The 72,089-nt window shown below is 39.8% G+C and overlaps 2 protein-coding genes across 2 annotated transcripts; both read right to left on the reverse strand.

Moving 5' to 3' along the window:
* Positions 1–22,358: 22,358 nt before the first annotated feature.
* On the reverse strand, positions 22,359–36,618 carry XKRX (XK related X-linked). The gene is made up of 3 exons (XM_084869679.1): positions 35,159–36,618; positions 30,743–31,011; positions 22,359–23,974 (listed from the first exon to the last, which is right to left on the reverse strand). The coding sequence occupies exons 1-3, from the start codon at positions 35,491–35,493 to the stop codon at positions 23,229–23,231; spliced, it is 1,350 nt and encodes a 449-aa protein (XP_084725805.1). The 5' UTR covers positions 35,494–36,618; the 3' UTR covers positions 22,359–23,228.
* A 26,031-nt stretch (positions 36,619–62,649) lies between these two features.
* Positions 62,650–63,436, reverse strand: LOC311615453 (immunoglobulin superfamily member 5-like; the record flags this gene model as incomplete). Its single annotated transcript, XM_084870845.1, is given in 2 exon segments — positions 62,650–63,301; positions 63,303–63,436. Coding segments are annotated over 2 exon segments (786 nt in total).
* Positions 63,437–72,089: the final 8,653 nt, after the last annotated feature.

Genomic DNA, 72,089 nt, shown 5'->3' on the forward strand with positions numbered 1-72,089 from the left:
GGGACAGAGATGGCTGGGGTAGGTGGGCCATGCGGAAGCGGCACTCTTGGTTGAAGTAGAAATCCTGACCCCATTTTACAGATCCCAGCAGTGTGTGTGTGTGTGTGTGTGTGTGTGTGTGTGTGTGTGGAGGGGAAGGACGGGGAAAAGACAAAATAGGGTGTGAGGGGACTGGCTGGATGGAGAGCAGTGATGTTTAATTCATGGCCTATTTATTTTTATTTTTGTTAATATATTTTTATTGATTTCAGAGAGGAAGGCAGAGGGAGAAACCAACCATCTCTCAGTGATGAGAGAATTGATCTACTGCCGCCCGCACGTCCCCTACTGGGGATTGAGCCTGCAACCTAGGAAGGTGCCCTTGATTGGAATCAAACCCAGGACCCTTCAGTCCACAGGTGGTGAAGGCTCTATCCACTGAGCCAAACCATCTAGGGCAACCCATGGCCTACTTAAAACCACTGCAGTAGGATGAGCAGGGGTCTTACCACGATGGTGTTACCTGATAATGAGGGTGTCTCTCCTTATGTTGGGGTAATCAGAACTGCAGTGAAGTAAAAATACACTCATGGAGCCTACTAAGGGTTTCCATGCACATGATGCAATTTACTTCGTGTGACAGCTGAAGAGGATGAGCAGAGCCTTGGAAGGACATGAGGTCTCCAAGACCAGGGACTGGAGGGAAAGTGCATGCTGAGCATTCTGCGCTGTGAGTTACAATCTGTATTTATAAAAGCCTAATATGCTAAGTGTTCAACCAAGCAGTAGACTGACCAGTCGCTATGATGTGCACTGACCACAAGGGGGCAGATGTTCCGACCATAGGTTAGCTTGCTGCTGGGATCCGCCTGATCGGGACTGGGTAAGACAGGGCCAGACACACCCTGGGGCCCTCCCAGAGTCCCTACCTTGGCCTCTCCCAGCCACTGGCCTCAATCGGGACTGGATTGATGGACTGGTGGAGGGACCCCACCTGTGCACAAATTCGTGCACCAGGCCTCTAGTCTATTATAAGAATCCAAAGACATTTAGAAAATGTTTTTCTAGATTTAAAAAATATAAAGTACAGCCCAGCCAGTGTGATTCAGTGGTTGAATGTAGACCTATGAATCAGGAGGTCATGATTCCATTCCCAGTCAGGGTACATGTCCGAGTTGCAGGCTCAATCCAGTAGGGGGCATGCAGGAGGCAGCAGAGAAATGATTCTCTCTCATCATTGATGTTTCTAGCTCTCTCTCCTTCTCCCTTCCTCTCTGAAATGAATAAAAAATACATTAAAAATGTTTTTTAAACACCCTATCTGGTTTTCTCAGTGGGTAGAGTGTCAGCCCACAGACTGAAGGGTTCCAGGCTAGATTCCAGTCAGGGACATGTACCTCCATTGCAGGCTTGATTCCTGGCCTTGGTTAGGGCATGTGCAGGAGGCAACCAAAGGATGTGATGTGTCTTTCTCACATTGACGTTTCTCTCTGTTTCTCCCCCTCCCACCTACTCCCTCTAAAAATCAATGGGAAAATATCCTCAGGTGAGGATTGGGAAAAAACACAACTCAGTACATTCACATAATGAAATAATACACAATTATAAAAAGGCATGAAGATAATTTTCATATACTGACATCGAATGATCTCCAGGATATACTAATTGATAAAAAGGAAAGGTAATAGGGAACAGAATGCAGTGATAAAGATAGAAGTTAAACTTCTCTAAATGTACCTTTTTATCTAGTTTTTAATTTGGAAGCATAATTTAAAATAAAATTAAACAAAAAGGAAAATAAATAGCAATCTTTAATAATTAAAAATGAAGAAATCCCTAGTTGGTTCGGCTCAGTGGATAGAGTGTCGGCCCGAGGACTGAAGGGTCCTGGGTTCGATTCTCGTAAAGGGCAGGTACCTTGGTTACAGGTTCCATGGCCCTGATCAGGGTGTGTGCAGAAGCCAACCAATTGATGTTTCTCTCTGCCTCTCCCTCTCCCTTCCACTCTTTCTAAAAATCAATGGAAAAATAACCTCTGTGAGGATTCACAAAAAGGAAGGAAGGAAGGAAGGAAGGAAGGAAGGAAGGAAGGGAGGGAGGGAGGGAGGGAGGGAGGGAGGGAGGGAGGGAGGGAGGGAGGGAGGGAGGGAGGGAGGAAATGAAGAGAAACAAATGAACCTTACTGTATATCTTGTTGGTGGCATAATTATACAAAGAAGAGAATAACTTCAGGTGACTTTAAAACACAGTATTTTGGTCAATGGGGAAAAAAAAAAAACAGACGAAGGAGATATCTGCAATACTTTCAACAATAAAGATAAATTTAAAAAAAAAATCCTTAAAAAAAAAACACACACAAAAAAAAACCCCCACAGTATTTTGGCTGTACATCCCTAGTGATATATGGTCTAAGGACAAAATGAACCACAAAACAAAATCTTAAACAGCTTGTAGTAGTCTTATTGTTAATAGCAATATTAGCATTGTTACTTTGAAATTATTATTGGTTTATTTAGAATAAAACATATAAGTATGAAGTTAATGTAGTTAGAAACCAAGATGGTCAGGATAAGAGAAAATATATATAAGTACAAAATAAAGAAATTAGGTAAAACTTTGTACTATTAACTTTTTGTACTATTAAATTTTAATTGGAAATATCATTACAAACTCATGGTACTTTTAAAAAATGCTTCTTCTAGGTCTATCCATTGAAAAGTCTACAAGCAAGGACAATTTAACATCAACAAATAACCTTAGCACCCAGGCTTTGGTCTTTAAAATACCATTTCCCACCTAAAGAAACCCAAGTTAGTAAGTGTACAAGATGAGTCAGATCTTTTATAGCAGAAAGCAAGGAAACTATTAAATATTACTGAGATTCTGTCAAAAGGACTAAGAGCCATTTTGAAGGGGATTCCATTGGCCAATGTTAAGATGATGTATGCACAAAAAAAATAATGGGTGGACATCTGCCTTTAGTTCAGGCATATTAAGAGCCCAGAAGTGGCATTGCTATCCTTACAAAAAAAATTTTTTTTAATGAGGTCACCAAAAATTGTGGAATAGGTACTTCCAGGGCTCTCCCTCCACAAAAACAACTCATAATGTGGCAAACTGTCAGAATCAACTTTCCAGGAACTCTGGAACATAGTAAAAAATTTACACCAAACAAGGGAGAGCTTAGTGAAGAAAGAAGCTGCTGGAATTATAATAAGAGAAGATTTAGGGTATTTGAAATTGCTTGCTTTCTACCCCTACCCCCCATTCACCAAATTGGCAGCAGCTGTGAAGATGCCAACCTACACTCCTGGTAGAGGATACTGTGTCAGAGGAAATAACATTGACCTTATTCTTAAAGAATTGGGCATGTGTACTTCGACCTGTCTGGTGGCTCCCTGAAGAGAGGTCATAGGGCTTGTTTGTTTTGCCCAACTTCAAGTGTTCCAAGGGCTGAAGCAGCTTATAAGGTGGTGTTTGCTAAAAGCATTTCAAGGCAAAGGTATTAGTCACTGTACCCTACATCAAAGAACAAGCACTAAATAAGCTGAAGTATATGGGAAGAATAAGTTTGGGAAAGGAGATACATGAGGGAATAAGGGCTTTTAAAAGTTCCTAGGTATACCAAAAAAAACAAGGTCATGCACATGCCCAAGGCTGAACACATGTCCTGAAAAGGCCTGAGAGAACCTGAGCTTTCACCACTGATTGATCTTCAAGACTCCAAACAAGCAGGAAGTGAAGGCCAAAGCACATTGTGAACACCCTGGCTAAACATTGAAGGACTATCCCAGAAAACAGCCAATCAATAAAATTTGGGAGAATATTACTTTCTTTTTCTTTTCTTGGCTCCCAGTATTTAAATAAAAGTCCTGTCTGACCAGTGTGTCTCAGTGGTTGAGTGTCGGCCTATGAAGCAGGAGGTCACAGATTCCTGGTTAGGGCACATGCCTTGGTTGTGGACTCAATCCCCAGTGGGAGTTGTGCAGGAGGCAGCTGATCAATGATTCTCTCGCCTCATTGATATTTCTGTCCCTCACTCTCTCCCTTCCTCTCTGAAATCAGTTATATATATATGTGTATATATATATATATATATATATATATATATATATATATTCACACATATATGGAAAGCCCTGTTAAAACACTAGCAGACCACTAAGATAATGGAACACAGACTTCAGTAGCCACATATGACATAGGATATAGACTTTAAACATATAGTTTAGAAAAGTCACTAAACAAACAATAATTCACAAAAAGCAGTAACAACAAATCCTAGAGAAGAATATGGACTTTCAGAATTTCAACTTATTCAAAATATCCAGTTTTCAACAAAAAATTATGACTCTTTCAAGAAAATATGATCCATATACAGGAAATATTCTACCTATTTTCAAGGCATTAGGGAGGGGGAGAGGAAGCAGGAAAAGAGAAAACAGGGCTTTTGTAAATGTATCTATAATAATAAAGGGTAATATGCTAATTAGACTGGATAGACCAGACATCTTCTGGTCATCCTTCTGGACAAAGCTGCAGCAGTTGCAAGGGCCGAGGAGGGCCGGCAGTTGCAGTGGCAGGCAGTGGCAGCAGCAGCAAAGTGATGGGGGTGGCACCTTCCCCTGATCGACCTGGTATCCTCCCACAGAGAGATACCAGAGGCAGCAGCAGTGGCAGAGTGATGGGGGGTCACCTCCCACAGAGGGAGACCAGACTGTGTCTTAGGCCTGCTCCCCACAAATGTTTTTATTGATTTTTAGAGTGAGAGGCAGGTAGAGAGGAAGAGAGAAACATCGATGTGAGAGAGAAACATTGGTCTGTTGTCTCCCATATGTACTCTGACCAGGAATTGAATTTGAAACCTAGATATGTGGCCTGACCTGGAATCAAACCCACAACCTTTTTTGTGTACAGGATGATGCTTCAACCAACTGAGTCACTTAGCCAAGGCCATATACAATTTTATACAAAAATAAAATTTGAACTATATGTGTTATTCTGTGGCCTGATTTTTTTGTTAGTTTTTTTTTTTTTTTCTCTCTGTGCATGGTTATATCCTTGGGGTAATCATGCAAAAGTTTATCAAAACATTATCTTATATAATAAAGAGGTAATATGCACATTGACCAACACTCCAACACACAAGATGGCTGCCCCCATGTGGTCAAAGATGGCCTCCCCCCTGGGGACACAAAATGGCTGCCACAAGAAGGCCTGCAGGGGAGGGCAGTTGGGGGAGACCAGGTTGGCAGGGGAGGGCATTAGAGGCTATCAGGCTGGCAGGGGAGCAGTTAGGTGTCAATCAGGCTGGCAGGAGAAGTGTTTAGGGGGTGATCAGGCTGGCAGGCAGGCAAGCGGTTGGGAGCCAGAAGTCCTGGATTGTGAACAGTCCTTGGGTCTAAACGGGCAGTTGGACATCCCTTGAGGGGGTCCCAGATTGGAGAAGGTGCAGGCTGGGCTGACGGACACACATCCCTGTGCACAAATTTCATGCATTAGGCCTCTAGTAGATGTATAAACATGACCTAGTTTAGTTTAGCTTCTTTGCACAGCTGTTCCATTAACTACAATCAGTCCTTTAATGAATATATGCCATATGTGCCAAAAGAATGGTCATCTCTGGTTTGAACTTTGGCAGCTGGTCTTCTGGCTTTCAGTTTTATCCTCATCTAATCTTTCACACAAACATGAAAGTGATCCTCCTGAAATAGTCCTAACAATGTCACTTTTCTGCAACAGTCTGGGCTCCCTCTGCGGGTGGCCACCAGGCTGATAAGGGGAAGACGCCACCCCCATCATCCCACTGCTGCTGCTGCCACTGCTGCGGCCCTCCTTGGCCCTCACAGCCGATGTGGCTTTGTCTGGAAGGATGTCTGGTTTATCAGGTCTAATTAGCATATTACCCTTTTATTAGTATAGATGATTTCATTTATATGGCATTTTCAAAAAGACAGAATTATAGGGACAAAGAAAAGATCAATGGTTGCCGGGGGTTAGGGATGTGGGTGTGGGTATGACTATAAAGAGGTACCACTCCTGGTCTGCATGGCTCAGTGATTGAGCATCGACTTATGAACCAGAAGGTCATGGTTAAATTCCTGATCAGGGCACATGCCCTCGATCCCCAATAGGGAGTATGCAGGAGGCAACCCATACATGATTCTCTCTTATCGTTTATGTTTCTAACTATCTTTCCCTCTCCCTTCTTCTCTCTGAAATCAATAAAAAGAAGAGGTACTATGAGGAAATTTTGTGGTGTATTGGAATTGTTCTGTGTCATGATTGAAATGATGGTTACACAAATCTATAAATGTGTTAAAATTCATACATTACCCCAAGATGTTAATTTTTTAAATTCTTTATTGTTTAAAGTATTACATATAGTATTACATATGTCTTCCTTTTCCCCCAATTGACCTCTCTCAGGCCACCCCTATTCCCTCACGAATGCCTTTATCCCCTTGGTGTCTATGTCCATTGGTTAGGCTTATATGCATGCATACAATTCCTTTGATTGATCTCTCCACCTTATCCCCATCCTTTCTTACCCTCCCTCTGAAGTTTGACAGTCTGTTCGATGTTTCTCTGTCTCTGGAGCTATTTATGTTAATCAGTTTATCTTGTTTATTATATTCCACAAATGAGTGAGATTGTGTGATATTTATTTTTCTCTGACTGGCTTATTTCTCTTAGCATAATGCTCTCCATGTCCATCCATGCTGCTGTGAATGGTAAGAGTTCTTTCTTTTTTACAGCAGCATAGTATTCCATTGTGTAGATGCACCAGGCTGCTGTGAAATTTTTTTTCTGTAATTTTTGAAAAAGTCTTCAATGGCTCCTCATTGCCTATATATTCAAATTCAAGATTCTTGGCTAATTATGTAAAGCCCTCCAAAATTGCCCCACCTCCCTGTCTACCTTTCTAAACTCATCTTGCACGAAGCCTCACCCCAAATATAAACTATATTCCAGCCATACTGTAGCTATTTGCTGTTCAGTGTACATATGACCCAGACCCTGACACCTCTGTGTCTTTGCTTGTCATATTTCCTCTGCTAAAACACGCACTTATCCACCACCAATAGCAATTCTATTTATCCTTCAAGGCTTAGTTAAAAACCTCACATCTTCTGAAGACCTCAGCTCCTCAGTCAGATCTGAATCTCTTTCCTTAGTGCTCCATAGAACTCTGCTTTTATCTCATTGACCGACTCTACTGGTTATTATAGGACAAGCCCAAGCGGAAGCAAGCTTCAATAATTATGCAATAAAACCCCTAAACCCACTCAGAACTATTCACTTAGCAAAAAGCATTTGCATTCCTTCTGTTCCTGTCTCAGCACCCAATGCCCCATTAGCTTCCAGGCCAGGCTATACCTGTAGACATTTTTTAAAATTATTATTGTTTAAAGTATTACAAATAGCAGTACATATGTCTCCTTTTTTTCCCATTGACTTCCCCCGCCTCCCCTACTCCCAGCACATGCCTTCCCCCCACTCCTCCAGTGTCTTGCGTCCATTTATACCTATAGACTTTAAATTTGCCATTATTTACCTTCCCAGCCTTCAAACTGAGCTTTAACTTCATTCTCAATTAAATAAGTCCCAGGAGAATCCAAGATGGCGGCATAGGTAACACCTAACTGCAGCCTCAAACAACAATTTCAATAAAATACAACTAAAATACAAAATGGGCATTACCCAGAACTACAGGAAAGTTGACTGACTGGAAATTCTACCACGAGAAGGAAAATCAGAGGAGCTGTAAAAGCCTAAGGTATGGAGAGACGTTGCTCGTGCAGAGAGGATGGAGCCGGAGAGAAGGGGCGGCCAATAGCCTGGCGGGTGTTCCCTAGCAGGAAGGAGATAAAAGTGAGACTGTGCTGAACTCCAGATCCTACAGCACTGAACCCCCATTCTAGGCCAGACCCTGGGGACCCAGGCTCATACAAAGGGAGCCTGGGCTGTTAGGCGGAATCTCAGGGGAGCAGCGAAAGGCAGAGCCCCGGGAGGTGCACACATTTCACGCAGAGAACGGACTGTTGACTCTGCTACAAGATTGCCCTATCGGGAAGGAGACAAAAGCTCGGGACTATGCTGAGCCTCAGTTCTGACTGCACTGAACCCCAGGTCTAGGCTAGACCCTGGGAACCCAGGCTCATACAGAGGGAGCTGGGCTGTAAGGTGGAAACCCAGGGGAGCAGCAAAAGGAAGTCCCGGAGGCACGCACATTACACACAGAGAACGGGTGGTTGACTGTGTTGCTGATTGCCCTAGCGGGAAGGAGACAAAAGCTCCAGACTGCTCTGAACCCCACTTCCAAACCCACTTCCAACTGAACTGAACCCCAGTTCCGGGCTCATTGGGGGAGAGCCTAGACTATATGGTAGCACGTGAAACTCGAGGGCACCTTACTCTAAGAGGTGCTTGCAATGAGTACTGAAGGACCCTGAGGAATACTGAGACTCAGGAGCCTCATAGGGCGTGACTGATGGAAGCCAAAGCTGTAGGCTCCACCCTGAAACTCTGCCCCATCCAGACTGAACACAGAGACTTTTATTTATTTATTTATTTATTTATTTATTTATTATGTTTTATTGATTTTTTACAGAGAGGAGGAGCGAGGGATAAAGAGCTAGAAACGTCGATGAGAGAGAAACATCGACCAGCTGCCTCTTGCACACCCCCCACCAGGGATGTGCCCGCAACCAATGTACATGCCCTTGACCGGAATCGAACCTGGGACCTTTCAGTCCGCAGACTGATGCTCTACCACTGAGCCAAACCGGTTTCGGCTGAACACAGAGACTTTTAAGGCTACCAACTCAGGGAAGCTGCGAAAATGCCAAGACAAGGAAATAGATCACAAATGAAAGAAATGGAGGACAAAAAGCGACTGGATATAGAGTTCAAAACCACACTTATAAGGTTGTTCAAGAATCTCCTAGAAAAGGCTGATAAAATAAATTAGACCTATGAGGATATGAAAAGGGGTCAACTAGAAATAATAAGGGATCAACAAGAAATAATAAGGTATCAACAAGAAATAATAAGGGAAAAACAAGAAATAAAGAATACATTGTCTGAAATAAAAAATACTATACAGAGTCCTAAAAACAGAATGGAAGTTCGCAAGAATCAAGTCAAAGATTTGGAACACAAAGAGCCAGAAGATACTCCTCTGCAGAAGCAAGAAGACAAGAGAATCCAGAAAGTTGAAGATAGTGTAAGAAATCTTTGGGACAACTTCAAGCGAACCAACATCAGAATTATGGGGGTCCCAGAAGAAGAGAGAGAGCAAGATACTGAAAACATACTGAAAGAAATAGTGACAGAAAACTTCCCCCACCTGGTGAAAGAACTAGACCTACAAGTCCAGGAAGCACACAGAACCCCAAACAAAAGGAATCCAAAGAAGACCACACCAAGACACATCATAATTAAAATTCCAAGAGCAAAAGACAAAGAGAGAATATTAAAAGCTGCAAGAGAAAAGCAGGTAGTTACCTATAAAGGAGCACCCATACAATTGTCAGCTGATTTCTCAACAGAAACCATGCAGGCCAGATGGGAATGGCAAGAAATATTCAAGGTGATGAATAGCAAGAACCTTCAGCCAAAAGTAATCTACCCAGCAAAGCTATCACTCAGAATCGAAAGCCAGAAAAGGAGCTTCACTAATAAAAAAAGGCTAAAGGAGTTCATCACCGCCAAACCAGAATTATATGAATTGCTGAAGGGGGTTCTTTAGGAAGAGAAAGAAAATAAAGATAAAAATTATGAACAACAAATATGTAACTATCAACAAGTGAATCTAAAAGCCAAGGGAATTAAAAAAAAATCTGATGAACAATATTAACTGGTGAATATAATAGAATCAAAGGTATGGAAGGGGAGTGAATTGATGATTCTTAGGGAAAAGGGGAGTGAGGGGTGTGGGAAGAGACTGAACATAAATTGTGCACCTATGGATGAGGACAATGGTGCGTGGGGAAAGGGCAGAGGGTGAGGTGGGAACCTGGTGGAGGAGAGCAATGGAGGAAGAAGAAAAATGAGGAACATTTGTAATAATATGAACAATAAAGATTTATTAAAATAAATAAATAAATAAATAAATAAATAAATAAATAAATAAGTCCCAGCTTTTCTGCTCTAGCTCTGAATTCTTCCTGACTTGGCCCCCTACGCAGGATTCTTCCATGCCACTCCCAGGGACATTCTAGTTTTCTGACCTGGCTATGCCTGTTCAATCACACTCTCTTGGCTGGAAGACAAGAGAGCTTACCTAGCAGGTGTGTTTGGGTATGTGGGGCTGAGGCTGGCAGGAGGAATGTCTCATTGGCAAGTGAGCCAATCCAATGAGGAAGACTAAATTGAAAGTCAAATGTGGCAGGCAGAGGGTGGTAAACAACAGTAGCAGTGCCAAGTAGGTCAAGTAAACAAGGAGGAACTGGAGCCCAAAGCCAAGAATATGAGCACATGGAGACCAGAGAACCATAGAACAGGCTAAGCCATAGTTTTTGGGGGGTAAATATTAGTGGTGGGGCCATTTATTTATTCCCCTCTATGCTATGTGTGAATCGGCCTGTCCCATTAAAAAAGCCAAAGATGAATATATAATACACACTGACTTCAGTCCTACCCAGTCCAGGCTATTGGAGGCAGCATGGTAGAATGTAAAGAATATGAACTTTGGACTCAGAAAGACCAGGATTTAAATTATGGCTCTTTCCCTTAATAGTTTTGTGACCTTGAGCAGCTCATTCTCAGATTCACCTTCATCATATGAGAAATAGAGATATTTAGCATCTACCTCTGAGAACCACTGTGATAATGAAGTGAAATTAAATAAACAATTCAACATGGACCTTGGTATCTAATAAGCACTCAATAGATGACAAGCCCCCTTTCTTCAAGGGCACCTATCATAATTTGACTTATATTTGTAGTTAGTTATATGTAGTACATGTCTCTCCCTAACCAAATCTTAAACTTGTTGAGGAAAGACTCTGTGTGAATCATTTTCACATATATTTACTTAAAAATATTTTTATTTTTCAATTACAGTTGACATTCAGTATTAGTTTCAGGTGTTCAGAATAGCAGTTAGACAATTATTTACTGTACAAAGTAATCCCCCATAAGTCCAGTACCCATTTTACCATACATAGTTATTATAATAATTAATAAATTGTAATATTATTTTTATATTGTACTTTATATCTCTATGACTATTTTATAACTGCCAATTTGCACTTCTTAATCCCATCACCTTTTTCACTCAGCCCCTCAACCACCCTCTCCTGTAGCAACCATCAGTTGTTCTCTGTACCTATGAGCCTGTTTCTGTTTTGTTTGTTTGTTTTTGTTTATTAGATTTCACACATAAGTAAAATCATATGGTATTTGTCTTTATCTGAGTTATTTCACTAAACATAGTACCCTTTAGGTCCATCTATGATGTCACAAATGGTAAGATTTCATTCTTTTTTACAGTCCAGTAATATTCCATCCTATACAATAAAAAGGTAATATGCAAATTAACCCTTACATCATAACGCCGGCACAAGATGGCAGCACACATAGCGGGGGCGGGACCAGCTTCTCTGTGTGCCTGCCACTGGAGTTCCCTCAGCCCTACCAGGGGGAAGATCTCAGCTGCTGCTCTGCATGGCTTCCACTGTGGTTCCCTCAACCTCAAATGCTGCAGGGGCAGCTCCAAGGGGGTCCTGTGGCTCCATGCAGCTTGATGTTGCATCCGTCCATCTGTGTGGGCGCAGGTAGGTCTGGATCTCCTGGGATTTTGAGGCACGTGCAAGTGGGCGGGGACTTGACTCTGGGTCTCTGCGCAGGCGGACTTGATGCTGTGTCCTTGTGGGCACCCCGGCCCAGACTCTGACAACAGGGAGAAGGGAGTACCATCCCCCACAGAATCAGCCATTGGTCAGCCAGCTCTCAATGGCTTGAGAGCTAGGACTATCATTCACCTGCATCCCAGACCCTGACATCAGGGAGATGGGAATATGTCTAAAGAGCAACTATTAACACAACGTACCTCTGCAGCGGAAAGAAGCCAGCATTATAGACAGAAAATGTCTGAAGACCAGCATGCCTCTGAAGCTGAAAGAAGGCGGCATGGGTGACAGAATGTATCTGAAGAGCAATTATTGGCACAACGTAGCTCTGCAGCCAAAAGAAGCTGGCATCATCGACAGAAAATGTCTGAAGAGCAATGTGTCTCTGAAGCTGAAAGAAGGAGGATGACGACAAAATATATCTAAAGTACAGTCATCAACAAGTACTATCAATACTGGTAGGAACTGCCTTCCCAGCGAAAATGGAGTACATGAGGATGCAATTCTTGAACAGAGTTGTGGCGGAATGACTGTTAGATGTCAATTTTGCCTAACACTAAATTTCTCTGATGAAAAACCATCTGATGGAAAATTCACTCAATGTTGTGTAGCAAAGGTAAAGTAAAAGATTAGCAATGCCAGAAAACCAGGGCTGCTCAGAAAGACTCATGATCAACATCAACAACCTCATGCAATAAATAAATGAATTAACAAAATTGTACAATATGCTACATGAGGCAGAAAAGGAAGCCCAATCTGAAGCAGCAGCAAAAGTTATTGCTCCCACTGAAGTAACAATGGGAATTAAATACGATTGTAACAGTGATCCAGGTAGATATAACTCTTCCCGTGTAACCGAGGTAGCCATCATCTTCAGAAATGAAGATGGCGAACCTCCTTTTGAAAGGGACTTGCCAATTCATTGTAAACCAGATCCCAACAATCTGAATGCTACTAAAATGAAACAAATCAGTATCCTGTTTCCTACATTAGATGCAATGACATATCCTATTCTTTTTCCACCTGGTGAAAAAGCTGGGAAACGTATATTACATTAAGACTCAGAGACAACAGTGTAATCAACAACAATACTAGACAAATTGTAAGGACACTAGCCATACAAATGCAGTATTATGGATTTAATTTCTCTGTGCGGGACATGTTCAATCCTATTTTAAGTGCAGGAAAATTAACTCCGTAGTTTATTGTGGATTCATATTAAAAAATGAAGGCCAATCATATAAATTTCATTAAAGCAAACCAATCTAAGTTGAGAGTTGAAAAATATAGTGATTTGATGGATTATTTCACATCTAGATCTGAAAATGACTATGTGCCAATTGGTAAAATCGATCATCTTTTGAGGGTAGTCCCAGAAATATGCAGCAATATCAGGATGCTCTGGCAATTGTAAAAAAGTATGGCAAGACTGATTTATTCATAACCATGATATGCAACCCCAAAAGAGCAGATATTACAAACAATTTACAATGCTGGCAAAAAGTTAAAAACAGATCTGACTTGTAGCCAGAGTTTTTAATATTAAACTGAATGCTCTTTTAAATGATATATGTAAGTTCCATTTATTTGGCAAAGTAATAGCTAAAATTCATGTCATTGAATTTCAGAAATGTGGACTGCCTCACACTCACATAGCATTGATATTAGACAGTGAATCCAAATTACAAACAGAGGATGACATTGACTGTACAGTTAAGGCAGAAATTCTAGGTGAAGACCAGTGTCCTCAACTTTTTCAAATTGTAAAGTCAAATATGGTACATGGACCATGTGGAATACAAACTCCAAATAGTCCATGTAGTCAGACATCCCCCAAGGGGTCCCAGATTGGAGAAGGTGCAGGCTGGGCTGAGGGACATCACCCCATGCACGAATTTTGTGCACCGGGACATTAGTTGTATATATGTAACATCTTTTTATCCATTCATCTTTTAATTGGAGCACTTAATTAATTTAAATTTAAAGTAATTATTAATAAGTATGTACTTATTGCCATTTTACTTTTTCTGGTTGTTTTTATAGTTCTTCCCTGTTCCTTTCATATTCTCTTGTTCTCTTCTCTTGTATGTTGATAACTTTCTGTAGTGTTGTTTTTAGATTCCTTTCTCTTTATTTCTTATTTTTTCTCTTGTAGATTTTGGTTTATGGTTATCATGTGCTTCATATCTGCCAAGCAAACTGTCTATAGCAGTCTATTTTAAGTTGATGGTCACTCAAGTTTGAACACTACCGTTTTTACTCACTCTTCCATGTTTATATTTTGTCATTATTTTTCACTTCTTTTGTGTGTGTTTGTGTGTACTTTGTAACTTACTGTTGTAATTACACAGTCTTCCTACGTTTGCCTTTTAAACTTTGTACTACCTTTATATTTGTTTGATCCATTGCTTTTATTATCTACTGGCCTTTGTAAGTGAGAATTTCTTTGCAATATTTTCTTATTTTTTATCTTCTTAAAAGTCTCTAATATTCCTTGTAATATTGATTTGGTGGTGATGAAATTTTTCAGCTTTTTCTTTTTTGGGAAACTCTTTACCTCTCCTTCAATTCTAAATGATAGCTTTGCTAGGTAGAGTAATCTTGTTTGTAGGTCCTTGCTTTTCATCACTTTGAATATTTTTTGCCACTCCCTTCTGGCCTGCAAAGTTTCTGTTGAGAAATCAGCTGACAGTCTTATGAAAGTTCCTTTGTAACTAACTGCTTTTCTCTTGCTGCTTTTAAACTTCACCTTTTGCATTTTAATTATGATGTGTCTTGGTGTGGGCCTCTTTGGGTTCATCTTTTTTGGGACTCTCTGCATTTTCTAGACTTGTATGTCTATTTCCTTCACAGGTTAGGAAAGTTTTCAGTAATTTCTTTAAATATGTTTTCAATTTCTTGCTCTCTCTTTTCTTGTTTTGGCATCCCAATGATGTGAATGTTGTTATGCTTGATAATTTCCCCAGGTGCCTTAAACTATCCTCATTTTTAAAATTATTTTTCTTATTTGCTGATATGCTTGGGTGTTTTCTACTACCTTGTCTTCCAAATCACTGATTCAGTTCTCTGCTTTATCTAATCTGCTATTGATTCCATCTTATGTATTCTTCATTTCAGTTATAGTAATATTCATTTCTTACTGCTTTATGTTCCCTATCTCCTTTTTCATTTTTTAAAAATCTCTTTGTTGAAGTGCTCATTGAGATCATCTATGCTTCCCCTAAGTTCATTGGTCAGACTTATAACCAGTGTTTTGAACTCTATATCTGGTAGATTGCTGGCCTCCAATTTCCTGGAATATTGTTCTGTTCTCCCATTTGGGACAGATTTCTTTGTCTTATTTAGCTGCCTTCCTGTGTTTGTGTCTATATATTAAGTAGATCTTCCAGTCTTGGAAGGGTGGCCTTATGTAACACGTGTCTTGTAGGGCCTAGTATGCAGCCTCCCTTGTCACCTGAACTGTGTATATAGAGTGGGTTGTGTGTGCCCTCCTGTTCTAGTTGAGCATGTTGGTAGGTGAGATTGATCCTCAGGGTGACTGTCTGTGAGAACTGGCTGTGACTACAGTGGATAAGCTGTTGTGCAGGAGCTGACCCCATGGAGTGGGATTCACTTTCACTAGGCTGTAGTGCCTGCTGAGTCTGCACTTTGAGTGTGTATAGCACTAATTGAGTAGTGCTCTGGTGTGGTCTGAAATTGGACACCAGATGTGTTGGTTCTGGGGCCTCTCAGGAGGGGCTCCAGTGTAGGAGCAGGTCAGCCACTGCCTTTTCTCAGTCCAGGGACATCTGGTAGGAGCTACAAATTGATCTGTGGTTGGTATCTGCCTATGCTGGGCTTAGAGGTACCTGGGGGTGATTATGCTGTGGACCAAGGCTGGCTGCCACTAGTACCTGGCTTGGGGCTGCTTGGCAAGAGGTATAGAGCATTCCAAGGCTAGCTGCTGCTTGATTGGGGTTTGTGAACTTTTGAGAGATTTTAGGAAAGTCAGCAGTGTGGGCCTACGTCAGCAGCTTATATAGATTACCCTCTATTATTGTGCTGTACTATTGCAATTCATCTTGTTATTATCCCCAAAATAAGTCATTAGTTTTGTTATTTTATATTGTCAATGTTTGTTTCTACATATATTTACTTTTTAAATTTTTATTAAATTTGTAGTTTATTGTCATGGCATTGGTTAATAAATGATACAGGTCTCAAGTGTACAATTATATAATAAATCATCTGTATATTGTATTGTGTGTTCACCACCCAAACTCAAGTCTCCTTTCATTACCATTTATCCCCCCTTTACCCTCTCCTACTTCTTTCCACCCCCCTTTCCCTCTGGTAATCACCATACTGTTGCGTGTATGTGTGTATGTGTATACATGTGTGTGTATACATGTGTGTGTGTATACATGTGTGTGTGTGTTTGCTTAATCCTTTCACCTTTTTCACCCAGACTCCCAAAACCCCTCCACTCTGACAACTGTCAGTCTGTTCTTTTTATCTATGAGTCTGTTTATATTTTGTTCATTAGATTCCACATATGAGTGCAATCATATGGTATTTGTCTTTCTCTAATTGGCTTATTTCACTTGCATATATTTACTTTTTGAAGTAATATATTTTTCTGATTACAAATATTATGTAATATTACACCAAATTTAAATATTGCAAAATACTTAACACCGAAGATATCCCTAATAATCTCCCCCACCTCCCCAACCAGAGAACTGCTATAAAGAGCTTGGAGCATTCTTTGCCAGCTCCCCTCACCATAATATTGTTGTTTTTATAAATGTGGGTCATTGTTAAAGTATGATTCTCTAAATTAGGGGTGTCGAACTCAATCAGAGAAGGGGCCAAAATCTAAAATCCAGCCTAAATCGCGGGCCAAATGGTTTACTGAACAGTCATAAACTGACAATGTCATAAACTGACAGCGGAGTGCAGTGATGACAGCGCGGTGCGGGCCACATTGCAAGGCCTGGTGGGCTGGATTTGGCCCGCGGGCCTTGTGTTTGACACATGTGCTCTAAATGGTTGGGTTTTTTTTATTTCATACAAATAGAGTGAACACATGTCAAAGTTTAATTTTAACTCATGAAGGAGGAAAACAGCAGGGTGGCAAAATTAACTCAAAAGAGAATATGAGAACTGCTGTATATAATCAGTTAAAAAAAAGTAATGCTAAAATAATATTGCTAAGTTAAAATCAAAGCTGATTAATGTTGCATAAGGTAGCAAGAACCAAAATTTTGGCGTCTTCATTAGGTGGAAAAAAAATAATACCATTGCATCTTATCAGTTTTACAGAATTGTAAAATGACTGGAACTTAAAGAATTGTGCTAAATTACAATTCTATAAACCTAGAGAATCAAATGACACCTGGACAGGCCTGTTAGAAATGCTCTTAATGGGACATTAAAACATTGGGTAGTCATCTATTTCCTTTGTATTAATTTCCTAGCACTGCTATAATAAATTTCCATATACTAGTTGGTTTTTAAAAAACATTTTCTTACAGTTCTGGAAGTCAGAAGTCCAAAATCAGTTTCACTGAGCCGAAAATCAAGGTATCAGTACTGTTCTGCTTATTCTGGAGGCTCTCTGGGAGAATCTATTTCCTTGCTTTTTACAGCTTTCTAGAGCGGTATTTCTGGTTTGTGACTCCTTTCTCCATCTTTAAAGCCAACAGTGTAATATTTCTAAATATTTTTCCTTCTATCTTTATATCACCTCTCATATAAGGACCTTTATGGTTACATATAGCACACCTGGATAATTCAGGGAAACTCCCCATTTCAAGGTCAACTAATTAGCAATCTCAATCCTTCACTCAACTCTCCCTTAACATGTAACATAATATATCCATAGGTTCTGAGGATCAGGGTGTGGGAGATATTTGGGAGAGTATATTATTCTTCCTGTCAAACCCTTGTTTCTAAATTTTGAGTAATTCTTCCTAACCTCACTCTAAACATTTTTTCTCTTGCTTTTTTCACCTCTCCTTTCACTTAGTAATGCTGTACACATATACATCATTCTTCTTTTTTAAATATATAGTTTTATTGATTTCAGAGAGGGAGATGGAGAGAGAGATAGAAACATCAATGATGACAGAGAAACATTGATCAGCCACCTCCTACACACCCCACACACTGGGGATTGAGCCCAAAACCCGGGCATATATCCAGACCAGAAACTGAACCGTGACCTCCTGGTACATAGGTTGACCCTCAACTAGTGACCACACTGTCTGGGCTACCCCATTCTTCTTAATGACTAAACAGCATTCCAATTTTAGAGTTGCCAAAATTGAATTATTTCCCTATAGTAATTAAATTGTTAATTAAGTTGTTACCATCACAAAATGCTTCAATGAACATTCTTATACATATCTCTTTGAACAATGGTAGCTATGTTTCCAGAAGAAAAATTCTTAGAGGTTAAAATTCTAAGACAAAAAGTATACCCATCTTTTTTTAATTGTGACAAATACTGACAAATTGTCTTCCAAAAATGTGTGTCAATACTTTACTCTTATACCAGTAATGAGAGTGCCTGTTTATTTATCTCCAACGTGACTTATGCTCAATACTTGGTATTTCTTTTAAGTCTTTGAGCCTCTACAAAGCACTTTGAGATATTCACATAGGTTTTCCTGGCATAAAATAAGAATTTAATAATTGTTTGATGATTTGAAGGTTAGAACAATGCAAATCCACTTGTACAACTCAGGAGACTTATCCTAACAATGATATAACAATAACAGAACTAATATATGTAAATGTGCCCTTTAATATTATGCTATTCAACCATTACTTTCATACACAGAAATGTGTTTTCACCCTTAGTTTTCATCTCTCACTCAGGTTGGCCAGGCTACTTGCCAGTTTCACATGCTCTCTGCTTTGTTGCCAGGGCTTCATGAAGTAACTTTCACTAGGAACCCCAGAGGCTCTAAGGTCCAAAGTGTGTGACTGATGGTGCCAGTCCTTCAGGAGGAAAACAATAAGATAATGGGCATATGTTTCCCCTGAAGGCAGTAATAAAGCCCAATAGCAAAGACTTCAGAGAAGGAGGACTCCCACTTTGAGGCAGGTCATATTTTGGAGGGTCCACTGATTTTGTAATAAAGGCTTTCTCAGAGACAGAGCCCCATGGGTTCAGATGGAATGTCCTGGTGAGTACCTCACACTCTAGTTCCCCACTCCACGTTCACATTGTGAAATAGCAATTAACTCTGTAATGCTAATGATCATGACATTGTGAGATGCAGGCTTGAGGGAGCTAGCGTAAAGAGCACTGAAGTTTGACCTAGGCTCTCAGGACTGTAATAGCTCAGGGAAGGGGTACTATTCTCTACCACTCAATCTCTGTGGTCTGCTCTAAGGTCTAGAAGTCAGCTTCTCAGTGAGAGTAAGGACAGTGTTGGCAAGAGGAAGTATAAAAGAATGGTTTTCAGCCTGGCTGGTGTTGTTCAGTGGTTGAGCATTGACCCATGAATCAATAGGCCACTGATTCCATTCCGTGTCAGGGCACATGCCCGGGTTGTGGGCTTGATCCCTGATGAGGGGGCATGCAGGAGGCAGCCGATCAATGTTTCTTTCTCATCAATGTTTCTTTCTCTTTACCCCTCCCCTTCTTCCATCTAAAATCAATAAAGACATATTTTTAAAATATTTTTATTGATTTCAGAGAAGAAGGAAGAGGGAGAGATAGAAACATCAATGATGTGAGAGAATCATTGATTGGTTGCCTCCTGCATACTTCCCACTGGGGATCAAGCCTGTAACCCCAGCATGTGCCCCTGATTGGAATTAAACCTGGGACCCCACAGTCTGCAGGCTGATGCTCTATCCACTGAGCCAAATCAGCTAGGGAAAGACATATTTTCAAAATAAAAAATTTTAAAAAATAAAATAAATTTTAAAAGAATGGGCTTCAGCACTGCCCTGATCTGATAGGTTGTTTCTGGAGGAAGAATTCATACAAACCTGAGTGAAAATTGCTCCCTCCATTTTTATTCCCACAACCAGAGTCTGAAAAATGTGTGTTTAAGAACATACAGGAGGTAAAATCCTGAAACTAGAAAGGAAATAGGTCCCTTTACCATACTCCTCCGAGCCATCCCCATTCTGTACCAACCTACAGGTACATGTGAACACACACTGGGTTTTCATCCCAGGCCTTTTAAGTTTTGACTCCTCTCCCTAGAGTGAATTGAGTAGTGCCTCTTGATAAGGAGTGTTTGTGAGAAAGAATGTTTGATATGAACACTTTCAGCCATAGCCTAGAAAATATTCCTGAAATTACTAACCTATTAAAATAATCTCATAAAGGACCTAGGAGGATTTAGAGGCCTGTATCATAATTAAGAATGTAAGCTCTGGAGCCTTAGTGTCTAAGACTGAATCCTGGCTCTGATACTAGCTGTGACCTTGGGCAGTTCACTTCACTGTTCTGTGCCTTTGAATCTTCATCTGCAAAATGTGGGATAATATCAGTACTTACCACATAAGGGTTTTCTGAGGATTGAATGAAATAAATAATGTATAGCACAATGCTAGACATGTAGTAAGTGCTCATTAATATTAGCTATTATTTAATTCTCCTACAGTGCCTCATAATTCTATGCCCATAATATTCAAAACATTTATGGAGCAAATAAAATTGACAACAATTAGTATTTATCAGTGATTTTCAACATTTTTTTTTATCTCATGGCACATATAAACTAAAATTACTAAAATTCTGTGGCACAATGATCTAATAAAAAATAGATATAATTTTGATTCATTCACAATGGATAGTTATTGTGTTGGCTGTTGTCATTTTTTAATTTGATAATCTAAGAGAAAAGAGGTCAGTGCCCCTGACTAATCAGGCTTGCATGTTTTAAATATTATTGCAGCACACTGGTTGAAAATCTTTACTATATTCATTTGCCCACCAAATTTCCAGTATGAGAAAAGCTGCTGTTATAAAAGCCTATCTCCTTTTCCCCACTTCATGGTTCTGCCTTCCTCTTCCAAGACCAATTTTCTGGCCCAATCTCTGCCTCCTCTCCCACTCAGTCAGACTTGCCCCTACACTAGTACCCTGTGTTGCTTTACGATTTCAGAGGTAAAAAGAGAATAGTCTATTAAAGAAGTGTTTGAAAGGGGGCATTTCCCCTGCCCCACCATCATATTCCACAATTCCATCTTCTCTGTATCTAGAAGACTGCTGTAGAACAGAAAGGCTACCACCTATAGGAGATACTGAATATTCATTTACATAATGTATCACTAGAATCTCTTCTCCTTGGGTAAAGGCAGCAGGTTTTTCAGGTCAGAAGTTGCTCCACACCCTACACCCTAAACTTCCTACATTCCCGGGATATTAAGTCACTGAGGCTAGGGAGGATACCTTGGGAAAATATTCCTGGTTCAGTACCAAGACATGCTTTTCCACTCTGTGTATCACCTCTCTAGCTCTAATTGGCTTGCTCATCTCATTCTCTCTCTATGTTCCCATAGCACACACCCTTTAAGTAGTTGATTCCCATAGCTTTTATGGACCTAATTATAGTTCCACAGTGCTTCTGCTTTTAATATAGGACATATTAACCACTGGGTAGAAATTCTTGTTAGAATTCCAAAAAGGAAGTATGTTCTTCTGGAGGGCTGATAGATTATTTCTTTCAAATTCACTTTGAATCACATATAAGACAAAAGTGCAAGCTTTTTATGATCATCTAAGTCACTTCTTCATCGTGAAAGATGGACTGAGAGAGTTGGGTTGAAAAAGAAAATATCCACTGCTCCAAAGCAAGTCACTTCAGCTCCCCCCCCAAAATTAAGTATTTTCCAATCCTTTTAGCCACCAACAGTGGTTGAAGATGTGAAAACCACATTAGATATTCCATAAAATAGGACAATTCTGGCTAATAGCTCTGCCACTTACTTAGAAGAAGGAGCTTCGACAACATGTCCTGACTGAATAAGAGGAAGGGAAATGGTTAAAGATAAATTATTAGCACAATTCCAAGAGTAAAATTGGATGGGAATGAGAAGTCTTAGGTTGGAATTTTCATGGCACCTCACAGCAATTGTGGTACTAGTACATGATACTAGTGAGTTCTCACCTTCCTGGTCTGTGAGGGGCAAGCATTATTTAGATAACTGCTGGGATTCTTGATTCCAATAGGTAATAGATATAGTAATCTCAATTCATTCATTATCTTAGAGGCATCCAGGTGACATCCTCATCAAAATATCCAAATTGTTTGAGGCGTAAACATTGAGATACATGAGAAAGGGAGATCTGCATTCACCCATTAGGGGTATGGGAATGATAAACATATGCTCCAAATTAGAAAATAAAATCCCACGTCACATGATTTACTGTGATCTTATTTCCCTCCTCTGCCTTCACTCTACCTTAGAGTGTCAGCCACCATCTCATCCCTAAACAACATGAAGGTGATATCCAAGCTATTCTCTCTTCCTTAAAAAAACAACAAATCAACAAAATACTCGAGACAGTAGAAGACACAATGAAATCTTCATTTCTTACACACATTGAAAACGTTTTTAATTACAGTTCACCTTCTCTGAGGTTCATATCAAGTAGTAAAATGACAGAAGCACCGAAAAGACGAGTTGGAGGGAAACCCTGATAATGAGTACAAAGTGAGAGATTTTACTCAACCACTCCACTTTATGTACAAGCTGCAGGCCCATGCAGGTCCCTGAGAAAAAGTCATTCTGGCATATTCCCTGAAGGATTCCTTCTCTCCACTCCCTCCTCAGAGTGTGCCTACAATAGGCTGCTGAAAAGAGAGGTCCTTGATGAAGGATCATTAGTAAAATCCTAATGGAAAACTAACTCATTTGGGGGGCAGCTCTTTTAATAGTAGAATTTTTTCTTCTTAATCAGTTTCTCGTTGGGATTAAAGACCCCAGCCACACTTACATGTTCCACATTAGTCAGAATGTTTCCTGAAGGGTAGACATAGTAAACAGTCACATCCTCTGATCAGTCATATATTCTAGTAGGATTCTGGGCTTTCAGCTTAGCCTCGGGAAAGCTCAGTAATGCACCTCAAGCAAATGAGCAGATCTAGAAGGTCACAGAGAGCCTAAGGTGCATGGAAGTAAGTTATTCCATAGGGAGACGAGACAGCTGAACTGAGTGGAAGGAGTGTAAATGCTATCTCTGACCCTTATGAATAGATGGTGGCTCTCTTGGTGTCCAAACATAGCTGTCAATCTTAAGGAAAAAAAAAACCTATATTACCATATAATCAAGAAAATATTCTGGTGGGTATTCAGCTATGAGCCTCATTCTCTCCTTAAATTTCACAGTTGTCCTTGGCCACCCTAAACCAGTCCCCAAATACCCAGGAGATAGAATTAGACAACACTTTGCCTTGCTTCAGCATCAAATGATGGCTCCAAGTTCTCAACCCTGCTCCGAGGGTGCCGGTGGCAACAGACACAGTGGAGGTAATCCACTATGTTGTGGGTGAACAGTGAGCGTAATGGATGCAAGTACTGAAAGAAAAGGAGCATAAAACCAATGGAAATCAGGTAAGCAATAATGAGCTGCAAGGCAATCAAGGAATGGCAGTAATTCAATAGCACTTTCACTCCAAATAACTTAAAAACCAGGACCATGATCACATTCTCTACCAATCTCACACTATAGTGCAGGCCCATATGTCCCCAGTTCTGACCTTTTTCAACAAGGTCCCTGTCTGCCAACTTCAACTGCAATGCTGACCAGCAAGAGAAGTTGATGCCAGCATAGAGTACGGTAATGGAAATCAGCACCACAAGAGTGCCAACCTGGCTGAAATTTTTTTCAATGTTATTGGGCATCTGGGCACCACTCCTCCAGAATTTAACCCAAGGCTCAAAGAAGATAATCAGGAAGTTGAGCAATAAGAATGGTACAGCCTTCAATTTCAAAGTGGCTGAGAAGAGCACCAAAATCAGGAGGCGGGAAGTAATTTCCAATGTCCTCCAGATGGTGATGCAGAGAACTTCTAGTGGCCCGAGGCGAATCTTGTATTCATCGTACTTGATCTGGATAGCCAACATATTGCAGAGGGTAGCCCCATAGGTGACAGATATCAGGGAAAAGACCATTAGCACAACTGTAAGGAGAAAAAAAAGAAACAAAAATAGGCATTAAGTCAATGTTGATGAAGCTTATATTCTAACCAGAGGTCCAGAAAGATTATAGGGAGACTTGAAGGCCCCAGTTAAGAGCAAACTCATGTATGAGCATAGCTATGTAAACAAATAGCAAACCCAGAAAGAAAATGGAAAAAAAATAAACTAATATATGTATTTTCATAATAAGGATTACATCAGTTTTTATAATCTTTTTCTGGTTCTCTATTTTCTAAATTTCCCACGATGAACATATACTGTAATATTTTGATAGACATACAAAATGAACTTTTAAAAAAGAATGGATCTCAAAACTAGCAACGAGAGGTCACTAACATAAGAGGAGCACATATAAAGATAAAGGACAGCATCTACCTGATGAAACAGGCTTCTGAGCAAACAATGAAAGAGGCAGAAAGAGCTCTTATCTAAAAAATAATCCAGTCTTAGGAGATTCACAGAGAATGCCTTTGGTTATAGAAATTCCTTCCTTGGTGTGTTTCTGCTTCAAGGAATTAATCTTGTTTGTGAGTACTTCAAGAATGTGTCAAAATGTATACTGGAAATTCCATGAGGGCAGAAGTGACCATGTCTATTTTATTTACTGCTATATCCCCAGAGCTTAACACACTGCCTGAAATATAGTATGTGCTCAATAAATGTTTGTGGAACTAATGAAGAATTCTGAGTTTAGAGAGGCAGCTTAAAATACTTACGTTTAAAAGTCCTTGGTTCAGCTGTGTGAAAGCTTGTGAAAGTCACTGAGTAACTATGTACCTCAGTTCTCCCAATTAACTGAGATACTGAGTTACTTGTATCAATCACTATCAATGGCAGTTTGCCATCCCAATGTTTTGGTATACTTTAGGAATTGCCAAACTTCTAGCAGAGTGGTTTAAAATATAAAAAATTCCATTTCCTAGCCTATAACATCCATACCACTGAATGTTAGAGTAGAGGAGCCTGAAGGATTGGAATACTTCCTAACCTGCTATACTAAATCTTAACTATAGACAACACCACGGCCACCTTTCTTTTATTCCTTTATAGCAAATAATACTGATAACTAAGAAATATCTAGTTCTCACAAGGAGAATGAGAGGGTCTGAGGGGTACTTATCCAAAAACCAAAACTACTTGAACTTTATGTTCCCATGAAAACACTGCATCCAAGGAACTAGAGCAGTGAGATAATCTGCAAGAAAAGTGACAACATCCCCATGGACATCCTAAAGGATTTGTTTTCTACATCTTTTTCAGCTCTAAGTAGAGTGTTGGAATCTCAAAGACTGGAATGAGAGACTTTCTTAAAGGGCTCTATTCTTAGCTTTATTATTTTTATTTTTTCAACTTTTATTAAGATATAATTGATACATAGCATTGTATTAGTTTAAGGTGTGCAACATAATTATGTGATATAGTCAGCTTTCTAAACCACTCTCACTCCCATCCTTGAGACTGAATGCTCAAGAGTTGGGAACGTCAGAGTGTGCATATACCTATCCAAGTGTGGTGATGCTTTCCCTTTCATTAGAATTCACTTACTCATAGTAGTGTAATAAAAGAATGAAAGGCTGATGCTTCCAAATAAATGTAAAAATAGCTTCAATCTTCCTTCTTACAAATAGACTCATGCAGAAAGAGATCATAATACTGTGAAAGAATTTGATCACCTATGCAAATCCAAATGCCTCCAAGAGAAAAGGGGATTAGAAACGGGGTAGCAAAAAGAAGAGGAAAACTAAACCAAAAAGTTGTTTACAAAACTTTAAAAGAGATTGTATTGTCAGAAAGTTTTTTTTAAAAGCTTCCTTTATAACCTTTGAAAAAATAGTAATATGTAAGAAACACAGGATCTAGCCAAAGCCGGTTTGGCTCAGTGGATAGAGTGTCTGCAGACTGATAGGTCCAGGGTTCGATTCCGGTCAAGGGCACGTACCTTGGTTGCAGGCGCATCACCAGTGGGGGGCATGCGGGAGGCAGCTGATCAATATCTCTCTCTCATAGATGTTTCTGACTCTCTATCCCTCTCCCTTCCTCTCTGTAAAAAATCAATAAAATATATATTTTTTAAAAAAGAAACACAGGATCTAAAGGCAGACATCCTGAATTCCAATCCAGTCTTTGCTACTTTTTACTTATGGAACCTTGGGGAATTTGCTTAACCTCTCAGTGCTTCTATTTCCTCATTTATATGATGGGTATAATAACAATAATTATCTCATAGGATTGTTGTGAGGATTAAATGAAATAATTACATGTAAGGGGCTTAGACAAATGCCTGGAACATAGTAAATGCTATCTGATAGCTACTACTATCATTATCATCATCATCCCCTATTTCCAAAAGTGTAGTAGGTGCATTTACTTTGGCACTACCAGGACACTTTGGAAATCAAGCAATTTTAAAACTGATAAAACACATAGAAATAAGCCTTATAAAATTTGAATGACCTATAGATTGTAGTGAGATTTCATGGAGGTATACTTGTCTCCAAACTTATCAAGTTGTACACATTAAATAGATACAGGTTTTAATTTATTAGTTGTACCTCAAACAGTGATTTAAAAATACTTAATTAAATGAAGAAATATATCTTCTAATATGAAATTGATTGATCCTATAAAAATATAAATTCCTTCCAAAATAGCCTAAATAATTTAATGTAATCACAATAACAGAGTCAATGAACTGTTATTTCATTTACCATTGTTATTGTTTGCTTTGTTTTGTTTTTTGGTGGGGGAGTTGACAAATTGATGATGGAAAATCATCTATTTGGAAGATCAGGATAAATTGCTCTATCAAATATGAGTTGTGAAAGGCCTTTGTAAAAAAGCCACAATATCTAAAAGCAATAAAAAAATTTAAATACATAAACATTTAACCCTTCGGAATTCCAAAAGATACAAGTATAGTGTTGATCTTACACTTGTGTTGCGCATATGTGCTGCATGTTACATGTATGACCTGTATAGTGCACATTTAAAATATGTGTATATACACAAAAGACATACACATGCATACACATATACTTATCCACAGCAGATAAAAGATTAATAGCCAGAATATATAAATAATATAAATAGCTCTTATCTATATATATTAAAGGCTAATATGTAAAGTGTTCCCTTGGAGTTTGACCAGGAGTTCGATCACTTGCTATGATGTGTGCTGACCACCAGGGGGCTGCACAGAACGAAGGATGGCCCCAGCTGGTGGCTGGAAGGAAGGCTCTGGCCAGCAGCCAGAAGACCCCGATCGGCCTTGAGTGCCAGCCAGGTCTAGGGACCCTACCCGTGCACAAATTTTGTGCACTAGGCCTCTAGTAAATTAATAAAAAGACAAACCACTAGAAAGAGTGACTAAAATATGTAAACAAGCAATTTAAAGAACATAATGACCAAACATGAAAAGATGTAGAGCTTCATTCATAATAAATAATGCAAATTATGCCTTAAATTAAGTCATTTTATAATTATACAAGTAAATAATATTTAGCTTAAGATATAAAGAAACAGGCACATTCATATATTATTGGTGGGAATATAAATGCATCCAATCTTTTTTAGGGGGTGGTATTTGGCAATACTGATAAAATTCTAAACACAAATATCTTTTTACCCAGAAATTCTACTGCTCAGGATTTATCAAACAAAGTCTCATTCCAGTACATAGATGTTCATTGGAACATAGTTTATAATTAGAAAAATATTTTGCATAAAAAATTAGAAACAAACTTCAATCCTAACAAAAGAAGACTGGGGAAATAAGAAAGAATGGTCCAATTCATATAAGGAAAATATATATTATATATTTATCATTTTTATTATTATATGTGTATGTATAAATAATTGAAAAGAAAAACATACTGGCTCAATTTTTAAAAAGATGCTGCTTAACAGAATATTTAATACAGTTCTTTTTTGGCAAAAACATACATACATGTATATGTTGTATGTATATTTATATTTACACTAGAGGCCTGATGCATGAAATTTGTATAAGAGTAGGCCTTCCTTTCCCCAGCTGCCAGCACTGACTTCCCTCTGGCATCTGGGACCCAGGATTCCCTCACAGCCTCTGCTTTATCTGGGAGGTCCTCCAGAAAGACATCCAGCCTAATTAGCATATTATGCTTTTATTTTTATAGATAGTAAAATTAAGTCTGGAAGGATATATACTGAATGATTAACAGATTACCTTTTGGAAGTGAGATTACATCTCTTTTATATATACTCTGTATGGTTTTGAGTCTTTACCTTATCATATTTTTATAATTAAAAACTAAGGATAAAAATAATATTACCTTTAAAAATCCTACCTAATAAAAGAGTAATATGCAAATTACCCATCACTCCACTCCACAAACCATGCCCACAAGATAATCAGAGTGTGTATGCAAATTAACCCCAACCATGATAGCTGTGGCCACAGAGGCTTGGGTTTCTCTGGCAACGAAAGAAGTCAAGCTTTCTGCCTGCCCTAGCTGGCCTAAGCCTCCACTCCAAGCTACAAAGTTTCAATTATAGAAAGTAAACAAATCCAAACAGAAACAGCTGCCACTGTGGAGTAAGCAGGAGGCTTGGCTCTGCTCCAGGCCACAAAATGTCAATTATAGAAAGTAAATATATCCCAGATACCAGGGCCTCCACTTGGGTCACTGGGGGGCGTGGCCAGCCTGCAAACCACCACAGGCTCCTCACTCAGGCTGCCCCATGCCCCAAGGGAACTCCACCCTGATCCAGGACACCCTTCAGGGCAAACCAGCTGGCCCCCACTTGTGAACCAGGCCTCTATCCTATCTAATAAAAGAGTAATATGCAAATTGACCATCACTCCAATAAACAATATGGCTGCCCCCAAGTGGTCAAAGATCCTGCCCCTATGTGAACACAAGATGGCCACCATAAGATGGGCAGCAGGGGAGGGCAGTTGGGAGGGACCAGGTGTGCAAGGGAGGGCAGTTGAGAGAGACCAGAGCTGCAAGGAAGGGCAGTTGAAGGCGATCAACCCTCCAGGGGAGGGCAGTTAGGGGTGACCAGGCCAGCAGAGGAGGGAAGTTGGGGGCAAACAGGTTGGCAGGGAAGCAGTTAGACATCAATCAGGCTGGCAGCAGAGTAGTTAGGGGATGATCAGGCTGGCAGGCACAAACGGTTAGAGGCAATCAGGAAGGCAGGTAGGTGAGCAGTTGGGAGCCAGTAGTCCTGGATTGTGAGAGAGAGTCCTAGATTGGAGAGGGTGCAGGTTGGGCTGAGGGACAATGCCCTCCCCTCAAAAAACCACCACCCCCATGCACGAATTTTGTGCACCAGGCCTCTAGTTTTTAAATAAGAACCCAAAATAAAAAATAAAAACAAGATCATGATAACAATTTCAAATTATATAAAAAGGTATAATGTAAAAAGTAAAAGTTGGCTGACTCATTTCCACTCCCCAGAGGTAAATTGTTTCTTGCATATTTTCATAAATTTTTCTTTGCATATACAATACAATTACTTGTAGGTCAATTGATTTGTGTGTGTATTACTTCTGTAACATATACATATTTTGATTAGATGATTTGATAACCTTCAAAATTCTCAGGAATTTTATCATTATCATTTCTTTAAGCATTATCATTTCTTTCTCCTCCCTATTGTCCATTATAGGTATGTGAAAAGCTTCAAGACCAATCGAACTTCATGAACAATTCTTAATGGAGAAAAATACAAAAGAGGGAATTTTTTCTCCTTACACTTAGTTGAGACATGGAGCTTTGCCAAGTAGTGTCAGCACCTAATAATAAGAAAATGATCCAAAATTGTACCAACAGCTATAGCAGCTCCAGTCCAAGCAGATGAAGCTAATCCAAGGCTATTAAAAGTCATAAACCGTACTTTATCTCAACTTTGAAAACATTGATTCACATTTCATCCTCTGCCGAAGTTTTTACTTATCTTAGGATCTCTTTTACAAATGGGGAATTAAGACAGGGATCTCTTTGGTAACTTCCTCCAAAGATCACAGAGGAAGTCAGAAATGGGATCAGGTGTGACTCTCAGCAGTATTCACTCCACACCCCATTTCTTTCTCCCCACTGGAGTTGGGAGAAGTAATTAAATCAATGGCTTCCAAATATGGCTGATCAGACTCAACTAGCTACATTAAAAATACAGATTCCTATCTTCCCCACACTCAGACTGATTCAGGACTGAGTAGAAAATGTAATTGTAAAAAAGGAACTTCGTGATCAGTAACATTAGTGTACCTCTTATTTAAATATGGTCATCCCTAAAGAAACCAACCAACCAAACAAAAACTCCTCAGTTTAATTTAAACACTATATGCCAGAGAAAATGTCCTACTGACTACTGGGATTACTAGCTTCTTCTGAGAGCATTTATTACTAGCCTAGAGAGGGCTTATCTATGGCATTTTTAGTCTAAATAGCTTACATCAGTCTAAGAAATGTGGCAGGCCTGCGATGTCTGGATTCCCATGTTCTTTGACTATCTACCAGTGCTATCCAGAACTTTCTACAATGATGGAAATGTTCTGTACCATATGTGCTGTCCAATAAGTGACCACTAGCCACACATAGTTATTGAACAATTGACATATAGCTAGTATGTCTGAGAAAGTAATTTTTTATGTAATAAATATAATAGCCACAGGAAGCTGTTGGCCAGTGTATTAGACAGCTCAGCTCTAAATTTCTAAGACCCTTGATTTAAGTGGAGCCCTCCCCAATCCTGACTCTACTCACCTCTACCCAGGGGGACCTCTGCAGAGATCAGGGTCACATAGAGCTGATAGGTCAGCTGGGGCACTGAACCCAGGAAGGCTTGGATCTGTGACATACGCTTGTAGGCATTGCGGTGCATAGCCAGGGTCCGGATGGAGTGGCCCACCTCCCATTCTATCAGCACCTCCTCGCCATTTATAAGCATCTTCTTTCGGGTGAGGCTGACATAGGGCTCCTCCTGCCCCTCTTTCTTCCACAGTGTGAGGTACTTAATCATGGCCTCCAAACATCTGCAGAGGTAAAGCATCATGGAACTTAACTAAAGCTGTCCTGAAAAGGGAGGTTTTAGTGGGGGATGGGGGGTAACTCAGAGAGGTAGTGCTACTTTTTGCCATTCTTTCTGTCCCATTCTACACATTTCTTGTGAGTTAAAGAGTTGGTGATGCCTTCTGCAAGTTATTTGAATCTAAATCCTTTCTTTTCTTTTTCAGTCAGTTACCCTTTAACCTAAGAACACCATTTCAGAAGTGCCTCTTTGAGGAATTAAGAAATTTCTTTGCCTCCTTAAGAATAAGCTTACAGGCAGGAAAGTGTCTCAAACATTAAGATAAGAGGTCTTGTTTGTCATAACACCTCAAGTTCCTGAGGTCAAGTCTTTCTTATTCAAAGCATTCAGCCCCATAATTGGGGCTTTTGAGTTCTGCTTTTTCAAGACAAAACTCACAACTATGAATGTCTCAGCCAAACACATTTTGACTGGGATCAAGAGAAAACCTCTCACATACATGAGAAAACCATTTAGCAACAAAGGGACTTAAAAGACTGACAACTCAGAACCTAATGTACTATATACCTAGGGCATCTCAAAAGATTTCTCTAAAGGTTGCTTTTGGGGCCTATGGACCTGTTTGGGAACAGCAGCCTTTTAAATTCCATTATGTCTTTACAAAGAGGAAAACATACTAATGAGAGCCTACTGCCCTTGAAAATAAGACCACATTTCCTACTGTACCCCTTCCATCTCCTCCATATAAAGAAGAAGTCGTTCGCAGTTCTGATGTAATGGATTGAAGACAAGCAACTAGATCATTATTCTTGTTTTTAAACACCTGAATTACCACTTCCTCTTATTCACCCTGAAATGAATGGAAACTGTGAACTATTTATTATAAGTAAGAGCAGTTGTGAAAATTAAGCCATCTTTTCTGATAGGCTGAGGGTGGGAGGGGGGTATATTTATCTTGCGTCCCACCCTTATCACATAGTGGGTAATTGATAAATGGGTATTTGCTGAATAAGTAAAAGAGTGAGAAAAAATAAAGAAAACAAGGTGAGAAATAATGAGAGGAGAGTATAATAATAATGGCAGCATAATTTAATTTTAAAAAATAGACCACAGACAAGCAGAGATGTATACAGTATGCTCCCTAGGCCTTTGGCTCCCAAGAGGAACATGTGCTGCCATTCTCCACAGGATCCCTTTGAGATTGGTGCTTGTATGACAGCCTGAAGCATGTAGTTTGAAACACCCACTTTCTAGGGACAAACTCTAAAACCCAGGAGAGAAAAAGGAGAGAACAGAGAAGAAAAAAGCAACATTCTCTTCCTATTAAGGCAAAATGCATAAGTGCATTTCTAACAAAATATTTTAGATTTTAACCCAAGTCTATCAATGCTATTGCTGAATAAAATTTTGAGGGTGGCACTTGCATTAAGCATTCTCTTTTATGCTTCTAGTCTTAAGGATATTTACTATTTCTGGTTTAAGTAAGGGTGTTTGCCTTCATTATAAGCTTCAGTAAATTAGAGTACATTTTCATTTCCAGAAGTTATCTTTGCATTTATATAAGGGAACCCAGCCCTGGCCAGTGTGGCTCAGTTGGATTAGCACTGTCCCATGCACTGAGAGGTCAAAAGTTTGATTCCCAGACAGGGCACGTGCCTCGGTTTCAGGCTTGATGGCCAGTAGGGGTTGTGGAGGAGGCAGCCAATCAATGTTTCTATCTCACATTCTCTCACCTCTCTCTCTCTCTCTCTCTCTCTCTCTCTCTCTCTCTCTCTCTCTCTCTCCCTCCCTCCCTCTCCCTCCCTCCCTCCCTTCCCCTCTTTCTAAAATCAATAAAAATATTTTTAAAAGGAGCTAGGTCCTCCAAATACCTTCATTTGCCTAATAGCACTAATCAAGTTCCTATCTACCTAAAAAGTTATTTGTTTTGAAAATAAGCATATTGAGGATATAATTTATGAGCTTTTAATTTTTTTCCATGTTGTAGGGCTAACTGACTGATATTGTAAATGCTTTCCAATTATTTCTGGTAGAAGCTAAATGACAAAAATATAGTATTCAACACTCCATACAGTGGTGTCCAAATCAAGGCTGGCTTGGGAGACTACAAAGCAAAAAGGGGAAGTCAGAACTGGGGCTGGTATGAACTTACTGACATTTGCATCTTGAGAGTACTTGATCTATTAACTCAACATCTTGCGTTTGAAAAGGGAGAGAAGAATGGATTCCATGCTCCTCTAGAGACATCTCCAAATTTCTTGCTTCTAAGTTGATGAGGTCTTCCTTTTACAGCTTAACTTCAAAGATTTAAAACTGAAAAGGACCTTTTTAGATTACCTAGTCCAGTGGCCGGCAAACTCATTAGTCAACAGAGCCAAATATCATCAACGGTACAATGATTGAAATTTCTTTTGAGAACCAATTTTTTTTTAACTTAAGCTATATAGGTAGGTACATTGTTATTAACTTAATTATGGTACATGGTATTTTGTGGAAGAGCCACACTCAAGGGGTCAAAGAAGCGCATGTGGCTTGAGAGCCGTGGTTTGCAGACCACTGACCTAGTCCAAAGGTTAGATATAGGCCAGCTAAGTCACATATGTTCACTAGCTGTAATTTGTTTGGCATATATCATGTTTTTATTTTATTAGTCATGTGCCAAATTTTAAAATCATAGTATTTCATCTCAAAGTTTATTCTGGGAGCTTCTCCTGAAAAGTTGGGGGATTTGGCGATATTGGGTCTGAATTTCAACAAGGAAACAATGGACAGGAGCTCTAGAGTCTGCTTCAAAGGAGGCAGATCATGTGGACTCCAGATTGCCACAGTCATCACTACTCTCCATAATTTAACATGGAACAGTCTTTTCATTTATCATTACACATGAAGCTACTGTTTTACTCATACATGGTCCATTTTATTAATTTATGATGCCTGCCTGACCTCTGTAAACAAACATTTGAGACCCATGATCTAGCCCATACAACTCATTTATTTTACAGATGAAGAAACTGTGGGCCAAGGCATCTTCAAAGATTTTATCAAGGCCATGCAACTAGTCAGTGATACAGTTTGGGCTAAATAACAGGTCTCCTGAATTCCAGGCCACTGTTTCTGTTTATATCTCATATTTGTTCTGATGGAACCTAACCAATCCCTCCCTGTTTAAACATATATTTTTAAATTTTTAAATTTTTAAAGTGGAAGTTCCGTACTTAATCAGTTTGGGACTGTGTTTAATTCCACAAGGATAAGATATCTTCCTATTAAAATTACAACATCAGCACTCTGACCTATATTCCTCAGCTGACTGTGAGTTTCTGCCTCTCTTGCAATCAAGACAAACTTGGTCCATTCCTTTCTCCTGACTTCATAAGTTTTACAACATCTCCCTATCTGGATAATCCAATAGCGTCCAGATGAGACTGCTGACGTAGATGCCTATCTCCCTGGGATACGGCACATTCTTGTATCTTCAAGGCAATCAAATAGAAATGCTTGATGCTACTACATTGTGCTACAGCATCAAGATGGACAAATGGATCATCTTTCTTTGCCCATTTCTAACCATGTACCTTTACTTCAAAAAGATACAAAGAGATAAACAGGTATTGTATGAACTGGCAGAGAAAAATGAATTACAGTGAGTTGGGGTACCAGATGACCACAGATGGCTTAAAATATCCAGCCCAAGAAATTCAAGATAAAGAAACTGAATGTGAGATGAGATGTAGAGATTAGGAACTTTCATTCAATTTATAGAGCATCTAAAAGGCAGATTCAAAATAACACACTCTTCAGTGAAATATGGCCTATGTGCACAAGGTGACCACATCAGTTGGTCCCTACCAATTTTCCCAACCCAAATCCAGATAGCAAATTTTGTCTAATCTAGGTGTATCAATGGTCCCATACATAATTTTGGAACACAGGTACATGTCACATGTTCATCTTGGTGGCATTTAAGACTTCAGATAATATTTTTTCGATAGTAGGCAGGGAAGCCAAGAGTGGGAGGAAATGAGAGAATCAGTTGGAGGCACAGTATCAGTCTCGTAAACATTAACTTCATCTTTCTCTGCACAAATTTGGGGTAGTGGTGGTGGTGTGGGGGAAGAGGGGAGATGGGAAGAGATTAAAAGGTTACTCACCTGATAACAGGTCCCAAAAGTATTAGATGCATAAACAATGACAGCGGCTTGTCTTTGGCCAGATCTCTGTGGACAAAAATGAGTGTCAACTGGACCATAATGGATGAAAACATAAAGAAGGAAAGGGTGTATGCCATCCAGTAGGTTTCACTATTCTTTCGATAGATTCTAACCATGTACAAGGCAGATGCCGCCTCCCCACAGTACAGAAAGGTGGAGAAAAGGATGCCAAATGGAAAGGTAAATCGGGGGTTGGCCCCACGGATGACATCTTCTTCCAGAGATGAAATTGGATCCACATTTGGCTCCTCAGGCATTTCATAAACTCGGTCCATTGTCAAGGTGCTGAGCGTTTTGGTCTGGTCTTCAGAGAGAACCCTTCCCAAACCTCCTAAGAGCACCCTGAAGCCACTGCAGTCCAGGTGTTGGCGAGAAGAGCTGTCAAGTCCAATTCCAGAACGGAGATCTAATAGAGCAGGAGACCCCTCTCTTCTAGTCTCAAATTAGACTTGAGGTCTGGGATGGAGAGCCCAGGAGTACCACTTTGAACTTGATTCTCGATTGGCTCAGGATTCCAATTGTCAACATATGAGCTCCGAAACTTGGACAAGGCAAAAGCAGGCATTTTTGTGCCCGATTCAAAATCCAGTTCCAGGCAGTTGAAGGGCCATGAGGACAGCTGTTTCCGTGTGGGCTCCTCCTTTCTCAGTCACACCCCCCCTCACACCCTCACATCCCCGCCTCAGGCAGGAGGATAGCCACTCTGTTGAGTACTAACACTCAGCAGCTCCTCTCAAGGAGTCCTGTCCAATGTGCCCTCTCAAACCAGCCAAAAACTGAGCCAGGGTAGAAGAGGGGACATAGCCTAAGTGGCTCTTAGCTTGCCTTCTCGCCGAGTTCTCTCTGAACCCACGCTTAGTCGAAGGTTCTCTCAGGATGGCTTCTTAGAACCCACAAGCTCCGCCCCTAAGGCAGGGGGTGGGGGCTGGGCCGGAGCGAGACCACAGCCCTGTCACTGAGTGCCGTCTTCGGGAAGAGAAGCTGAGCGCGCACGCGTACAGGATTAAGAGAAAGCTGGAGGGGCTTCTTTCCCACGAAAAAAGTTTGCTTGCGTGAAGCACGACGAGTGCCGGGCAGATGTCGCCAAACTTGAGTGCCATCCGCTGCCGGATGCTGCAGGGGTCCTAGTTCAGCAGTGAGAGGACGGGTGGCTTCTGGAACTAAGGCACTGATGACTGGGGCTGGCTAAAAGGGAGGAAAACTGGGGCCAAACAAAGCCGGCTTGAGAGTTCCAGGGCGGGATGCTCAGTGTGGAGAGGCACGACAAAAAGGGGCTTGGATCAATCTTCCGAAGCACTTCTCGCCAGGACTCCGGACCCCAAAGGGAGCCACAGCTACTGTCTTCCCAGAAGCAGCAGACTTCTATCGCTGTAGAAGCCTGCTTCTACTCCGCCCTCCCTAACTAGCTTGCTCCCACACTCGCTCAACCCACGCTTGGGCAGGTGTGTCTCTCTGGGTTTCAGGGTTGGACCTCCCTAGGTCCTATTGCCCTCCAGATAATGCCACTGTGCGGTTGAGGGAAGATCTGGGAGGCATTTGGGCCATAGTTGTTTCTTTTCAAGGCAAGATTCTATGCAGCAGAGGGAAGACAGAAAATGATAGGGAGAGGTCAAGACTCCAGGTTAGCCCACAGACACTGAAGGCTCATATTATATGCCTTGATTTCTCCACTTGCAAAATGAGGCCAGTATAGGAACTTTAGAATGAATTTACAGGTTTTGGGCTAGAATGTTCTGAAGAGGTGCCAAAAACTAAATAAACTGGAGAGGAGCCAAGAGAGCTGTTAATAAAAACTAAGAGGGGTGTCTTAAAAAACCCTGAAAATAGCCTGGATTCTTAAGAGCAATACTTCCCCACCTCACTGAGTTTTTGTTTTCATGCCTTCCTTTGCATAATTCTAAACCAGAGAAACATCTGCATCCTGGTAGTAATATAAATGTAGCAGTGCCTGTGCCGATCTGATTTTGCTGCAGGAAGTTAGTAAAAAGAACCTATGTGAGGAGTGGCCAAGTAGCAGCCACCAAAATAATGAAAGACTTAGTGTTAGTTGTTAAAATCCCTGCAATTGCTGCCTCCTTCTCCAAGGGCTGATTCATAGGCAGATCAACTGATAAAGTGTGTTGCCTTTGAAACAGTTGCCCCATCTTGGTCTGCACCTGTGCCACCAGCTGGGCTAGCAGGCTGATCTTTCCTCTTTTCTGTTTCACAATGTGGTTTTAACACTATCTGAGAACATCTCACACATAGTGTTGATTATTTGGGACTTTCCAACTGGCATAGGTTCTCCACCAACAGTATATGATGCAGAACTTCTTGGGGGCTTTTTAGGAACCTGTTCTCAAGATGGAATTCAAGTAAGGTGACAAACTCATCTCAAGTCTGTTGAGATAGGATGAGTTAGTCACTCTACCACTGGGGACTGAAGCTAGAGAAATTGTGGAATCCCAGTATTTTTTCCTTTAGCCTGTTCTCCTTCCCTGCGCCTTCATCACTCCCCAAATACATAAATCTACAAGGGCTTCCTCCTTTGTTCCAAACCAACCCTTTTGTCTGCCATCCAAGACTCTTTATAATCACCACACTACTACTTCCCTCTCCAAGTTTATTGCCCACTTTACTCACACCCTTTGCTCCAGTCCATTAGTTTGTATCACTTAATCATACCTACCTTGTTCACTCCAACCTCTGTGCCTTATTAAGGTCATTTACACACCCCTTCACTCTTTTTTCTATTGTCCAAACCCGACCCTTCCTTTAAGGGTCAGCTCAAGTACAGGCATACTTTGTTTTGTTGTCCTTCACTTCATTGTACTTGAAGGCAAGACCTTCCACCGGCAAAAATATTACACTTCACTTTACTGCAATGGTCTGAAGCTGAACCCACAAAATCTCCAAGATATGCCTGTACTACTCCTCCAGCGGAAGCTTTCTCTCACTTCCCAACCTTCACTTTTCCCTCTGTCTTTTTGCTATTGGCACATGCTATCTTGTACTAGTTCTTCAACAATTTCGGTGTTTGCCCTGTCTCTCCAACAAATATGTATACTCAGGGAGAGATGCTCAATTCATGTTTACTGTAGTTCTTGTTGATAACAATAGTGATTGGCAAATAGTGATGATAATGAAACTTCCTCCCCCATGCTTCCTCCAGGAAACCGTGCTAGACTCAGGCACACTCATCTCTAAAAGATATAGCCACTGTAGCCAGGGCATAACATCCCTTGGTACACACACTGCCTAAGGCAGCCATTCAGCTCACAGATGATGCCAACCTACATGATCTTTCCTCAAAGTTCCTACAGTGCTTTTTTGTCGATACCACAGTTTAGCACCAAATTACAAATTATTTCAACTACATTAATTTTTACCCCACAACTAAATTATAATATGTTCCTTAAAGGCAGAGCCCCCGCTGTTACACTTTTTCTGGATCCCCCCATGGCTGGTATAGACCTGTAAATTCCCTGCCATCTGATCCCCCTCACCCGCCTGCTTCTCTATTTTCAGCCCCAGGACTCTCTGGTGCTTTAGGTCACTAAATCCTCTGGTCTCTTATTTCCCTGTTCCGTTGCTCTGCTGGGAGAAACTGAGAATTCGCCGTATCTGTCCAGCTTTCTTTTCTCTTTCTAGCAATCTCCAGACTTCATCCCTTTACTCTTCATAGGACAAGACTGGAAATGTTGACAGTCAGAAAACTGCTGAGGCCCTGTGAACGCCTTCCTCATTAAAAGTACTGATCTTCCAAGGACTGGTCAACTGAGATGGTACCTCTAGGCTACCTGTCCCCTGACTGCTAAGTAGTGTTTGGGGGTCAATTTCCTCTTCTTCATGCAGAACCAAAGTTCTGTAGGAAAGGGTTACCCAAATTTGACTCCTCACCCACCTCTATCTCCAACTTCCAACTCAGCAGGAGCAAAAAATGGGTCTAAAAGCTCTTGACATCTTTATCAGGATTCAGAACCCCTTTGAATCATATAAGGCTTGGGGATAGGTTTGAGCTTTCCAAATCACTGCAACCAGAGCTGATTTATAAGAGGTAGCTGGCAATCCCAAGGGGAGAGGACAGAGAGAGAGATGTGCAGCAAGTGACTATATTCCAGTCACAGAACACTAGTTGATAGAAAGTGATGTGCAAGGCCTGGAGAATCAGTAGCTAGGATGGAAGAATGGATTTCTTCTGTAGAATTATGAGTTTGGACTGTTAGAATTTTTAAAAGATACTCAATGCAGAATCATTCATGTATGTTCTGGGCCTTCTCTTTTCCCTGTAAGCTCCATGAGGACAGATTTTTGCTTATCCTGTTCTAAGCCACTTCCTCATCAGTATCCTCCATAGGTGGAATCTGGGCCTGGAGTCAAAACACAAGGGAGTTCCCTGAAGCCCTCACCCCTAGAATTTTTATTTTTAAAAATATGTTAAAATGATCGTCTCAGATAGCATTGAAGGCAAAGAAATACTACCACAAAATGCAGCATGGAATCAGGGGGTGAAGGATTTTTCCAGGCAGTTCTGATGGAAGGAAGGATTGAGAAAGGGGGGTTATTTATTTAAGAGAAATTATTAATTCTTTAAATAATGGCTGTATTTTGATATAATTTATGGATCACACTATTTGCTTATTAAAGTATACAATTCAGTGGTTTTAGTACAATGTTGTGCAGCCATTATCACTACCTAGTTCCAGAATATTTTCATCACCTCAAAAAGAAACCCAATACCCATTAAGTTTTCACTCGCCATTACTCCTTTCCCCCCTCCCCCACCCTCAGCCTAGAAACATCACTAATCCACTTTCTATCTCTATGGAATTTTTCTATTCTGAACAGTCCATATAAATGTGATAATATAATATATGGCCTTTTGTGTGTCTGGCTCCTTTTACTTATCATAATGTTATCAAAGTTCATCCATGCTGTAGCATATGTCAGTACTTCATTTCTTTTTATGGTGAATAATATTCCATTGCATGGATATACCACATTTTATTTATCTATTAATCTGTTGGTGGAATAAGGGTTTGTATTAGTGTTTTTCAGAGAAACAGAATGGGAAGGGGAAGGGAGAGAGAGAGATTTAAGGAATTAGTTAACACAATTTTGGGGCCTGGTTTGTAGACATGCCAGCAGGCTATAAATCAGGAAAGAGGGGATGCAGTCTTGAGTACAAAAGCTGGAAACAGGCAGAATTTTTATGTTGCAGTCTGGAAGCAGAATTCCTTCTTTTTCAGGGGGCCTCAATCTTTGCTCCTAATCTGTTTTATTCAATATCTACTAATTTAAATGTCAATCATATCTAAAAAATACCTTCACAACACATCTAGACTGCATTTGACCAAACAACTGGGCACCATAGCCTAGCCAAGTTGTCACATAAAATTAACCATCATAGAGTTGTTTCTACTTTTTGGTTATTATAAATAATACAGCTAGGAATATTTGTGTACACATTTTTGCATAAACATGTTTTCAATTCACTTGTGTATATGCCTACAAGTAAAAAGTTGGATCATATGTCAAGTACATGTAAAATTTTGAGGGATTGCCAGACTTTTCCAAAGTGACTGCACCGTTTTATATTTCCATCAGCAGTGTACTTCTCCATATCCTTGACAACACCTGTTATCTGTCTTTTTATTATAGCCACACAGTGGTTTTTTATTTGCATTTCTGTGATAGCTAAAGTGATTGATTCTCTCTCTCTCTCTCTCTCTCTCTCTCTCTCTCTCTCTCTCTCTCTCTCTCTCTGTGTGTGTGTGTGTGTCTGTGTGTGTGTGTGTGTGTGTAAGTCATTTGAATACCAGCTGGTCATGTTCTTTCAATTACTTCAATAAACATTTATTTGTAAATATTTGTAATAGCAACAAGCAAGGCAAAGATCTCTGCTCTCAGGGAGTATAGAATACATTTTGTCCTTTGAGGGTGTTGCTGTCCAGCATTTGAACCCCCTTATTTGGGGGAGAGAATATAGGAATCTTGATAGGAAGCAGGTCTTCTTTACAGTCCAGGCATAGGCATGTAACTTGGGCTCACTCAATCCAAGGATCCATCCCTTGAATATGGAGCCAGTGACCCACAGAAGTGGACAATCTTCTCCAATTGAGACAGTCATGAAAATGTGTTCTTGGTTCTCCCAAGGTGGAGAGTGTAATTGACCTTTGTTCCAGCAGCTGTGCTCTCAGTTCACTCCAATATTTGCTGCTTTGCTCTGAGGCTACACTGCTCCCAGCCAATGACTAAGCATTGGGATACTAAGTCAGGTCAATTTCAGGGAGACACACGACTATGTGACCTGTGACTTTGGCAACAGGACATTCCATCAGCCTTACTAAACTTCATTAGCACTGCACTTCAGTCTATGACTCTTCCTATCCAACCTTCTTTCCTTCTCTCACCCATAAGGTCAGTTTTACACCAGTCAGACAGCTCTCCAAGTTTCTTCCAGCTTACTCACTATTTTCTCTCACAAGCATTTTCCCCAAGAAATCTCTTCCATGTCTAATCCCAGCTTGGTATCTGCTCCTCCAAGGACTTGAGCTAACACACTATCAGTGCTAGCAATGACAGTGGTGGTAACTATGGCAGCTGTGTAGCTTTGAGTCTGATTTTCCAATCAAAGGTGTGATTTATGAGCTATTCAATTTGCTTTCAAGAGAACATTTTCTTCTTAAATTAGCCAGTAAATTTCCGTTGTTCTAACTAAAAAACCCTCTAGGTCAGTGGTTCTCAACCTTTCTAATGCCACGACTCTTTAATACAGTTCTTCATGTTGTGGTGACCCCCACCCATAAAATTATTTTGTTGCTACTTCATAACTGTAGTTTTGCTACTGTTAATGAATCATAATATAAATATCTGTGTTTTCTGGTGGTCTTAGGCTCTACAGCAATGATTCTCAACATGTGAATCACGACCCACAGGTTGAGAACCACTAGCAGGGTCGCCTAAGACCATTGGAAAACATAGATATTTACATTACAATTCATATAAGTAGCAAAATTACAGTTATGAAGTAGCAATGAAAATAATTTTATGGTTGGGGTCACCACAACATGAGGAACAGTATTAAAGGGTAGCAGCATTAGAACGGTTGAGAACCACTGATCTAGATTATATAAAGAAGGGACAAAGCATTCAATTATGACACAGCATGGTAAGGGTTATGATAGATTCACATAGCCTGTGGGAGGACGTAGGGAGCACCTAATTCAGTCTTTATGAAATTTCAAATGAAATAATTGGAATTGCTAGTCAGCTCTTGTCACTAATTTTATAGTCCACCCCAAATTCAAATCTAATGATCATCTTCCCAATTTACCATTCCTTGGGCAGTAGTTCTCATAGTTAAATTCCCAGAATAATTATTTGGGGAGTAGGACTACTTGCAGATTCCAGGGTCTCATCCTTTGAGCAATGCAGATGCTCAGAGAACCATACTTTAAGAAAAACTATCCTAGGGACAGTTTTACAATCTGTCCCTAGAATGATGTTTATCTATTATCATAGTGTACATTTTATAAATATTGGTAGCAGTTGGCCCCTCTGTGGCCTGGGCCAGAGTTAAGACAGACTTAAGAGTAATTCCTTGCACAAGGGACTGTCCCTGACACCAAAACCCTTGATTTCCTAAGGCTGCCCACAACAATATCACCTGTAGTTTTCTCCCCAATAAAATTCGGTAAGAATTAAACTATCTGCACAACTTTCATATTCTTTCTTATGGGTCAAACTATGTCCTTGACATACTCAACCTATGACCAGGGGAAGGAGATATTCTATCAGCGCCAAGAAGAGAGAGGGATTGCCCTATCTAGATTGCATGCTGACTCAATGGCTAAGCTAAGAGTAGAAATCAACAGGCAAGATCGTGAATCATGTGGTATTACCAGATCAAATCCCCAGCATGCCTGCCTTTCCTACTTGACTTTACTATTAATGGGTCCCAAATCATAAAAGATTTCAGCTCTAAGTTTTAAAAGATGAAATTATTAGTGGGAAAGTCAGAACAGCCAGCAAAGTAGGTTAAATTAAGTTAGCAAAGTCAAACTCTAGAAAGAGAAATCAGGTAAAGACAGAGTAGTGTGATCACAGCAAACCAGTTAATGCAGTCTTCTCAGTTGAGACAGGGATCGGGCCATGCTGAAGAGTTTTGTTATAGACTGCAGTAAAAACAAACAACAAAAAACAACAAACAAACAGAAAACAACCACTGTGGGTTTTGATCTTGGATAGTTTCTAAATCTCTGTGTGATTTTAGCCCTTTCTGGGATCTCTAAGATCCCTTGTAGCTTAACATCCTGTGTCATCTGTGTGGTTAGGCATGTCTAGGCATCCTAGAATCTGATTCCACATGTAGTACTGTGGTTTTATAACCATCAAGGGACTGAACAAGCCAATGATAGAAGTGTATTAAAAATTTTCTCCTAGAGATATACACTCACATGTGAAACATAACATTACAAATCGTAAGCATGATTTGAAATAGACAAATATGGACATCCACCAACAAAGACTGGTTAAATAAATTCTGGTACATCTCCAATAATTACAGAATACTGTGCAGCCATCTAGCCATAAAGAAGCTCTGTGTGTACTGATATGAAACAGTATTCTATATATTAATTGAAACAAAGCAAGTTTTAAACTAGCATTTATGGTATGTTATAATTTGTATAAAATGAAAGGTTGAATATATACAAGTATGAAGATAATATTTCTGGGGGATACATAAGAAACTGGTAATAGTAATGAATCCAGGGAAGGGAAAGGAACAACTAGGGAGATGGTAGGGAAAGTATTAATCTGTTCAAAACATTTTTTAAAAACTTTAACCAACCATTATCACAGACCCATCTTTTTAAACCATGTAACAGAACCTAAATGAAGAAGTTAGGAGTACCTTTGTTACTGAAAACAGAAAGAAGAGTTACAGGCAAGTTCTTAGTTTAGCATGTCTCAGAAGTGTCTAGGTGGCTAGCTAGTTTCCTTCCCTGTCTGTCCTCAAGACTGGACGGTTCATCTTGAGTAAAGCCTAATGCAGCTGACTGTCAAAGGAAACTGAAGAGGCCAAGAGAAGCTTTTGTTCAGGTGAGACCTGCATGAAGAGAGAAGCATCAGCCATCGAGTTAACAAACTACATACCAAGTTAAACACTGTGGACACTGAGAAAGAATGTACCTACTAAGAAGAGCTCCTGGTGGCTAACTGGGCTAAGTTTAAAAACACACACACAAAAACACAGAGCCTAGCAGCCATTTCTATTCAGGGGCCTTTCATGAAAACTGCACTTCAGGGAGAAGCCTGTACTGAATTACCTGCCCCTGCACTGAACTGCCTATCTGCTTTGTGTTTCTGCCATGTGAGCCAGCCCTTATAAAAGAGTTCCTGGAATGCTTTTTCAAGAAAGGATGGAGACTTTACCCATCCAGTCAGAGCTGTGCAGCTATATCCCTATTCATAATCACCAACCAATCAAAGCAGCTCATTTCTGACCAATCAGGACAGTGCCTTTTAGACCAATCAAACTGCATCGATTTGAGTCCTCATTTGCATGAGGATGAAACAATTAGGGACTAAGGGTGGGGACTTTTTTTTTTTTTTTACATATTTTATTGATTTTTTTTTGCCCCCCTCCCTCTCTCCCACACATCCCCTCCCTCCCCAGAGTTTTATGTCCATTGGTTATACTTATATGCATGTATACAAGTCCTTCAGTTGATCTATTATCTCCCCCAGATCCTCCTCCACTCCCTGCTGTAATTTGACAATCCGCTTGTTGCTTTATTGTCTATATCTATCTTTTGGTTCATCAGTTTATAATGATCTTTATTATCCACAAATGAGTGGGGTCATGTGGTGTTTCTCTTTCATTGATTGGCTTATTTCACTCAGCATGATGTTCTCCAATTCCATCCAGGTTGCTGCAAATGATGAGAATTCCTTTTTTTAATGGCAGCATAGTATTCCATTGTGTAGATGTACCATGGTTTTTTGATCCAATCATCTGCTGACGGGCACCTAGGCTGTTTTCAAATTCTGGCTATTGTAGATTGTGCTGCTATGAACATAGGGGTGCATATATCCTTTCTGATTGGTGTTTCTAGTTTCTTGGGATATATTCCTAGGAGTGGGATTACTGGGTCAAATGGGAGTTCCATTTTCAGTTTTTTGAGGAAACTCCATACTGTTCTCCACAGTGGTTGCACCAGTTTGCATTCCCACCAGCAGTGCACGAGGGTTCCTTTTTCTCCGCAAGCTCGCCAACTCTTGTCCTTTGTTGATTTGTTGATGTTGGCCATTCTGACAGGTGTGAGATGGTACTGCATTGTTGTTTTGATTTGCATCTCTCGGACAATTAGTGACTTTGAGCATCTTTTCATGTGCCTTTTGGCCTTCCTTCTGTCTTCTTTTGAAAATATTCTATTTAGGTCCATTGCCCATTTCTTAATTGGATCATTCATCTTCCTTTTATTTAGTTGTATCAGCTGTCTGTAGATGTTGGAGATTAAACCTTTATCAGTGGTGTTATTTGCAAATATGTTCTCCCACACCGTGGGCTTTCTTATTGTTTTGTTGATGGTTTCTTTTGCTGTAAAAAAAGTTTTTATTTTGATGTAGTCCCATTTGTTTATTTTCTCTTTAGCTTCCATTGCCCTAGGGGCAGTATCAGTGAAGAAGTTCTTTTGGCATAAGTCTGAGATTTTGCTGCCTGTGGATGCTTCTAGTATTTTTATGGTTTCCCGTCTTATGTTTAAGTCCTGTATCCATTTTGAGTTTATTTTTGTGTATGGTGTAAGTTGGTGATCTAGTTTCATTCTTTTGCATGTGTCTGCCTAATTTTCCCAACACCATTTATTGAAGAAACTGTCTTGACTTCATTGTATATTCGTGCCTCCTTTGTCAAATACTAATTGAGCATAGTGATTTGGGTTGATATCTGGGTTCTCGATTCTATTCCATCGATCTATATGTCTGTTCTTGTGCCAGTACCAGGCTGTTTTGAGAACAGTGGCTTTGTAATACAGTTTGAAGTCTGGTATTGAAGGGTGGGGACTTTTGTCTATATATGCCAGCTTCCCACTGGATCAGGCCCTGAACTTACCATGTACACTGAAGATTGTGTTTTTCTGGCTGAGCTGAAATACCAGATATCTTGCCAGAGCGGGCAGGCACGGGAGCAGAGCTGTTTATTTATTTTAAAATTTTATTGAACTTATGGGGGTGACATTGGATAATAAAACTATACAGGTTTCAGGTATACAATTCTACCATACATCATCTGTATACTGTATTGTGTGTTTACCACCCCAAGTCAAGTCTGCTTCCATCACCATTTATCCCACCTTTACTTTTCTTCTTCCCAACCCACCTTCCCTCTGGCAATCACCATACTGTTGTGTGCCTCCATGAGTCTTTCTTTCATTTTATTTTCTTAATACCTTCAACCTTCTCGCCCAATACTCAAAACTCTCTCTTCTGACAACTGTTAGTCTGTCCTCTGTATCCATGAATCTATCTCCACTTTATTAGTTTATTTCTTTCATTAGATTCCACATCATATGTAAAATCATATGGCATTTGTCCCTCTGCCTGGCTTATTTCATTTAGTATGATACTCTTCATCCATGCAGTCACAAAAGGTTAAGATTTCCTCTTTTTTTTAAAATATATTTTATTGATTTTGTACAGATAGGAAGGGAGAGAGATAGAGAGTTAGAAACATCGATGAGAGAGAGTAATCGATCGGCTGCCACTTGCACACCCCCTACTGGGGATATGCCCACAACCAAGGTACATGCCCTTGACCGGAATCGTACCTGGGACCCTCCAGTCCCCAAGCCAACGCTCTATCCATTGAGCCAAACCGGTTTCGGCAGATTTCCTCTTTTTTTTTTTTTTTTTTCATCTGAGTAGTATTCCTTGGTTATCTACTCATCTACTGATGGGCCCTTGGGTTGCTTCCAAATCTTGGCTATTGCAAATAACACTGCAATGAACATAGGGGTGTATATATTCTTTCGAATTAGTGTTTAATGCTTCTTTGGATATATTCTCATAAGTAGAATTGCTGGGTTATGAGGAAGTTTCATTTTTTTAAAAAATTTTAAATAGATGTAGATGTGCCAGCAACCACATTGATCTTTCTTTCTTTCTTTCTTTCTTTCTTTCTTTCTTTCTTTCTTTCTTTCTTTCTTTCTTTCTTTCTTTCTTTCTTAAATAGAAACATCGATGTGAGAGAGACACATTGATTAGTTGCCTCCCACATGCATCCTGGTCAGGGCTGGTAATCGAACCTGCAACTCAGGTATGTGTCTTTGACCTGGAATCAAACCCATGACCTTTCAGTGCCAGGGCACTAACCATTTACCTACACCCACCAAGACTTTGTTTGTGTGTGTGTGAATCATAATCCAAAGACATTCTAACCACTGAGCAATACCAACCAGGGTCCATTTTTAATTTTTTGAGGTAACTCCATACTGCTTTACAGTGGCTATATCCAAGTCAATGTACATTCCCACCAACAGTTCACAAGGGTTCCCTTTTTTCCACATCCCTGCCACTTATTGATGACAGCCATTCTAGCAGAGGTGAGGTGATATCACATTGTGGTTTTAATTATCATTTCTGTGATTAGTGATGATGAGAATCCTTTCAATTGTCTACTGACCACCAGTATATCCTCTTTAGAGAAGATATTTAGGTCCTTTGCCCATTTCTTAATTGCACTGTTTGTTTTTTGATGTTGAGTTTTATAAGTTTTTTATAAATTTTGGATGTTAACCCCATATCAGATGTTTCAGCAAATATGTTCTCCCATTTAGTGGGCTGTCTTCTTATTTTGTTAATGGTTTCCTTTGCAGTGCAAAATCTTTTCAGTTTGATGTAGTTTCATTTGTTTTTCTTTTGTTTCCCTTGTCCTAGAAGCTATATCAGAAAAAAAAATAGTATTACGAGAAATGTCTGAGACTTTACTGCCTATGATTTCTTCTAAGATTTTTATGGTTTTGAGTCTAACATTTAAGTCTTTAATTCATATTGAGTTTATTCTTGTGTACAATATAACTTCTTCTTCTTCTTTTTTTTGCATGTATCTGTCCAACTTTCCCAGCAGCATTTATTGAATTGTCTACCTTTACCTTATTGTATGTTTTTACCTCTTTTGTCAAATATTAATTGCCTATAAAGGTGTGGGTTTATTTATGAGCTATCTATTCTGTTCCTTGATCTATATCTCTCTTTTTAATGGCAGTACCATTCTCTTTTGGTTACTATGTCCTTGTAGTATAGTTTGACATAGGTAGCATGATAACTCCCACTTTGTTCTTTCTCAAAATTGCTGTGGCTATTCAGGGTCTTTTGTGTTTCCATATAAATTTTTGGAATATTTGTTCATGTTTTGTGAAATATGCCATTGATAAGAATTGCATTGACTATAAAGGTTGCTTGGGATAGTATTGACATTTTAATATAATTCTTCCTATCCAGTGAATGTGGTATATGTTTCCACTTGTATATTCTTCAGTATCTTATAATTTTCTAGTATAGGTCCTTTTACATCCTAGATTAAATTTATTCCTATGTTTGTTTGTTTTCTGTTATTTTTTAAGCAATTATGAATGCAATTGTTTACTTAGTTTCTCTTTCTGATAGTTCATTATAGGTGCTTAAAAATGCAAATGAGTGAGGACAATACTGATGGGAACTGTGGTACTAAGGGTCTTGGTAACTGTATTTGTTGTTTACTAGCCAGTGAGAAAGTTCAAGGCTAAGTAAGACTAGATAACAGAACAACCCTAAAAGGAAATAGGCTGATTCAATGATTTGACTCATGCACATAAGACAAGGGAGGAATGAGAGGGCAGGGCGGGGCGAGGCTAACTCCTGACTCCATTTTGTACTGTGGGGCAGGGCGGAGCTATCCTCCATTTTGTGTAACTGGACCCTAGCCCTCACCCAACCAATCAGGATCAGCCAAAGCAGTGACATCACCACCCCTATAAAACCCTTTGACCGGTGGAAGTTCGGTCTTTCTTCCACCACGCTGTCAGGGTGAGTGGAACAGAGCCCATGCTAGCATGGAATTCAGGATTTCTGCAGTTGCATCAGACTCAGCTCCCTGGTGGTCCGTGGAGATCACAAAATCTGGGCGTAAAGCTTAGGAGCACATAACCTGGACCTGGGGGTTTTGGAGGGTTCGCATGGGAAGGTGGCTACAGGGTAAAGGACTGGCAGAGGCAATAATGTCAGGAAGAGACTCAGGCTTTGCATTAGACTCACTAGAGAATTTTAAAAACAATAGTAGTTACTCTTATCCACAGAGGACATGTTCCAAGACCCTGAGTGGATGCCTGAAACTGGGGATAGCACTGAACCCTATATGAATTATGTTTGTTCCTACATATGCATACCTATGATAATTTATAAATTAGGCACAGTAAGAGATTAACACCAATAACATAGAACAATTTTAACACTATCTTATATAATAAAACCTAATATGCTAAATAAATAAATAAATAAAAATGCAAATAATTTCTGGGTATTTGTTTTCTATCTTGCTACTTTAATTCATTTATCAGTTTTATTCGTGTGTGTGTGTGTGTGTGTGTGTGTGTGTGTGTGTGTGTTTGTTTTTTTGTTTTGTTTTGTTTTGTTTTGTTTTGGCGGAATCTGTATTGTTCTAATTTTAATGCATTTTATTTTCCTTCTTGTATGATTGCTATAGTTAGGACTTCCAGTACTGTGTTGAATATAAATGGTGAAAGTGGACATCCCTGTATTGTTCCTGATCTTAAGGGAAATGCGTGTAGATTTGCCCATTGAGTATGATGTTGGCTGTGGGTTTGTCATATATGGCCTTTATTATATTGAGGTATGTTTCCTCAATTCCCACTTTGCTGAGAGTGTTTATCATAAACTAGTTGCCAGGAACATGGATTTGTGCACATTGAAAGGAAATTAATTAGAAGAAATATTTTAAGATCACTATTCACCCTTTCTCTATAATAGAAGTGTCAACCAAATTCATGATCAACAATGACAGATGGAAACACACATGTGCTATTGGCACCAGCGAGAACTATATATATATTTAAACTTGCTTAATTAGTCCTGCTTTCTGATTTAGCTAAACTTTTTTCAGCCCAGTGAAGCACCCCAACTTCTCTTTCAGGTAATTGTCAGAAACACAGGTAAATATCAACATGAAAATAGAATCAAGTCTCGAACAATGCCTTTTTAATTGTATCTCTAGTATTATAGACGTAGGGCAGTACTGTATCATACCTCTGTGAATGTAAAGTACCTTGTACCTGCTTTATGATACGTAGTAGTGACCGTGCTTTATCAGAGCTGTTTTTAATGACATTATTCTAGAGTGTTTTCTTTCCAGATGATGATGGAGAAGCTTAAAAGAAAAAAAAAAAATGGTGCCAGGAACCACAACAGTAACAGAACTGCTGTTTTCTGGAGATTTGTTTTTTACTTTTTTCTTCTTTTTTTTTTTATTGGAGTGTGCTGGATGTCTATAATTTTGTTCATATGACTGCAGAACCTGGAAAGGCTGTTGCTACTATTGATGTATAACATACTGCTATTGGTCTTTATATATATATATATACACACACATATATATATAATTTGAATTTTTGGAAACTAGCTGTGCTGTCAACTTTGGAAAAACTATCCCAGTTGTACTGTGTTGGGTTGGCATTGTACAGAAATTAACAGCCATATTGGTCTAGAAACGTTCAACATAATTTTTTCCATTTGTACAGGGGTAACGCACTGTATTAAATATGTAAGGTCTTAATCTACATGGGTTTGATTACAGAAACTAATAAAGTATTCTCTAAATAAAAAAAAAATCAACATGAAGCAGATTATTATTGTAGATCACAAAGGGAAAACAAAGGGTAAAGTATTTACCTGCAGCAGTGTTTGACTATATTCTGCACAGTGAGAAAACCTGAAGTCATTTTTTAAGGTCCACCATTTCTAACTTCTTCTCAGTCAGGTCAAGTTTCTAAGCTTTCTAAATCTCTGTTTTCCAGCTAATGAAAAGAAAACAGGATTCTGATGAGTTTCCTATCCACCTACTCCAGGACTTATGTGAGAATCAAATGAGATGAGGCACGGGAAAACGCTTCACAGACATTTGGTTAAAGTGTGAAATGTTTTCACCTGGCTAAAAAGCAAGCCATGTTCTTGGGCTGAAGAAACTGCAAGGAGACTAGTCACTAGGGAGAGAAAGCCAGGCCTTGCTACGTGACATCATTACCCGGCTCCCACAGCGACTGTTTCTGGGCTGGGCTGTGGGCCACATTTTGTGCCATGAAAGCTCAGTAGTGTCAGCTGCAATTTGATAGGGTGTTGCTCTGGGTTGTGGCAGGCCTGTGTCCCACTTGGGGGAAGCTGAGTGTTGCTTTGTGGGCGCCAGGTCCATGGTGCCATTTCTCTGTAAATGGCTAGTGCACATCATGGCAGCTTCTGCATTGAGTGTCTGTCTCCTGGTGGTCAGTATGTGTCATAGCAATCAGTTGGATGGTTGGATACTTAGCATATTAGCCTTTTATATATAGAGATGGGTGCTGATTTTATCAGATGCTTTTTCTATATCTATTGAAATGATCATGTGGATTTTATCCTTCATTTTGTTTATGTGATGTTTCATGTTTATTAATTTGCAGATATTACACTAACCTTACACCCTTATAATAAATTCCAATCATGATATATGACCTTCTTAATGTATTGATGGATTTGGTTTGCTAATATTTTTTTTAGCTTCTATGTTAATCAGGGATATTGGACCATAATTTTCTCTATAGTGTCTTTATCTGGTTTTGGAATTAGGATAATGCTGGCTTCGTAAAATGAGCATGGAAGTCTTCCCTCCTCTTAAAATTTTTGGAATAGTTTGCGAAGGATAGATGTTAGTTCTTTGATAGTATGGTAAAATTCACCTATGAAGCCATGGGATCCAGGACTTTTGTTTGTTGGGAGTTTTTTAATTCTTCAATTTCACTAGTTGTCATCTATCTATTCAGATTCTCTGATTCTTCCTGATTCAGTTTTGGAAGATTGTATGTTTCTAGGATATTATTCATTTCTTCCAGCTTGTCCAATTTGTTGGCATATATTTCTTCATAATATTTTCTGACAATCTTTTGTATTTCTGTGATGTCAGTTGTTACTTCTCATCTTTCATTTCTGATTTTATTTTTGTGGGGAGTTCTCTCTTTTTTTTTTCTTGAGAAAAAAAAGCCACAAAGGCTAAAAGAAGGACACTACATAATGATATAGGGAACAATCCAACAAGAGAGCATAACCTTATAAACATTTATGTACCCAATGTAAGAGGACTTAAATATGTAAAAGTTAAAGTTTTGTCAGTTTTGTTTATCTTTTCAAAGAACTAACTCTTGGTTTCATTGACCTTTTGCATTGCTTTTAGGGACTTTATGTCATTTATTTCTGCTCTGATTCTGCTCTTCCTTGTTCTCACTTTGGTCTTTGTTGTTATTTTTTCAGTTCCTTTAAGTGTAAAATTAGATTATTTACTTGAGATTTTTCTTGCTTCTTGAGGTGGGCCTCAAGAACTTCCCTCTGGGGACTGCTTTCCCTGTGATCTCCAGATTTTGGGTTGTGTTCTCGTTTTCATTTGTTTCAAAGCATCTTTTGATTTCTTCCTTGATCTCATTGTAACCAATCCATTGTTTAGGAAAATGTTATTTAGCCTCCATGTCTTAATGTGTTTTTCAGTTTTTGTCTTGTGATTGATTTCTAATTTCATACCATTATAGTTAGAGAAGATGTTTGATATGATTTCAGTCTTCTTAAATTTGAGATTTGTTTTGTGTCACCTAACATGTGTTCTACCATAAAAAATGTTCCATGTGCACCTGAAAAGGATATATATTCAGTTGCTTTGGGGTTAAATGCTATGAATGTTAAATGCTAAATGTTAATGCTAAATGTTAATGTTAAATGTTAAATGCTAAAAATCCATCTGATCTAGCATGTGATTAGAGGTCACCATTTCCTTGTTGATTTTCTGTCTGAAAAACTTATCCATTGATGTCAATGAGATGTTAAAATCCCCTACTATGACTGTATTACTTTTGATCTCTCCCTTTATGTCCATCAACATTTGCTTTACATATTTAGTCCCTCTAAAGTTGGGTGCATAAATGTTTACAAGGGTTATGTTCTCCTGTTGGATTGCTCCCTGTATCATTATGTGGTGTCCTTCTTTGTCTCTTAGCCTTTGTTTTAGTCTATATTTTCATATATGTGTTGCTATACCAGATTTTTTTCATTTACATGAAATATCTTTTTTCAAAACCCAAAACAAATATATATTTGATTTTTGCAGAGAGGAAGGAAGATGGACAGAGAGTTAGAAACATCAATGAGAGAGAAACATCGATCAGCTGTCTCCTGCCCGCAACCAAGGTACATGCCCTTGACTGGAATTGAACCTGGGACCCTTGAGTCCGCAGGCCAATGCTCTATCAACTGAACCAAACCAGTTAGGGCTGTATGTATCTTTGGTTTTGAGGTGGGTCTCTTGTAGTCAGCATATATAAGGGTCTTTCTTATACATTCAGCTACCCTATGTCTTTTGACTGGAGCATTTAAGCCATTTATATTTAAAGTGATTATTGATAGGCACTTATTTATTGCCATTTTTATTCTTTATGCCTATGTTCCTCCCTCATTCTCTATTTTATTTCAGATACTGTATTCTTCATTTCTGACTAGTCTCTTCTTCTAGCAGTCCCTTTGACATTTATTGCAACGCTGGCTTGGTGGTAATACACTTCTTTAGCCTTCTTGGAAGCTCTTTATTTCACTTTCAATTTTAAATTACAGCCTTATTGGATAGAGTGGTCTTGGCTTCAAATCCTTGCCTCTAATTACTTTGAATACTTGATGCCAATCCCTTCTTGCCTGAAATATTTTGTTGAGTAATCAGCTGATAGTCTTATTGGAGCTTCCTTGTCGAACATGAACTACTTTGTAAGTAACACTTTGCCTTTCTCTTGATGCTTCTAAGATTCCCTTTTGTCTTTTATCTTTGCCATTTAAATTATGATGGGTCTTTGTGCAGACTTCTTTGGGCTCATCTTGTTTGGGACTCTCTGTGCTTTCTGGACTTGTGTGTCTTTTTCCTTCACCAGGTTAAGGAAGTTTTCAGTCATTATTTATTCAAATATATTCTCAATTCTTCACTCACTTGCTCTTCTCCTTCTTGTACCCCTATTATTTTGGATGTTGTTATGCTTCATGCTGTCTCAAAGGTCCCTTAAACCTCATTTTTCCCCCATTCATTTTTCTTTTAGCTGCTCTAATTGGGTGGGGTTTTTTTTTCCTACCTTTTCTTCCAAATTGCTAATTCAATCCTATGCTTCATCCAACCTACTTTTTATCTTTTCCAGTGTATTTTTTTATTTCAGATACTGTATTCTTCATTTCTGACTAGTCTTTTTTATGGTTTCTATGTCCTCTTTCATGCTATTGAGCATCCTTGTAACCATTACTTTGAATTCTGTATATGATAAATTGCTTATCTCCATTTAATTAATTTATCTTAAAGTAATCAGTCACTTTTTTTTTGAAATACCGTATGTTTTTATTGCTTTTTAGGTAGGGACAAAGGGAGAGCAAGAGAGAGAGAGAGAGAAACATTGGTGAGAGAGAAACATCAATAGGTTGCCGCTTGCACACCATCTACCAGGCATGTGCAAACCAGGCATGTGCCCTGGATGGGAAATGAACCAGTGACCTCTTAGTGCATGGGATGATGCTCAGTCCACTGAGCCATACCAGCTGGGTTTGCATCCCTTTAATTTAGATATTTTTTTGGAGAATTTTCCTATTTCATTTGGGGCCTGTTTCTTTGTCTCACCATTTTTGCTGCCTCTTTGTGTTTGTTTCTATGTATTAGATAGATTTGCTGTGACTTCCAGTCTTCATGGGAATGGCCTTATGTAATAGGTGTCCTGTGGGGCTCAATGACACAGTCTGCTTGATACCTGAGCTGGGTGCTCTGGAAATGTCCCTTGTGTGCATCATCTGTGCCTTCATGTTATAATTGAGTCTTTATTTCTGTTGGCCCATCTGTGCATGGGATAGACTCTCAGGCTGGATGACTGTGAGGCTCATCCCTGACCATAGCATGAGAGCTGCTGTGCAAGTGCCGACCACATGAAGCAGAATTGCCTCAGCAAGGTTTAGTGCCTGCTGAGATCTCCCTTTGGATATGCTGTTTGTGAAGCTTATTGGATCCTACTCTGATATTGTCTGAAGCTAGTCACTGGGTATGCTGCTTCTGGGCCTCTTGGGAGAGACTCTAGTGTAGGCCAATATTAGACACTGTGCATGACCCTGGGCAACCTGTTTGGAGCTATAAGCAATCCACAGTTTATGGCTGCCTCCACTGGGCTTGGTTGTGCATGGGGAGGACCAAGCTGTACACCGAGGCTGGCTTTTACCAACACCAGGCCAGGGGGCAGGTCAGCAAAAGTCCCAAAGCACCCCATAATCCACCTCCACCTGCCTCTGTCTGCTGGCTGCCAATTAGGCTTAGTCACTGAAAGAGCCTCTGATGGAATCAAGATGACGAGGGTAGTGGATCCCTCATGGGGTGCCTTTCAGACTTCAGGGTAGGTGGTGGATGTGATTCCCCACCTGAGTCACACAACTCAGCCTGTCCCAAATTTTTGCACTGAATTAAGTAGGGCAGAGCCAAATACTTTGTTCTAGTATTCACGGCTCAAACCCACCTAATTCCTAATATGAATGTTCTATTCTAGAACTGACTTTTTTCTTCAAAATTATCATACAGGAGGTATTTATAACTCTAAATATTTTCTTACCCCCCTCCAGCCCATTTAGAATGACCTTACTGCCTTGTCTCCTATGCAGACACTGAACATCCCTCAAGGTCACACCCAAGTTTCATCTGTTCTCTGTAAGTTCTACAGCCCATAAGGGTATTCTCTTTTTCTGAATAAAGTCTCTACTGTCTTACCCCCAATCCATTTTGTATTTAACTGGTTTCAAGAGGATATGCCTTGCTTCCTCAATTAGACTGATAGTTGACAGTACCCACACATGGCTCTTTAAATTTAAACTAATTATGATTAAATATAATTAAAATTTCAGTTTCTCTGTCACAGTAGCCACATGTGTATTGGTCAGTGCAGATAGAAAACATTTCCACATTACAGAAAGTTCTAATAGACAGCTTGTTAGGAGTTTGCTATGCTGTCACAGCTCTAGCTACTTTCTTACACCTATAACCATAGCTTGCTTCAAAGATAAAGTAAATATGTATCCTGACCACAAAAAAATGTTCTCATTTTCTTTTTTATTTATAATATCATTTTTTATTTGGGTGCTTTGACGACAACATAGAATTGAGTTCATTTTAGAGAAATTATTTGTAGTAATTATTTTTTTAAGTTTTTTAATTGAAATTATTGGGGTTATATTGTTTAATAAAATTATATAGGTTTAAGGTATACAATTCTGTACTATATCATCTGTATATTGCATTGTGTGTTTACCATCCCAAGTCATATCTCTTTCTGTCACCATTTATCCCACTTTGAACTTTGATTCCATGTATAGTAATAATAAGTAGCTCAGAAGAGAAATCTGATATAAATAACACTCAGAATTTCTAATTAAGCCTCAAAGCCCATGCCTTTTCTCAATTGTCACCCTCTCTATTACATTTGGCATTATATAGAGTAGATTTCACTCTCCTACTCAAAATGTTCTCCTCCTTTGCTTCTAAGATACTGTAACAATAAGAATGAGCATCACTAACTTATTGAGCTCTTACCACATGATAGACACTGTGCTAAGTGCTTTACCATTATCACTATTTTATATATGAAGTATCTAAAGTTCAAAGAGGTTAATTGATTTGTTTAAGGTCACAGAGCAGGTTAGTGGTGATGCTGAGTATATAAACCTCTTTTAAGGCTCCTTCTTGAGTCACTACCAGGTCAGATGTCCAAAACAGGCAGGGCAGACCATCAATTCCAACATCAAAGAACAACAACAAAAAAATTATTCAAGGCAGTCTCCTTTTTTTCCTGCCCTTCTAAAAGTTTACCTTATTCTATCTTACATACCCTTTGATAGATTTTCAAGGTCTTAACAGCCTGGGGAATTTAAAGCCAATTAATACCATGTTTCCCTGAAAATAAGACATCCTCTGAAAATAAGACCTAGTGTATGGAAAGATAAGACATCCCCTGAAAATAAGACCTAGCGCAACTTTGGGAGAAAAAATTAATGTAAGACACTACCTTATTTTCGGGGAAACAGGGTAATTGAGAAAAGGTAACTACAGTAGGTCAGGGAGAGCAGGGACCGTTTACTGCCTTCCATTTTCAAGAATTCTGTTTTCTCCTAAATACCTTGTAGGTCCTTAACATTAAAACCTGTGTTGCTCAAAACTTATAATTTTGATTCAAGTACTCTCTCAATAGTCCGTTTCAATTACACCAAAGACCATTTACAGCTTTTATATTCTGTGACCAGAAGTTGCAGCCAAAGCTAATCAGAGAAGTACTGAAGGAGTTTGGCTTTATGTTGGAGCAGTGACCTGCTTACTAGTGTTTCACATTACCCTGTTTACTGATACTCTTAAGCAGGTCAAACTCAGCATTCCTGGCCAGTAGACAGAGGGTGAGGATGTAGGGAAAAAAAGCTTATAGCAACATTGCCCCCTACCTTTGTAAAAGAATTAGTTAACCCTATTGATTCCTCAAACTCACCAGGCTCCCAAAATGTGTTCTGATCTACACAAAGCCTAGCTACTGGAAACAGGGAGCTAAGTTAATGATTGTGCAGACCCTTTGGAATTTGAAGCCTCCATTACTTAGGTTAAAGAAGAATATGGAATATGGAAAAATCTCTGTCACCCTCAATTTTGCTGTGAACTTTAAAATGCTCTACAAGATAAAGTCAGGTGTAGGAGGAGGAGTAGAAGAAGAAATAGGAATACTGGCTTTTTGTCTAGCTCTGCAACTAACTGGATTTGTGTGTATGTTTGTATAAATATTTAGTAAGAACTTTTTTCTTTTATCTACTAGAGGCCTGGTGCATGAAATTCATGCATGTGTGTGTGTGTGTGTGTGTGTGTGTGTGTGTGTGTGTCTTAGCCCAGCCTGCACCCTCTCCAATCTGGGACCCCTCGAAGGCAGTCGGACATCCCCCTCACATTCCAGGACTGCTGGCACCCAACCACTCACGTGCCTGCCTGCCTGCCTGATTCCCCCTAACCACTTCTGCGTGCCAGCCTGATCACCCCTAACAACTCCCCTGCCAGCCTGATCAATGCCTAACTGTTCTGCTGGCCTGATTGCCCCTAACTGCCCCCCCGCCTCCGCCAGCCTGGTCACCCCTTACTGTACTCCCCTGCCAGGCTGGTCAACCCTAACTGCCTTCACCTGCCAGCCCATTCACCCCCAACTGCTCTCCCCTGCAGGCCTGATTCCCCCCACCTCCCCTCCCCTGCAGGTCTGGTCATACCCAACTGCCCTCTTCTGCCAGCCTGATCACTTCTAACTGCCCTCCCCTGCTGATCATCTTGTGTCCACATGGGGGCAGCCATCTTGTGTGTTGGAGTTACAGTCAATTTGCATATTACTCTTTTATTAGATAAGATGCTTTTATCATAAACATTATAGGATATTTTACATACATGTAATTATACAGAATCTTATGTGACTTTTTACCTCAGTGAGGTTTTGATACATTTTACTCTAGTTCTGTGCTGCTAAATGTAATTATAATTCATTTTAAGTGCTTTATGGAATTCCATCAAATGAATACACCATAATTTATATATTCATGCTGTTGGTGGTCATTTGTTTTCCAGTTTTTACTATCACAAAGAAAACTTCCATGGACATTTGTTTATGCATGTGTATCCTTGTATACAGATGCAAGAGTTTCTATTGATTAAAAATCTATGAGTGGAATTACTTGGTCATAGGTTGTATATAAGTTCAGCTTCAGTAGATATTGTGAAATAGCTTTTCAAAGTAGTTGTACAAATTTACACTACTACTGAGAGTTGATGAATGTTCCAATTGGTCCATGTCTCTATCAATACATGGAATTATTGGTGTGTATGTGTGTGTGTGTGTGTGTGTGTGTGTGTGTGTGTTTCTTTCTTTTCTTTTCTTTTTCATTTTAGCCACTCTGATGGGTATGTAGTAGTATCTTGTGTTTTTAGTTTGAATTTCCTTGATAACTAGTGAGCTGGAGCACATTTCATAGGTTTATCTTCTGATATGCTTTCTCAAAGCAGATATAGACAGGGATAAGAAATAAGTGAGAGGAAGTACATAGCAGGGAGTAGGACTGTAAAAAAAATTAATACAAATGAAACCACATTAAAATGGAGTTGGTACTGCCATCCCAGAGGAACTGCCGTATATGTATTCTGCCTCAAACCTGTGGAATGTTAAAACGGAGCAAAATAACCTTGGAGTAGGCATTGTGTCCCAAAGAACTGATGCAAAGATAACAAGAAAGCATATATTATGACTACTAGACTGAAAATTAAAAACACTGTTTAGAATTAGCATCATTATGTTAGCTTATCTGCACCACTTGAAATGCCTTCCTTCTATTGAAGTAATTGTTCCCCTTTCCTTTCTCAAAAATACTAATTGCATTTATCTCCAAATTGGAAGACCATTTGGGCTTCTGCCTGAATCAGTGCGTCCTGAATAGCTTTTTAATTTTAATCCCAAATGCTTGTTGCCTTTCATTTTGGCTTTTTATTTTTAGATTAACATGCCTAAGAAATTGGGATAGAAAGCAAACACTGTAGAAAGGAAAGCCTAAGGGCATTAAATCAAAATTTCTGAGCAGACCAGTTTTTCTGCATACTAGCTAAGTATACACAGATTCCGGAGTGTCTTAAGTGCAGCAGCTACAGGTGCCATAAAGGTGCATGTAAAAGTGCACATAAAATATGTTTGAAGTCCAATAATAAAAAACTCCTGGCAGCAACCTAGTCCAAGCTCTCCTTTCTACATCAGCAGCAGCTCCAATTGCTTCCTGGCATCTCTCATCAGTTTAGGTTCCCAACTGCCTCTTAATGCCCCTGTCTCAAAAAATGATAGCACTGGCTTTACAGATTCCAGCTAGAAGGCCAGATGATGCCAATGTTAAAGAGCACAGAAGGTTAAATATTCTTTCTCCCCAGCTTTATTGAAGTATAATGACAAAATACAACTGCATATATTTAAGGTGTACAACAAGATGTTTTAATATAAAAATAGTGAAATGATTCCTACAATCAAGATAATTAACATATTTATCACTTCACATAGTCACTTTTGTTGGTAAGTGATCTTTCTACCCAGCACTAATCAAACAACTTTCCACAGCTAAGTGGTGGTCTTAAGGTAGCAACCTTTATTCACAGTGTATAATCCTGGACACTGGTTCTAAATCGGGCAGAGCAGAACTTATTCACAAATTATTGTGTAGGTATGTTCTAACCTGTCTGGGGGCTACCTAAAGGACTGATACAAGCTTCTGGTCTCTGTTTTGTCTAACTCAGAATTCAATCAGGGAAAAAAGTGATGGGCATTGCTTGAAAATATTGTAAGGCAAACAAAACCCTGCAGCTGCCTGGGATAAAGATTATGTTGAGCAATGTAATATACCACCCAAAGCCTGAGAGGAAAAGATGGAGAAAATTCCTTTGAGAAATTAGAACATTCAAAAGTGAGTGAGTATACTGGGGAATTTAGAAAGCCACAGACATATGCAGGGAAAATGCATGATCAGAAAAGGCTTTAAGGTTTCACCTCTGGTTAATTTCCAGGTTGAGTTCAAGCAGGAAGTGAAGTCTAAGTCCAAGGTGTAAACAGCCAGAATGAGGACTGAAGGAGTCCTTGAACACAGAGCCAATCTACAAAGACTGAAAAAAGTGAGATGTTTGTTTTAGGTCCTAGTGTTCCAAATAATCTCTTCAAAATACTAGGTAAAAATGAGCTAAAATAAACTTCAGTGACAACACATAACATGGAATACAGTTTTTGCAAAAATAATTTGGAAAGATCACTAAGTAAACAAATGACAACAACCCTCAACAATCAAAAACAGAAAAACTAGGGGAATGAGGAGAAGGTGATTTCCAGAGTTACCACATTTATATATATATAATTTTTAAGTGTAACTTTATTGTTGAAAGTATTACAGATGTCCTCCTTTTTTCTCCCATTAATCCCTTCCACCCTTCTCCTGCCCCGCCCCCAGACCTTCACTACTGCCTGTGTCCATGAGTTATACACATATGCATAAAAATTCTTTGGTTAGTCTCTTTCTGCCTCCTCCCCGCTCTGAAATTTGTCTGTTCCATGCTTCCATGTCTCTGGATCTATTTATTTGTCAGTTTATTTCGTTCATTAGATTCTATTTATAAGTGAGATCCTGTGATGCTTGTCTTCCTTTGACTGGCTTATTTCGCTTAGCATAATATTCTCCAGGTCCTTCCATGATGACTCCAAAAGTAAGAGATCATTCTTTTTTATAGCTACATAGTATTCCATGGTATAAATGTACCACTGCTTTTTTATCCACTCATCTACTGATGGGCACTTAGGCTGTTTCCAGATCTTAGCCAATGTAAATAATGCTGCTATGAACATAGGGGGTGCATATTTTCTTTCTGATTGGTGTTTCATGTTTCCTAAGATACTAGTGACTTAGTGCACAAAATTCCTGCACATTAAAAGAGAATTAGACTTTCTAGAGAGACTCCTGGAAGATGGCTACAGATTGGAAGGCAGACTTCAAGATAGTGTGTGAGTGAGAGAAGGAAAGGAGAGTGTATGGATGCACAGGGAGTGAATATTTGTGGGTGAGGGACAGCTATACACCAAGGGATTATGGGAGAGCGTGCTGACCCGGTCATGGCGCAAGTCGTCAGCTAAGGGCAGCACCCTCGCTACACCAACGTCACGTTCCTGGTTATCCTGGGATCGGCCGTGTAAAAGGAGACGTGCGGGCGACTCGTGGGGGCCTGCTGATGGAGATCGGGTTCCTGCCATTCACTTGCGTCGCTCCGACACCTTTGTCCTGCCTGGACGGTGAGGCTTGTCAGAGGGGCGTGCCTCCGTGCACACACTCCCCATCCCCTGGCTGTGACAGCACAGCCGGGCGTGGGCCACGCCGCCTAGAGGAGGAGCGATGCGGGAGGCTCCAGGGAGTCTGTGCTGACCGTGGGGCGTCCATGGCCACCGGTGGCTGAGACCTTGGGAAAGTGCCGCGGGCTGGTAAGACCGGCAGGTCAGGCAGGTGGGAAGGCAGGTGGGAGAGCCGGAGTGCGGACGGGACAGACACCGTACAGGGTAGTTGCTGCACTGATGACAAATCCAAGGTCACCTGCTCTCAGACCTGGTTCCATGGAGTGAAGCAGGAGCAGGAGCGGGAGCTGCTGCCTGCTTTGGCGGCCTGCTGCTGGGCTGCCTGCTGCTGGGCTGCCTGCTGCTGGGCTGCCTGCTGCTGGGCTGCGGCTGCGGCTGCGGCTGCGCGGGAAGGCTGGGGCCGGGGGACTTCGCAGGGGGAGAAGCCGACTCTGCACTGTAGCCGTAGTTCTCATTTCCATTTTTTAACTGTGGCTCAAACGTTTCTTGGTTTGTCTCCACATCTGCAGATTTCCTTAGAGAACTGGATTCTGTTTTCTCTTTCCGGGAGACACAGCAGCAGCAGAAGATGACAATCAGAACAATGATCAGGATGAAAAGCAATGAGAATGACACTGCAAGTAGGACTATGGCCCAGGTAGGCAACGAGGCGCCTAGTTGATCAGCACTGCCTTGGACGGAAAGGAAGGCGAATCCCTCGCGGCCACTGTTCTGGAGGCTGCACTTGATGCGCCCCGCGTCGCTGAGCTGCACGTCGTGGATGATCATCTCGGAGGTGAAGTTGCCACCCTCCGTGTAGTTCTCGGCGGTGAAGCGGTTGCTGGTGATGATGACCTCCTTGGGGGTGATGCTCAGGGCCCACATGAGAAGGCTCCAGCCCTGGGAGACAGTTGAAGCGGGCCTGGCCCGCCCGCACCGTGGCGTTCTTGGGCCCTTCTATGATCTGGTAGCCGGATCCAAAGGCTGCTAGGCCAGCCACCACGACCAGCGCGGCCAGGACCCCTTTGCAGCTGCCGTCCATCCTGGCATCTCCTCACCCGAGGCTTCGGTGGAGGGAGACCGGGGACTCGGGGCGCCTAAGAAGAAGCCGGGTGGAAGCACTAGGGGAGCCAGGAGCAGCAGCCGGAGTCCTCATTCATTCGGTCGCACGCCCCAAGCCGAAATGGCCATCCTCGCCCCCGATTGGCACTGCTCTCTTTTTTTTTCTTTAAATCCTTGCTTTTCATTGCTAAGCCCAGTACATAGGATCCCCCAATTGGGGACACTCTCAGAGACTGCAGGGGAAAGTTGTTTTTGTGGAACCTAGGGATCAGAGCAGGGAGTAACGATAAGAGAACCAGCTCTGGGGCAGTCCATACTCCTAAACCAGTATTAAGTGCGACAGTAAAAACCATATCTAAATACTGCCTAGCCGTTTACGGTCGGCCGCCGCCGCCGCGGTGCTCTCAGAGTAAGGTGGCCAACGGGCTGTAGGCGCTGGGGCACGAGAGGCGGGGTGGGCGGGGAGGGTGGGCAGAAGGGGTAGGAAAATCCCATCATGGAGAAACCAGCCTAGAAGTTCCCGCCTCCTCCGACACTGAGGAGTCCGGTGTGAGAAGGGTCACTGCTTTCTCCAGCGAGGAGGGGGGCGGAGCCCAGCTCAGGGATAAAAGGCAGTGAAAGAAAGCCCTTTTTTAAAATCGCAGAGAAGGGAGACAAAATGGCGGATTCTGAGCCCTGTCCCCAACAGAAAGAGCAGCTGACGGTCTTGTGATGTGAGTGTTTATCAGCAAGCTGGGAGACAGCGAACACCAGAAGAAACTGCTGGGGGGCTGCTGACAGAGGTGCCCCTCACAGGGAAGCACCCACGCGGGCTGTGTCCCTGCCCGGAGCTATCTACTGGCTTGGACGGGGAAACCTCACCATCTTGAGAGGAAGATAGGATCGTGTCAGAGGCCTGAATATCCACAGCCGCAGCGACCACCAAGCAGCTGTGACCCCAGAACGCAAATCCCAGGCGGTGCGAACACTTGGGCTCACAGGAGTGCCCCGCAGCTCGGTGAATCTCCGGGAGAGGGTGAGTGAGCGCTCGCCGCGAAGACAAAGCCGGTCCCTCAGAAACTGGAGGACAGGGGCAGTGATTACAAGTAGAAGCCCCGGCTGTTGGGCGGGTGTCACCCATGAAAGTAGGCGGGGCTCCTAACAGGGGAGATATCTAAAGAGCAACACATTTGGATCTGGCTCAGAGGGATATCGGAGAGTTGCGGGAGATTGCTGTTGGCTCAGACTTGCCCCTCCCCCCCTCCATAGATCCTGCCCCAGAGAGGGGGAAAAAAAGCTGGAGAGGCTTTAGAGTAGGGGTGTCGAACTCAATCAGAGAAGGGGCCAAAATCTAAAATCCAGCCTAAATCGCGGGCCGAATGGTTTACTGAACAGTCATAAACTGACAATGTCATAAACTGACAGCAGAGTGCAGTGATGACAGCGCGGTGCGGGCCACATTGCAAGGCCTGGCGGGCTGGATTTGGCCCGCGGGCCTTGTGTTTGACACATGTGGCTAAAGCCTGGGAAGTCAACCTAGAAACACTGCCACCCAGAGGTCAATTCACAAATTGACTCTAGTGTAATAAAATCAAAGCAAAACCTGCTTAAAAATCAGGACTGGATCAATAGAGGAAGCGAATGACCTTCATTACTGCAAATTTTATTTACATTTTTAAATTTTATTATTTTTTTAATTTTTGTTTTTTATGTTTGTTTTCATTATTTGCTACATTTACTCAAGAAACTAATTTTTTCTTCTTTTTCCTCACTTGGTTTTATCTTTATAATGATCACATTGTATACATAATCAACATTATAACTACTACTATTTTACCTTTTTAATCTTACTTTCTTTTGTTTATTTTTATTATTTTTATTTTATTTTATTTTTTTATTTCAAGATTACTGTTCTACAGTCTTTATCGTTCCTTCTCTAATGCTTTATTCTATCTCAACCCTACCTTTATGCCTTCACTCTCTTTCCAAACTTTTCCTTTGGTACCCTGTTTATCTTAACCCTTTCCTGCTCTAGATTTTCCCCATTCTTTCTGTCTACCCGCTCCTAAAATTTCACCCTACTTGTATATATCTAATTTCCAACCCCCTGCTGCAAGCCCATTCACACCTCCCTTGCCGCTGTCCTAAAAACAAACAACAACAACAAAAAAAACAACTCTTTATCTCTTTGAAGTTGTATGTTGAATGTTAACTATACTGAAGTTGTATACTTTTTTTTATAAAATTGATTTGCCTATTCTTTTTGTTTGATTGTATATTTTTGTTAGCTGGGTTCCAGTCACCTTTATTGGTGGTTATTAATATCGGAAACACATTTCTATTCAGTGCCTTGTGTGTTGTACCTGGTTGTGTTGTATTTTCTGCCTTTAAAACAGAGCAGGAGAGAGAGAACTACACAACCAGGCATCCTAAAAGGAGAGATCATGGGGAGACAAAGAAACAGCCCGCATATGAAAGAAAAGCAGGCTTCACCAGAAAAGGAAGTAAACAAGTTAGAGGCAAGCAACCTACCAGAGCAAGAATTCAGAGTAATGATCATAAGATGGCTAAAAAGAATGGAAGACAAATTTGACAATATGAGTAAGAACCAAGAAGAAATGAAGAAGAACCAAGATGAAATGAAAAATGACATTGCTACTGTAAAGAACTCAATAGAAAGCATCAAGAGTAGACTAGAAGAAGCAGAGGATTGCATCAGTGAGCTAGAAGACAAGATGGAAAAAATACTCAATTAGAGCAGCTTCTGGAAAAAAATAAATAAATAAAAAGCAGGAGGAAAGTCTAAGGAAACTTTGGGACAATACAAAACAAAATAAATATTAGAATAATAAGGGTTCCAGAAGGAAAGGAAACTGAGGAAGACATGGAAAACGTATTTCAAAAAATAATGACAGAAAACTTTCCTGAGATAGAGAAAAAACAACCCACACAAATCCAAGATGCTCGCAGAGTCCCAAACAAAATTAACCCCAGAAGACCGAGCCCAAGGCACATTATAATTAAACTGGCAAACACTAATGAGAAAAAAATGTATTTTAAAAGCAGCCAGAGAGAGACAGAAAGTTACATATAAAGGAACCCCCATCAGACTAGCAACTGATTTCTCCACAGAAACTTATCAGGCCAGAAGGGAATGAGATGAAATATACAAAGTCATGCAAAGGAAGGGTCTGAATCCAAGAATACTATACCCAGCAAGGCTATCAATCAAAATTGAAGGTGAAATCAGGAGCTTCACAGACAAAAACAGACTAAAGGAATTTATCTCCACCAAACCAGCAATGCAAGAAATGCTAAAGGGTATACTGTAAAATTAAAGAAATAGAAAGCAAAGAAGGAACACAAGGGTATAGAATAAAAATGGTGACAAACAAGTACCTATCAATAATAACTTTAAATGTAAATGGACTAAATGCTCCAATCAAAAGACATAGGGTAACTGATTGGATAAGAAAACAAGACCAATATATTGTTGTCTACAAGAAACCCACTTCAGAAAAAAAGATGCACACAGACTGAGGGTGAAGGGATGGAAAAAGGTTTTCCAGGTGAATGGAAATGAAAAAAAAGCTGGGGTAGCAATACTTATATCTGACAAATTAGATCTCAGAGTGAAGGACATAACAAGAGATAATGAAGGCCACTTCATAATACTAAAGGGAGCAATCCAACAAGAAGAAATAACCCTGGTAAATATATATGCACCCAATATGGGAGCAGCCAAATACATTAAAAAAACTGCTGGAGGACATTAAGGGAGAGATTAATAGCAATACAATCATAGTAAGAGATTTGAATACACCACTGTCACCCTTTGACAAATCATCTAAACAAAAAAATCAGCAAAGAAATATCAATCCTAAATGACTCGCTAGACCAGATGGAATTAACCGACATCTTCAGAACATTCCACCCCAAAGCCACAGAATATACATTCTTCTCAAGCACACATCAGTCATTCTCAAAGATAGACCATATTTTGGGACATAGGCAAAGTTTCTTCAAATTCAAGAAGATAGAAATCATATCAAGCATCTTCTCAGATCATAGTGGCAAAAAACTGGAAATTAACTACAATAAAAATAATCAAAAGAAATCAAACACATGGAGACTAAACAGCATGCTATTAAACAAGGACTGGGTTACCAGAGAAATCAAGGAAGAAATTAAAAATATCCTGGAAACAAATGACAATGAAAACACCACTATCCAAAAATCTCTGGGACACAGCAAAAGCAGTTTTGAGAGGGAAGTTCATATCCCTACAAGCCTATTGCAAAAAAACAAGAAAAAATGGTAACAAATTATCTAACTCTACAACTCAAAGAGTTAGAAAAAGAGCAACAAGAAAAGCCCAGTGTAAGCAGAAGAAAGGAAATAACAAAAATCAGAGTGGTAAACGACATAGAGACCAAAGAAACAATACATAAGATCAACAAAACCAAGAGCTGGTTCTTTGAAAGGATAAACAAGATAGATGAACCTCTAGCCAGGCTAACCAAGAAACAAAGAGAGAGGACTCAAATAAACAAAATCAGAAACGAAAGAGGTGAAATAACAACATACCCTGCCGAAATACAAAGGATTGTTACAAAAGACTATGAACAACTCTATTCCAACAAACTGAACAACCTGGAGGAAATGGTCATATTCCTAGAAAAATACAACCTTCCAAAACTCAATCAGGAAGAATCTAAAAACATCAATAGAGCAGTGACTTGGGAAGAAATTGAAACAGTCATCAAAAAGCTTCCAGCAAACAAAAGCCCAGGGCCAGATAGCTTCACAGGAGAGTTTTACCAAACATTCAAGGAAGAACTAAAACTTATCCACCTCAGACTATTCCAAAAAGTTCAAGAGGAAGGAACACTTCCAAACTCCTTCTATGAAGCCAGCATCACCCTAATACCAAAACCAGATAAAGACAACTCAATGAAAGAGAATTACAGGCCAATACCCCTCAAGAACATAGATGCCAAAATTCTCAACAAAATTCTAGCAAATCAGCTCCAGCAGAGCATCACAAAGATCATACACCATGACCAAGTAGGATTTATTCCAGGAATGCAAGGATGGTACAATATCTGCAAATCAATAAACGTGATACATCACATAAACAAATTGAAAGATAAAAATAATATAGTCATATCAATTGATACAGAAAAAGCATTTGATAAAATCCAACACACTTTCCTGATAAAAACTCTCAACAAGGTGGGAGTACAAGGATCATACCTCAACATAATAAAAGCTATATATGATAAACCCACAGCCAATATCATACTCAATGGGCAAAAACTAAAACCATTCCCTCTAAGAACAGGAACAAGACAGGGATGCCCACTATCGCCACTCCTCTTTGACATAGTACTGGAAGTACTAGCCATTGCAATTAGACAATATGAGGAAATAAAAGTCATCCAAATTGGAAAAGAAGAAGTAAAGTTATCCTTATTTGCTGATGACATGATATTGTACATAAAAAACCCAAAAGACTCCATTAAACTAATTGACTTAATAAATGAATTTGGCAATGTAGCAGGATACAAAATTAACGCCAAGAAATCTATGGCATTTCTATACACCAACAGCGAACTTATAGAAACAGAGACTAAAAAAGCAATTCCATTTAAAATCGCACCAGAAAAATTAAGATACCTAGGAATAAACTTATAACTAAGGAAGTAAAGGACCTATATGCGGAAAACTACACGACACTGAAATAAGAGATAGAGGAAGATGTAAACAGATGGAAGAACATACCATGTTCATGGATTGGTAGAATCAACATAATCAAAATGTCCATACTTCCCAAAGCAATTTATAGGTTCAATGCACTCCCCATTAAAATATCAACGGCATATTTCACTGACCTAGAAAGAACTCTCCAAAAGTTCATTTGGAACAATAAAAAACCCTGAATAGCCACAGCAATCCTGAGAAAAAAGAGTAAAGTAGGAGGGATCTCAATACCAGACTTCAAGCTGTATTACAAAGCCACTGTTCTCAAAACAGCCTGGTACTGGCATAAGAACAGACATATTGATCAATGGAATAGAATCAAGAACCCAGATATCAACCCAAATCACTATGCTCAATTAATATTTGACAAAGGAGGCACGAATATACAATGGAGTCAAGAAAGTCTCTTCAATAAATGGTGTTGGGAAAATTGGACAGATACATGCAAAAGATCACCAACTTACACCATATACAAAAATAAACTCAAAATGGATACAGGACTTAAACATAAGACAGAAAACCATAAAAACACTAGAGGCATCCACAGGTAGCAAAATCTCAGACATATGCCAAAAGAACTTCTTCACTGATACTGCCCCTAGGGCACATGTGTCAAACACAAGGCCCGCGGGCCAAATCCAGCCCGCCAGGCCTTGCAATGTGGCCCGCACCGCGCTGTCATCACTGCACTCTGCTGTCAGTTTATGACATTGTCAGTTTATGACTGTTCAGTAAACCATTCGGCCCACGATTTAGGCTGGATTTTAGATTTTGGCCCCTTCTCTGATTGAGTTCGACACCCCTACCCTAGGGCAATGGAAGCTAAAGAGAAAATAAACAAATGGGACTACATCAAAATAAAAAGCTTTTTTACAGCAAAAGAAACCATCAACAAAACAACAAGAAAGCCCACTGTATGGGAGAACATATTTGCAAATGTTATCACTGATAAAGGTTTAATCTCCAATATCTACAGACAGCTTATACAACTAAATAAAAGGAAGATGAATGATCCAATTAAAAAATGGGCAATAGACCTAAATAGAATATTTTCAAAAGAAGACAGAAGGAAGGCTAAGAGGCACATGAAAACATGCTGAAAGCCACTAATTATCTGAGAGATGTAAAACAAAACAACAATGCGGTACAATCTCACACCTGTCAGAATAGCCAACATCAACAAATCAACAAACGACAAGTGTTGGCTAGGTTGCTGAGAAAAAGAACCCTTGTGCACTGCTGGTGGGAATGCAGACTGGTGCAACCACTGTGGAGAACAGTATGGAGTTTCCTCAAAAAACTGAAAATGGAACTCCCATTTGACCCAGTAATCCCACTCCTAGGAATATATCCCAAGAAACTAGAAACACCAATCAGAAAGGATATATGCACCCCTATGCTCATAGCAGCACAATGTACAATAGCTAGAATCTGGCAACAGCCTAGGTGCCAGTCAGCAGATGATTGGATCAAAAAACCATGGTACATCTACACAATGGAATACTATGCTGCCATAAAAAAGAAGGAATTCTCATCATTTGCAGCAACCTGGATAGAACTAGAGAACCTCATGCTGAGTGAAATAAGCCAGTCAATGAAAGAGAAATACCACATGACCTCTCTCATTTATGGATGTTAAAGAACATTATAAACTGATGAACCAAAAGTCAGATATAAAGACAGTAAAGCAACAAGCATACTGTCAAATCACAGTCGGGAGGGTAGGGAGATCTGGGGGAGATAAGAGATCAACCAAAGGACTTGAATACATGCATATAAGTACAACCAATGGACACAAAACTCTGGGGAGAAAGGATATGTATGGGAAGGGGGGGGGGGACAATGTTAAAATATGTACACAGATAATAATTTAATAAAAAATAAATAAATAAATAAATAAATAAATAAATAAATACTGTCTAGATAGGACTTATAGTCCTGGACTTCAATCCAGAAACACTGACACCTAGGGGTTGAATCACAAATTGACTCTTGTGTAAACACAAAAAGGAGTCTAAGAAACAAAGAAATACTGCCTGCTTGAAAATCAGGACTGTGGTTTAAAACCCAGAAAAGCAATTGAATGCAGGGAACTTCAATACTGTCCTGACTATCAGACAGGAAACCGGCTTACCAAACAGAACTGTAGAGGAATTGAATGACCTTCACTACTGCACTTTTTTTTTTCATCTTTTTCTTAAGAAACTAAATTTTTAAATCATTTTTTCCTCACTTGATTTCACCTTTTTAATTATTATATTTTTAATCAATATTATTACAACTATTATTTTACATTTTTAAAAGTGTTATTTTATCTTCTCTTTATTTTATTTTATTTTATTTTATTTTGGGATTAGTGTTTTACATTTTATTTTATTTTTGTTTTTAGCTTCATTTTACTCTATCTCAACTTTATCTTTATGCCAATACTCTCTTCCTCACTTTCCCCCTTTTGTTGTCCTGTTTCTCTTATTCTATTCCAGCTTTAGATTTTCCCTATTCCTTCTTTTTATGCCCCGTTAAAAATTCACCTTATTTATATATCTAATTCCCAATCCCCTGCTCTAAGTCCATACTCACCTCTCTCTTCTCTTTCTTCAATATCAAAATCTTTTTTTTCTCTCTCTGCCCTTTTTTTGTTTGTCTGTTTTTTGTTGTGGTGGTTATTGTTTTTGTTGTTGTTGTTCTGTTTTGGGTTTTTTGTTCTAGGGTTTTGTGTTTTGTTTTGTTATGTCTTGCTTTCTTTCTGTCCTATTGTTCTTTGCTTGATTATTAGATTGGTTATTGTTCTGCTTATTGGTGAGATTATTACTCTTCTGTTCTTGTTTTCATTTGTTGTTTTTTTTCATCTGTTTTTCCTCTCATCACTTGTTATTGTTGTTTGTAGCTTG

Source organism: Pipistrellus hanaki, assembly GCF_964339955.1.
Source record: "Pipistrellus hanaki genome assembly, chromosome: X".
In the NCBI taxonomy this organism is placed as follows: Eukaryota; Metazoa; Chordata; class Mammalia; order Chiroptera; family Vespertilionidae; genus Pipistrellus; species Pipistrellus hanaki.

Excerpts from the sequence above, each read along its gene's own strand:
- XKRX (XM_084869679.1), bottom strand. The coding sequence starts at position 35,493 with ATGGACCGAGTTTATGAAATGCCTGAGGAGCCAAATGTGGATCCAATT. Across the intron at positions 31,012-35,158 it reads CTTTTGGGACCTGTTATCAG|ATGTTTGGAGGCCATGATTA; the intron begins GTGAGTAACCTT and ends TTACCTCTGCAG. Across the intron at positions 23,975-30,742 it reads AGAGGTCCCCCTGGGTAGAG|TTGTGCTAATGGTCTTTTCC; the intron begins GTGAGTAGAGTC and ends TTCTCCTTACAG.